The following is a 61,232-nucleotide window of genomic DNA, read 5'->3' as shown; positions in this document are numbered from 1 at the left end:
ATTAGGATACCCGCGATGCAGCGACACGATATATTTTCTTTTGGCGATTAGTGTTTTTCCGTAAGACTATTGCACCATAAAAATACAGCACCTCGTGATTATTTTCTTTTTGACAGTCAACGAATCGTTTATTTCACCGAGTGGCAGATAATTTCTATTTAAAGATTAACTTTCTTTGTAAACATGTCAGTCACTTAACAAAACAATAAAAAATTATTATTGTCATTTTTTATATTAACATGAATGGTTAAATAAGTCCAAGTTTTTTTTATTGATCTTTTAATAATTAGCATCATAATGTATATGTTGGTATAGGTGATTTGTTTATAATATTTTGGTCCATGTTTCTTATAAACATGTGATATTCCTAAAAATATGCCTAGCGTATATGGTTATCGTTCTTATGTTTTGCGTTTGCTGGATGTATATGTGTAGAAATGACATCATTTTTTCTTCTAAATAAAAACATTAGAAATATAATTTATTTATTTATTTATTATAAAATATAGTTTGTTGCTATTAAACGCATTTTGCATTTTCAGTATCTAGTATCAATTTTTATTTGTTCGTTGACCTATTGAAATAAGTCGTTCCGATTTAAGTATCAAATAACTAAACATTGGCATTCTCAATGGGCGATTGTTAGTATGTTTCTGTTTTGTTTAAATGGAAGTATGTTGATATTTTGGTTTCAAGCAAGGTTGTTAAAATCTCAATTTGATCTTATGATCTTACGATTTTAAGATCTTACAAGTGAAAACGATACGGATCACGCTACGATCCTGATTTCACCTCTTTAGTTTTATTGTTTAGCCGAGTATCAATAATTCGTCTATTCAACTTGAAGTCAAGCGTCACAAGTTGCAAGAAGTCTTTTAGAACATCAAAATTTTATTAATTTCATCTCGAGTTAGGCAGAGCAAACCCATAATAATCCTTTTATGATCTTACGCTTTAGTTGTACATGATCAAAATAATAGTACTTCTAATTAAGATGATTTATTCTTAATGTTTACGGTTTGTAGCAACAAAAATTATGGGTAATGCTTAAGAAGTTAAAGTCGATTACAGTATCTTGCAAGCGAATTTTGATATAAATTCATTTTGGTACGATCTTACCATCTCAATCCTATCTTACAATTACGATCTTGTTAAACGTAAAACGATTTTAAGTAAGACCTCGGTTTTGCTAACATTTTCAAGATATATACTTAAATTATGAAAAGCTTTTTGAAATTAAAAATATATAAAATACGATATTAAAACTTTTTTGGAACTGGAAATGTATTTTGGCTTTTCAAAGCATCTCAGTTATCATGTTTTTTTAAGCGACAATATATTTAAATATAAATTAAAATCCAACGCATAGCTGGAAATTATACAAAATGAGACAATAATAGAAATAGTTATAAGGTCTAAGATAGACTACAAAATTGTAAGGCACCGGTCCAAGTCACCAAACCAAATGGGAAACACATTAGATTGCAAGGTTGTAGAACTAAAGACTGATATCTATTTATTTCGGTTGTAGCTCCAAATGTCAATAGTAACTTTGTAACTTTGTACTTCAATCCATATCAATGTTCATTCCACATCTATGCCCATCAGGAGTAGTATATTGATTGATTGATAAAACGATCCACCAAGAGAAAATGTGGTGCCACTAAGCTTCTAAGATATCCTGGGGGTAAAATCGTCCAAAAACGTGCAGCGAGCAATTAACTCCTTTTTTTTTATCCACTACTTCGGATTTTTCTGGACCATCAGCTTCATCCAAATTCCAGTACAAATGTAATGTAGAGCTCTCCAAACCAGCCATTTTTAGGACTAAGGGTAGATTTGTCCATAATACACTCACCCACAGGAACTTCTGTTTTTTTCATTTTACCAGCCCTATTGCTTTTTAGCCAGCATAAATATCAGCTTATGTCTGTAATCCTACATCTTGTTTTCTATATAATCGATTCTCCTCTTGAGGGGAAACAATGTCCTTTTAGCTCTCGTATTTTTTTTATACGAACTCAGAATTTTCTAACAATTTGACTTATGTTTTCTGTACCTAGATTCATAAGTGTCCCATTGAGATTATCCTCAGCTGAATTTCTTATAACCTGATAATAAGGTAGAAGTATCAGTTCAGAAAATATTTACACGATCTAAGGGGTATCCAGATCTCCACTATAATCCTACCCATTTTCTAACAAAAAGTATATTTTCTATTATCCTTTTATTTTTTAATTTGGTTTTACTTTGGTTTTGTGTAACTGTAGATTCTTAATTGATGTTTCTTTTTTTATTACTTTGAACTTTTGAAATTTTGTAATTCCGATTTTTATAGTCTTTGTGTTATTTTAATTTGTGAACCGTTATAATCTAGTTAATTATATATGGTGTAAACATATGGACTATTGCACATGTTCCTATGACCCTGTTGGAATATACATGCATACACGATACAAATATCGTTACATACATTTTCCATAAGAACCATAATTTACGATCCTCTTCAAAATAACCACGATTACAAGTATTCATAAGTCATAATGTTTGTTTAATAAAGCGGGTTTTGTTTTGACCTCCTAGGCTCCTACAAAACTATTACATTACAACAACCATAATATTATAACAGTTTGAAATAATAGACTATGATTTTTATTTATTAAAATATTGATAATCATATTGAAAGTGAGAAAAGTATATGTTTGAAAATTTCAAGTTTCATGTTAAAAGAAAAGATATAAGATATTAGAATAAAGTTAAAATCTCTCTAATCATAATTTGTGGTTTACTATATGAGCACATGCATGAGGTGCCCCGCTCATCATACGCCGTATTTCTTTCTGCTGTAACGTGACAATGTGATATCTTTAATGCTTACATCTAGTTTCCAAGGAACCCGTTTGTTCAAAACAACTGACTATCACTGCAGGATTTAGTATTTTTAATACACAAATTCTTATATCTGAATTTTACATACATTATTAAATTCTCAAAATTCACGAAATTAGAGAATCTAAATTTTATTTTTTACATAAAATGAAAGGTGATCTATATTTTAATTAAGTCAAAATGGTGGATCTAATCTACATTGAATGCATGCATCTGCAAGTTAATGTCGATCTTATTTTAGAATTAACTTCAGTTGCTTGTATCATGCATGTGATTAATACATATGTATAAGCAGTTAATTAAGCACATAAACTTATAAATAGGGTGATAGGGAAGTAGTACTGCACCTGTACTCCATTGTACTTGCTTTCTTTCCTTATCATATAGCTAGATCCGAAAATGTCTTTCTTACCCTCTCTTTACTTTCTCTTCATCTTCTTTTACGTTACTTGTACACCTTTCCTTGTTGCTGGTGCCACTGCTGCTCGAACTCCTATTCGTGATGGTATGTTAATTTCAGCGCTAGCTAGCTATTCTTTCTTCATTTCTATATAAAATTAATGAAATCACATTTTACAAATTTAATGTTACAACTTACAAGCGTATGTTTAAAATGCATGCATGGTTTGAAACCGTTATATATTTTCCAGGAATGCTTCCAAATGGCCACTTTGAGCTAGGTCCAAAACCATCGAACCTGAAGAAAACAGTGATAATAGGGAACTACTCGTTGCCCAAATGGGTAATCAAGGGCATAGTCGAGTACGTCTCAGGTGGGCCACAACCAGGTGGGTTCTACTTTGCAGTTCCTCGTGGGACCTACGCAGCAAGGCTTGGGAATGAAGCTTCGATATCACAATATATTACAGTCGAGGCAGGTTCAACCTACTCCCTCACATTTTCAGCAACAAGAACTTGTGCTCAAGATGAGAAGCTCGTTGTATATGCTGATGGCCACTCAGGCGAGCTTCCGATTCAAACGTTGTATAGTACAGATGGAGGTGACACTTATGCTTATGCTTTTAAGGCTCTTCGCACCACTGTCAAGGTTACATTTCACAATCCAGGGATCCAAGAGGACCCCACTTGTGGGCCACTCTTAGACGCCATCGCAATAAAAAAGATGACTCCTCTCAAATATTCCGCAGGTGCGTATTACTCCATTTTCCAGTCTATATAATGATGCTATATATAACATATTGTTGAGCTTAGTTTTCTTTCCGACCCACGTTTTTTGTTTCGAGAGAAAACTAATTATATATATACGACTGTAAAAAATGAATTTTCATATTTTTACCAGTACTCTACATGCATACATAAAAACGAATTTGTAAAACGGAAAATTAAATATTCAAAACATGTTTTAAGATAGTAAAAAAACTTTTAATAAAATAATTTTATAAAAGCAAAAGTTGTAAATTAAGATGTAAAAGAAGCTGTAAAAATAATTTTCTAAAAAACTAAATTTAAAAAGTTGTAGATAGAAAAGGTTTTAGGGGATTTTTTTTTTAAATGTTTGAATCAAAAGTTAAAATTAGACAAAAATAATTAAAAAAAAAAAAAGAAGTTGGAAGGGATAAACTTGGGTCGGGATCTAGAGCTGGATGGCGGGTAAACAAGACCGACCCGGATTTTGTGACGCACCTAAAAACAAAGGGACAAAAAGTTATATTTTTTTTAGTAATTTTGAGTTTTCTCTGAATATTTAATTACTTTTAAGAGCCTCGCGTAATATTATATTTTTAGGACAAAAAGTTATTAAACTACACCTGCACGCATTATATTTAAAAATAAAATAAATAAATAAAGCAACAGGCAAATTAATATCAAGAACATGACATGTTTCTTGCCACATTCACGTAAACAACAAATAACTTATTAATTATTATGTTAAATACTTTTGACATTCAACTGCTATTAGAATATTGAGCATCACGTTTAGCGACGATGCCATTAAAATTGAACCATTAGGTAGCGATTAATTAACGATGGAATTTTATTATACATTCCAAAATTTTAAATGATTTCTAAAAATACTTTGTTAAAGTTTGAAGATATAAATGGTAATATGTCTTTAAATACTTTACTACACTGTACTTTTATTTGTTATAAAATCATATTCATAAATTATTAAGCTGGTGGGTGTGGCTTCAGAGGTTCGCCATGCTCGACGAACACCAGACCGAGTCCTCAGCATGCCTAGCTCGGCTTGACATATCGGCATATAACTACGGACGAGAGAGAAACACTTTGAATTGAAAGTTTCAATATTGGTCCTGAAAATTCTTTTTTGCTACACCTTTACCCTAAACTTAAAATGAAAAATATTATATTTATCATTTAACTTTTTAAAAATTGACATTTAGATTTATTCCCTTTCATTTAGTATTTACTACTCTTTATTAATTTAAATAAATCCCTTCCATTTAAGTTAATTATTATTATATCCCAAAAGTATAAGTTAATTATTATAATACTCTTTAGTTTTAAAATAACTTGTTTAAATTAATTATTTTTAATATAATTAATTTACAAAGAATTAAAAAAAAGAAAAGAATGACAAGCGAGGCAAACAAAGCCTTCTAAATGGCAAATGTGACAAGCAGTGTAACACATATAATGTGACGCTGATGCAGACCGTGATAAGTGTGACACCACACTCACTAGCCTTAGGTCATAAATTGGGGAGTGTCAACCATGAGTACATACTAGGTGTGCGATCACACGACTCATTTTGTCATGGGACCGAAAGTTTTCTATTTGTCATTGTCCATCCATATCCATTGCTAATCCAAAAATTTAGGGGTTCAATTTTAATTTCACACAAAGCCTTTAAAATCAATAGACCGTCCAACTGGGTGGACATAATGTACAATGCAATGAAAAGAAATAACTTCAAAATACAATATTTTGTAATAATAATAATAAGAATTACATTAACTAATGTTATAGCTATAACTTCAAAAATTTAGCCCGCCCTGAAGCAAATGTCTACATCAAGAACTTCTCCGACTTACAACTTAAAGCCTTATACATAAAATTGTAGTTTCTTAGAAAAATTATACTGCAATTAACAATCTATATAATATATATTCTTTCATGCAGGTAATTTAGTGAAAAATGGTGATTTTGAAATCGGTCCATATGTCTTCAAGAACTTCTCAACAGGAGTCCTCCTCCTTCCCAAAATACATGACATAGTATCCCCACTCCCTGGGTGGATCATCGAATCGCTAAAACCAGTTAAATACATAGATTCAAAGCACTTCCAAGTACCCTCAGGGCTATCTGGCATTGAGTTGGTTGGAGGCCGAGAAACAGCCATTGCACAAATTATACGAACAGTTCCTAACAAATTCTACAGGCTAACATTCACTATTGGTGATGCACATAATGGTTGCCATGGTTCTATGATGGTTGAGGCTTTTGCTGCTCGGGAAACCCTAAAACTAAAATATGAATCTCAAGGAAAGGGTGGGTTCAAAACTGGAGTTCTTAAATTTAAAGCAATTTCGAATAGAACAAGACTCACATTTTATAGTGCTTTTTATCACACAAAGCTTCATGATTATGGCCATTTCTGTGGGCCTGTGTTGGATAATGTTCGAGTTTGGTTTTACTAGGTACAAGGTCTATTTCTCCTCAAAGTAAGAACATACAAGAACAAAACAAAACAAATACTATCAAGACGCGAGAATGATCGATAATGGCATGATTCATATATATATATATATATATATATATATATATATATATATATATATATATATATATATATATGTACTGCATGTCTCTATGTTTGAGTTTAGCAACTATCTGAAGATAATATGTTACCTTATATATATAAATTATATCGTTAAATATTGTATTTGTGAAAACACAAAGCATTAAATTTCGTGTATTTTCAATTCCTCAATTTCATTGCAAAATACTATTGCACTTTGTTCACTTTTCGTCAAAATGCTACAAATTTGAAAGTGTAATGGTTTTTTTTAGCATTTTACAAGCACGATGGTTGTTTACGAGCACTTGTCGAGTCTCTTCGGTCCTTCATCCATACAGATGCTTTTAAGCCATGCTAAGGTTCCAAATTGCATATCCAGCTTCCCAATGCATGATTATCACATAAAGTTGCAAACTTTAAGTGCATGCATAGCTCTAAGGTCTCAAAATGAAAAAACTAAGCTTGTAAAGAAGTCTTACACTTGAGGGGAGGTTCGTACTTGTTAAAGCTGATAACTTTATGGTTCTAGAGACCAAAGAGAGCTCATATTTGAAGTTGCAACTTTAGATCTTGGCTCCAAGAAAAGCTTCCTAAGAACCCACCCAAAAGAGATCTAGGAAGAAATAAGCCAAGGTAACAACATAATACCTTCAAAAGGGTGCCAACTGAAGTAGATCTCTGATTCCCATGAGTTCCTTGATTATAATCACTTGCTCCCCCCAAGCTTTTCTCACCAAAATCCTTCTTCAAAGCTTAAACGCACCAATGCATCACAGACACACACGAATTAGGGTTTTGGAATGACAATGGGCTGTAAAGAGGAGGTTGGGGAGGCCAATGATCCTTTAAATAGAGTGCAAAATGAAATGTTCGTGTTTAAGGGTTAAGCATTAATGATAATATAATAGTCTAGGTCAACCATTGGAACTCGTTTTGAAGTAATAAATGAATTATGTGCTTTAAACTTAATTATTATCATTAAGGATAAAAATAAGTGTCAAAAATAAATATTGGTAAACTTGATATCTAAGAATGAAGTTTTAGTGGTTGAAACAAGGATTCTGCAGATGTAAAGAATAATGAAATTCGAGTTATAACGAGAAGTTATGACCTGTCGAAGTTTCGCGACAGAACCGACCCGACGCAGTATGCCGTAAAAAGTGAATTTACGATGGATCACTTTTTAGCCTTAGTGATCTAAACGAAAGTCGTAGAATACGTTAAACCGAGAGCATGCATAAAAATGACGTCCAAATCTGACTTCGTGTGAGGAAGTTATGATTTTTCTAAGTTTCAAGTTAGCAGTAGGCAGCCCAAAACTCGATATTTAGATCGAGTGATTTCTAGCCAAAACAATCTAAACGAGAATCGAAGATCTCGTCGATAGTAGTGCAACGGTAAAAAGAAAGACGAAAACGGACGTCAGATGAAGAAGTTATAAATTTCTAACGGAGTTTTCCTGTCCTGGCCTACTAAAAATAATATAATAAATATAAAGTCAAAATAAACCGACATAGTCTAAATGAAAGTTATAGAGCATAATCTCACCTACGCATGGATATAAAGAATGTCAAAAATGGAGCTTGTATGCGAAATATATGAATTTATGAAGTTCGGGCACGAACTTCCACCACTATCAGAGTTCACTACGTGAATAGGGTGTTCACGATGTGAACAGGTGATTGACACCTTCCAGAGCAAGTGGACTGATGACAAACGCCATGACCTGAGCAGGACCAAACTCACCATGTGTACATTTGAGGTTCACGACATGAATCCAGAAATTTGGCCCTATAAATAGAAATCGAAGGTCAGCCGAATATGGTTGCTATTTCATCACTCCCTCACTCTTTATACCCTCTATAGCCATCTTGAAGCACCCCCGAAGTCCCGATATCATCCTGATACCCGAAGCAAGTCCCGAAGCCGCGAATATCCGGAGAAAAAAAGTTTTCAAACTGAAACTCTACCCGCGAGAAGCCCGGTTTTTGGAGAAAATATCTCGGTTTCATCGAAGAATATTGTTTTAAGGGACGAAGCGTTGTCCAATCTTCGTCTTATCAAGTGTGCGTGTAGTCACTTTCATCTAACACATAGATATGAAGTATCTTCTATAAAATACATGCTATGTGTTTTTATATTATTTGTTTATTTGAGATGGATGTTTATTGAATGATTTATACCTGTTTAGAATGATTTAAACAGTATATGTATTTGTATCTACAAATATGTTGGGTATAACATGGGTAGATGAAATAGTTGATGCGAGACGAAATAAAATGATGAGAAGTTTTGATGATAATGATGGTCCCGTTAACTAGTGGAATATAGATGACGACCACATACTTTTCTAGACAATCCAAATGAAAGTTAACAGGCTCGTAACATGTAGGTGTTTTTGAATTATGTGTTCATCAAGTAATACTATTCAATAAGAAATTTTGAACTATGTGTTTACCAGGTATATTTGAACTAAGTGTTACTAGATGTTTTGAACTATGTGTTTACCAGGTATATTTGAACTAAGTGTTCACTACATGTTTTGAACTATGTGTTTACCAGGTACATTTAAACTAGGTGTTCACTAGGTGTTTTTGAACTATGTGTGCATTAAGTATTTTGAACTGAGTGTTTACCATATGTTTTAAACTACGTGTTTACCAGTTGTATAAAACCTTGAAAGCTATGGATTTAGTGCTTGTTGTATGAACCTCGGGCAGCAATGAACTTTGTGCCAATTCCTTAGGTTAATCCTTAGGAATTAATGAGTGAATGATGATTGATTCTTAGAGTAAATTCTTAAGAATTAAATGAAATAATGGGGATGGGTAATTGGGTTGATTGTTTGAGGATTGAATATAATAATTATATTATTGTGGGTTGAAACCCCTATATGCTCACTAGGCCCCCAAGCCTGACCCACTCAGTTTTTCTTTGTATTAGAGGTAGTGGCACCAGTGCATAAGTTGGATGACTTATCAAGATATTTTGGATATAGACCAGTAGTTGTAAATAAGTGTTGTAAGGTCTATTTAGTATTGTTTATGCTTTTGGTCTGTACCGGAACATGACATCCCGAGATTTTGTTATTTAATGAAAATACATTTCTTTAAGAAATGTTTTGATAAATTCTTATCATATTTTATTTTGGGAACAAATTCTGCAACTCTTTTAATCAAATGATTACTCTGATTTTATAAAACAAAGCATAAACAAATCGGTATTTTTTAACCGTGAAAAAGGAGATGTCACACAAAACCCTGGAAATTAGGGTTTCATCCTCCAGCTCCTACTCTTCGAGTCCATACTTGGACTCAACGAGTAGGTCACTTAAACACATGGACCAACCCGTTGCTACTCGATGATTCGGGCAACCAACTCACCGAGTAGACCTTGAAATCAAGAAAAATCTTATATCAAAAATCAATACCCGAGAATTGGGGCGTTACAATTTTTTTGAAGACCCTATCATTCCTTGTCAGCCAAATATTCCATATAAGATAGTAGAACACCATATTTACTATTTAGGATAAATTTCTTCCAAAGACGGTTCCCCCAAGCAGGTGTATAATTAATGAATTCTATAACACTTGAGAATCTCCTATTTTGAATACCACACCATTTAAATATCCAATCAATAACAACTTGAGTGTACTCACATGTGATAAGCAGATGATCGATTGTTTCATTCTCTTTGTTGCATAGAGGACATAAGGTGTTGGAAAGGCTATTCCGCTAATACCTCTATACACCAAAACATCAGCTACAAGTAATCTGCCCAGTAAGGCTCTCCAAATGAAACAACGTACTTTAAGAGGGATCAACCTTTACCAACAAATTGATTGCCCACTATATAAAATCAATATTTATTTTAACAGTGCATAGAATGTCAAAATAAAGAAATCCAACCAAATACGGGTAAATGACGGGAGTAACTATGACTCTTTTAAGGTAGCCAAATGCCTTACCATCTAATCAATTTCTACTAAGAAAAATAACCACCTATCATTCCAAACTACCACCATTCTGCTATATGACAACAATATTTGTCATTTTATTATGAGGGTTGATGTCACTATTTAGTCCAACTACTTGGGATATTTATACTTGATAACTAATAAATATTTAGAATTACTAAAGGGCTTCTTATTAGTAAATCATGTAATATTTTTTATTTTATAGTTTAAATCATTTCCTTTTTTTTGGGTAAGGAATGCAAAACCTCCTTTATATGTATATTTTTATTACTATTTATGTTTGTGTGTATGAGTGTATCCAATAGGTCGAAAGCTAAGGGGAGTAGTTACACTCTTAGCACTTTGCTACCTGAGTTTTTTTATTGTCATCTCATTTTTTTCCATTTAACATCTAGTGGTAACACTCGTAACACTTTTTTTTTTTCTTTTTCTTTTTCAAATTTAATTAAATTACTTTATTTCAATACACAAACATTTTTTATGTACAAATATTAAACAATTTTTATTTTTTTAAACCACAAACATGATCCTGAGGGGAGCTTAAAGCCATGTTTCACAATCAAAGGAAAACATCAATCGTGTTGCAAAAATTGAACATCTAACACATAAATTGTAATTTTTGTCGAATTCAAGTAAGTCAAAATGGGATACAAAACTATGGTGCTTCTAAGGATTCAAAACAAATCTGCTCTACCGAGGTACAAAACCATGGTTTCAAATAAGTCAAAATGGGGTGCAAAACCATGGTTCCAAACTTTATATTCTCAATATTCCCAAATCCCCAAACTAGGAGCAAGCTGACCAAGAATATCATGAACATCAACTGATAAATTTTATACCTTTATGCTACTACAATACCCTTCCTCAAAGAAATGAATTGCTTAAAACATACCATAACGTAGCCATTGTTTTACAAACTATCAAACCAACTCTCCATTTCAAAAGCACCGTAACAAAAGATAAAGTCATAATTTTTACTCGTTTTTTTGTTTTTGATTTTGTCTCTTCATCTTTTTTTTTTTTTTTTTTTTTTTTTTATCTTGATTTCTTCTACCAAACACAGGTAATGGATAAGATGAAAGGAAAGAAACACAGAAAATTGATGGATAAGTAATCTCTCGGTCAACTCGAGTCATACATATTCGATTTCCCCATTTTCAGTTATTCTGGTATTTTTATTTATTTATTTATTTTTGCAAATTTTCAGCTTCATGTCATTCAATTTTAATACTACTAGCGTTCGTGTTTTGAACTTATACAGAGCATCCATGGATTAGACAAGATGAAGAAGCATCACACAAGCCAATAGACAGTGAAATCCTTTATAGGATGAAGCAATTCCCAGCCATGAACAAACTCAAGAAAGAGGGGTTTTGAACTCTAGCGTTCTGCGGGTTCTCAATTGGATAAGTTTGTAATTTCTTCTTTAGATTATCGTTTGTAATTCCTTTTGTGTTCTTCTCAGATAATGTTGAATTTTGTGTATATTCCGCGTATCTAATTTACAATGCTTATTAGTGCATCGATTGTTATTAGGATTTAGAAGCAATTAAGAGATGCAGATACTGATTTGGTTTTGTGGTTTAACATTGTTCGCATCTTCGATTTTTCTGTTACGAAACAGGATACGCGCTTTCTGATTGCAAAATCGATATGGATATTCTAGGAATTCAACATGATTTTTAACTTTTTAGAGTTTTATCATAGAGTTCATAGATTTTTTAACGGGGAAGGTAGAATTGTTGATTTGAGGATGAACCATCAATTTCACACTTTAGGTAGAATTGTCAAAATTCTTTTTTTTTTCTTAAATTAACTGTGAACTAATAGGTTCTATTTGATGATAGATACATGACTGTCTTATCTAGAATTGTCAAAATTCATATTTTTTTTTTTATCATTCGGAAAATATAATTTGTTTTTATACCTTTTTATTGCAGTGACTATGATTCTCGCCATTGATGATGAAAATGTGCCCAAACGTTTTTATATATGTAAATCAGTCTCATTTTTTTGGTAGTAACGTATTTAAATCTTTATTCAAGCTTGATTTAAATACATACTTTCCTTCCAAGTAGTCATCTATAGTTAGCAACTCATATGCATCAGTTTTGAATGAAATGTTATTTGACTTATATTAGTTGTTATATGTTTGAAGACCGTTTTTTCCCGCATTATGAAAGTTCATGTTTGAAATAAACATCTTAAGTCTTAACCTATGATACATGTCAAACTTTTGCTTTTTTGTTCGTAAGTTTCTATTATCACAACTTAACAATTGATATTTTATGATGGTTTGCCACACAATGATCTCCATCAAAACAACAATTCCTCGAAAGTGGTAAGTTTTTTAGAGGGTGTTTGGGTTGGTTTTTAAAATGACTTTTTATCTTTTTCTTTTTGAAAAAGTCAAAAAGTTTAATAAGATGTTTGGAAACTTTAAAAGTTCTTTTAAAATAGCTTTTGGCTAAGAAGAAAATACTTCTTTTCTAAAAGCTTTTGGTGACTTTTGGGGTTTTAGCTAAAAGTTATTCCAAACACATTTTTAAAACATCTTTTGGCAAAAGTTAAAAATCAATAAGATCTTTTGTGAAAAGGACTTTTAAAGAGAAAAAGCTCACCCAAACACCCTCTTAATGTTTCACATTTTTATCTTTAAAATGCCCTAACATTTAAACTAAAATAAAGAAGATTTACCACACGACTACACCTAAACCCTTAATTTCACTCACATTCTCCCTCGTCAACAAATTTCTTCAGCAAATATGATGTCATATATGTATTGCACTGCACAAAACACCAATCAAACTAAATACCAAGTTCACAAAAATTGATAAACATACACTTCAAGATAAAAGAGTAAAATAACAAACAATCATTCTTTCAAAATTCAAAAACTATATTTTTTACCTTTTTCTTTCGGGATATTCGGTTGATCTAACAAGAGTTGCTCGAGACTTTGTAAATCACCAACACTACAATAAACAATAACATATATTATAAATATAAATTTTTCTTCAAGAACTACATATACCATTTGTCCAAATGACATAAATACCCTTGTCATTCTCATCTTTGAAAATAAACCTAGAAAGTTTGTTGAGTCCTATATACCTTGGGTTCAAGGCAAGGCTAGCAAGCGCTGATGTCACGGATGATTTAAGCACATACCTACACCATTTGATTCAAAAAATCACCTCTGTATATTATTTCCAATTATAAAGTAGTAATATGGTAGGCTTAAAAATACTATTTGATAAAATTAAATTTATTTATGTATAGATTCATACTCTGATTGATACATCTCATGAAGGATCCGAAGGCCTTCTAAGCAATCTGAAATACTTGGTTTTACACCAATTCTGTGATGTAATTGTTTCATTGAAAGCTGAACAGAACCACCTTTCACTTGTTGTTTAGCATCACCAACAGTTTTTGCAAGTGACAAAACAACACCATTTAATTCCTCCCTGAAAACATCAAAGATATCAAAATTATTAAGCTAAATATAAATTAACTAGGATTATGGATTCTTATAGACTTACAGAGTTTTAGTCATTGAACGCAAGATCTTCTGCAGGGATTCCATCTGTTTTGTGAAGATGGTATTTTTAATGTTATCAAGGTTTTTAAGGGAACCATAGTTTTTGGGATTTTCGAGCAACTGATAAGAGGGTAAAAAAGGAAATAAAATCATCAAGAGACTGAATCTATGTATGTGGAAATTGGAATGTGAATAACCTGTAATCTTCCAATGATGGAAGAAGCATTTCTGAACTGTGATACTAATTGAGCATGGAGGTTCTCCCATCTATCCATGTCATCTTTCACCCTCTTGAATTTCTGCTGAAACTTTTTCACTGTTGCCTCCATTGTTAACCAAATCTAAAACACAAATTCTTGCCTATATTCCAGCAAGAATTACACAATTAGAGTCTCTTGATACTCATGTTAAAAGTTTAACTATTTATTTTGGGTTTACAGTTTAATGTGTTGTTAACCTCTAAATTTTGGTAAACATGTCATAATCTCAACCCCGAGTATCCTCATAATACCCAGTATGAACATCTGGAAGAATTAGGGGTTCAGAACTCTGTCAGGCATATACACAAACACATGGTATGGTGTCAACTTTTAAAGAAAGAAACAAATAGAGATGAGTAGATGAGAATGGAACAGACCTTAATCTTGTTTCGGTGCTTCCCTATCTACTGATAAAACAAAAAAAAAAATATCAGAACATTCATCGTTCCTAATCGATTTCAACTTTTAAAGAAAGAAACACGTAGAGATGGCCACATGAGAATGGAACGGACATTAATCATGCTTCGTAACTTCAGTGATTCCCTGTTTCAGACCTTAATCAATTAATCCTGCAGCTTTGGTGCTTCTCTGCTTCCTGCTTCACCAAATCGTTGCGATGAGAAATGGAGAATGGATTATTGTCGTACTACGATGAGAATGGATGTGAAACTGATGAGTGATTTCAGGTATTTGTCTCTTTATTAGTGATTTGGCTACTCCTTATTTCATTGTAGGGAATGGGCCTTCACAACAAAAAGGAAGGATCGGGATGGATAAGTTTGGATTATAAGATATACGTTATTAACTTAGTTGGTTTTAAAATTTTATTACTTATATATAAAAAATTAATATATAATAAAACTATATATAATTGCATATAAAAGAATAATTTTTTTATATATAAAAATCCTACAGTCCGGTCCAGTTTTTATATGATTTGAAAATTCTGAAACCGCAAACCAAACCGTTCACTACGGTTTCAAAAGTTTGAAATCACAAGTCAAAACGTAAAGAGAAATACAAACCGCAAAACCAAACTGATGGCCGGTTTCACGGTTTCAAACCGAACCGAGAACACCAATGTGGATCATTAAAACCCCAAAAGAACATATTCATCATAAATCAGTAAAGTCAGTAGCAACTAAAATTGAATAAAAACATGACCAAATTAAGCAATGAAACCAATAATTGGAATTCGAACAGTATGTCAGCGTAGGTATATAAAGAACACAAAAATTGGGATATGATGCAGGTAAGGGGTCATAAACTAGGATACCATGCCTCTGAAGTGTTAAAATTAAAAACCAAACTTCGAAATTATACCATTTCTTTTAACAGTACAACTTACTTACCTAAATGTTGTAGCAGCTGCAGGTTAGGGCTATGTCAAAAGGAAATGCTCCTTTAGGGAGGAAGGATCCATTCCCTCCCAACCCACTGCCACATCAATTTTTCGTTCTTTTTCATGTTCATCTTTTCCAACCCACAACACACATAAATCATATCTTTCTCAACCCACTAAATTTATAATTAAAAAAAAAAAAAAAAAAAAAAAAAACTAAGATACAAGTCTTAAAACACATTGTACAAGAGAAAAGTAGAGAAAGAAAGTAGAGAGAGGTGATGAAGCGGGTTAGTGAAACCAATTAAACAACTCATCACTCCAACCCTCCCAACCCATTGAATAGGGAGTGGTATCTTGGGGGTATCAACAGTAGCTCTATTGCTAATTAAGACTTGTAGCTTAGTTGTTTTGTATTTTTTTTTTTTTTTAATTTAGTGGGTTGAGAAAGATAAGATTTTCGTGTGTTGTGGGTTGGAAAATATGAACAAAAAAAAGAACGAAAAACTGATGTGGCAGTGGGTTGGGAGGAAATTACTCCATTTTCCCTTAAGGAGGACGGATTCATCTACGGGAAGAAGATTAGTTTAGGGCGGTATCGTCAGTGAGTGGGATCAACGGGTTTGAGAAAAATTTCTTTGCAACGAGTTGATGAACTCGTGAACTACTATCAAATGCATGTCTGTAATTGTGTAACACCCGAAATTTAAGGAGCAATTTGGGTGAAAATCACCTTTTTGGGATTGGAAACAGTGTGTCGAGATAAGAAAAGACGCGGGTCTCATTGAGAGCAACAGAATGTGTTGCCTCCTGGAACATGGCGTGTTCGTTGTTGGGAATGAAACCCTAATCTTTCGGGTTTTGCTCCCTATTTAAAGGAATGAAGAGGATAGGGTTTATTCACCCTAAGCCCCCATCAGCCCTCAAGCCCTGAAAGAAACCCTAATCATCTTTCCCTCTCATTTGTAAGCTAGTATGGTGTTTTGGAGCCAAAGAAGGAAGAAGTTGAAAGAAGGAAGCAAGATCCAGCAAGCAAGCCCCTCATCTTTTAGCTTGGCATTCTCCTGGACCCTTGTAAGTATCCAAGATCTGATTTTTATCCTTCCATGTTGCTAGATCTTAAGTTTTGCTCCTTTTGCTTCTTGTTCTTGAATGTTGGAATGGTTAGATCTTATAAAGTTTGCAAATTTATGAATCCTTAGGTTAATGTGACCTTATAGAGTGTTGGATATGGCTTAAAGTTGAGTTTTGAGGCCATGCATAAAGATTAGTTCATAATCCCCATTGTTGACCTATTATGGGTTCAAGTCATGCATTGGACATGCATGTCTATAAAGCACCGACCTTTGGGATGGTTGTAGTGCTAGAAACTCTTGTGGAAAGTTTTAGGCGTCAACTTTAAGGATTAAATGTTTATTGGTTAAGTTTTTGCATCTTCAAACATTGTAAATAGGTTTTGGACCCTTTGGAATAGTCCTAAAGGATAAAGTTGGAAACTTTATCATTCTTAGTATCATTTTGGTCTAGATATGAGTTTTAGAGCTCTGGGAATTGAAGGAAGCAACTTTAAGCTGCTAGAACTCTGGAAAACACAGCATGTTTGCAAGTCAACACAACGTGTTGGCTGGGTTTTCCTGACTGTTTGGATGCAGGAGGAACACAACGTGTTTGCAAGTCAACACGGCGTGTTGGAGTCAACATGGACTGTTGACTTTGACTAAGTTGTCCTAGAAGGGTATTTTGGGTATATTTTATATATTTGGGATTGTGATGGATATTGGTCACTTGGGTGGATATGTACTGATTGGAGCTGAGATTCGGAGTCGAGACCTCATCAACTATGGATCAGATCAAGAGGTAAGTTTTCCTCACTGTACCTTTGGGTCGAAGGCACCAAGGCCGACCTATTGGTTTGATAAACTTATATCCGTTGATATGCTGAGTATGAGATAGCTATGCATGCTAGTTTGATATGTTATTCCGGTAGATCTGTAGAACTGCCTATGACATTGTTTGAATGATTATCAATATATGTTATTTATCTTTTATATGTCGGTGCATTGGGTTGGGTCGAGGCTGTATTCCTCTGTGTGGTAGCCAACAAACCCTAGGGCAATCCAGATATGAGATAAGGGTCGGGTAGGGCATGTCAGACTCATACCGAGGGCTCAGTAGCATTCTAGATAAGAGCTGAGCATCGGTTGGTGTAACATACTCGTACTGAGGGTTGAACATTTGTATGTCAGTCTAATGACTGATTGGGCGAGGGAGCAAACCAGACATACACTGTGGGCCCCGAGGGTAAACCAAACTTATGTTGTGGGCTCATGAGCAAGCCAGATATAAGATGTGTGCCCGATGGGCAAGCCAGATTCATATTGTGGGCTCATGAGTAATCCAATATTTTTGTTATGGACCCATTGCATGTTGTTATTGTATATGTGTTATTTGTTTTATGTAGGTACTTTAGGGAACTCACTAAGCTCCGTGTTTATAATTTTGGTATTGGTTTCAGGTATTTCAATGAACTGTGGCAAAGCGAATGTGAGACCGTACACATCCTTGTGTTTTTGGGACTTTTAATTCCTAAGAAACTCTGATAATGAAAGTGTTTTGAAAACTGTGTTGTAAATGATTCCAATTTCAAATAATGTTTTAGAAACAATGATTTTTATAAATACCTCTTTAGTAAATGAGTTGTTTTGAAAAATTAAAATTTATTTGAAAATTTTAGGATATTACAAATTGAAGCTACATGTAAAAATCCAAAGCTTGCTCTGTGGAGAATTTAGCCGATTGTGATGGTCTTTTGATGGAGGCGGCGAGAGAATCAAAGAATATGGAAGCGGCGAAAGAAAGATTTAGGTTTACATTATTATCACAGTTGTATGGATTATACTTTAAGTGTAAATTCATTTTAGTCCCCCTAGTTTACAAATACTATTAAAACATATTTATTTATTTCTATCTTATTTTTTCAAAGCAAATATTATAAAGCGTGTACACATTTAAAATATTTTTAATAATTTATGATTGTTTTCCAATTCATTAAATAATATTTGTTTTAATTAAATGTTATTTTTCATATAGTTTTAGAATTTTTTTTGTTTTAAATTATCAAAAATTTATTAAAAAAATATTATGTTTATTTTATTTTATATTTTTTAATTAAATTAATTAAAAAATAATAATGTCACAAGTGGGTTGGAAAAGACATGGGTTTTAATGTACTTTGGGTTAAAAAAAAATGAAAAAAAGATGAGCTGATGGACTCCCTCCTCCCTTAGAGATCAAAATGGGGTCGATTAAAGTGTTGTATCATGGCAGAAATCAATCGAGGAGAGAAGTAAATGTTCGTATTTGGGTTTTGAGGTTAAAACTTAAAAAAGGGAAAACGATTACAATTAATTAATTATATATATATATATATATATAACCACTTTTTCTTCCAGTAAAAAACAACAAAGATCGCTCCTCGTAAATTAGTTTTTCTACAGAATTCAACTGAAAGGCATAAACAGAGATCACAAAGTTATTTATTTCCGTCAAATATTCACGACAAACTAGATTATTAGTGAGAATTTAATAAACCATCTTTCCCATGATACTGAAATCAAGTTTTCTGGGAAGTCGCTAAAGACTTAATGGTCTTTGGGACTATTCCGAGTGTCAATTTTACTTTTATTTAAATTTTAATCGATAATCACGGTATTTTTAGTTTGAACGTACCAGATACATAAAAGACGATATTTATGTTTTAAGATTGGTAAAAAGAATGACATTGACTTAAGATACGACTACATCTCATGAAATGTCTACACCTCTGCATTCAAAAAAAGCATAACTACCACCATTGATGACCAGACGAAGCAATGTCCTTGACAATAAAGAGTCGAATTTAGTTGCTCAATTGAACCATTTTTGAAATGGGTCGCATTCATTAATGGTTATTTTAAACGACGTGGAATCATAAGTAGTAGCAGATCTTAGTGGGAGCCCGGTGTAGCCCCTGCTAACTTTGCGCATTGGAAATTTTTTGAGAAATTTTCCGTTATGGTGTATTTTTCCTATCAAGCTACCCTTGAAGCTACGTATGTTATCCCTATCATTTTGTTTTGGGTTTGCCACTAATCATAAGGGTAAATTTTGTCATCGCCACCTCCATCGCCTTTACAATATGATGTGGAAAAACTTGGAGGCTAAACAACAATATGAAGTGGAAAAACATGGAGGCTAAACAACGCAATTTGGTTCATAGCATTTTTGTAATATCCTAATTTTGGGCCTAAAAGTTTTGGCCATTTAGTGAAAATATATATTTTTTAAAATAAAATAAAATAAATAATTAATAATAAAACATAACTATATGATTATATAATATTTGCATTATGGTGGAATTAAGATATTATTTAAGACTATTTAGTAAACAATGGTCAAATTTGACAAATTTAAGAAAGATAAAATTGACTAGGTGGTTTAACCGATTATGTAACATCTCGGAATTCAGATATATTCATTTGATCTTTTTCTTTCCCCAAGTTGTCAAAATCAGTCCTTGAAAGAAAAGTGTGGCTTTTGAGTACGACGGGTGTAAGGGAGAGTACGCTGCGCGTACTCGTGAGCGTGTTCTTGACGCGGAGTCTAACTAGTACGCTGGGCGTACCATAGTGTATGTTGGGTGTACTAGGTCCAGATGGAAACCCTAATTGTGGGGGTGATCCCTATATAAGAAATGTTTTGGCCTTACTTTTAGCCACCATTTCCAGAGAGCAAAACCCTAAGTGTGCCAAACCCTCGTTCTAGACCTTGTGTGTGTATGTGTGTGTGTTTGAGCTTGATAGTGTTCATGTGTGCCTTTGAAGAGAAGAAGGTGTCATTGAAGAAGCTAGAGTTGGTGTGCAAGCCTTGGATCTGAGCTTTTCAGAGGTTGGAGCATCAGTTGGAGGTAAAAAGCTCAAAGCTTTCTCAATCTTTTTGATTTGTGCATTATGGGTCATTTCTAGGGTTTTTGTCCCAAAGGTGGAGATTTATGAGCAAATGGAGCTCCATATACCTTGATCTGTCCTTATTCAGTGTATTAAGTGTTATAGATCCATAAAAATCCGACCTTGGACGTTAGGAGTGAGCCATGCATGAGATATAAGCCCTTTAGTGAAGGAAGTGGTGTGCTTTGGTTGATGATGACCTTTACAGCCATGCAAAGGCATAAAGTCCTCAACTTTATGGATTAGGAGGCTGTAGGGGTCCAGATCTGCATTTTGAGCCAAGGTCTTAACTGATTAAGACCATAAATGAGTTAATAGTGAAACCGGGACATACGCTGAGCGTAAATCCCAATACGCGGGGCATAGGATGAGCCCGTTATCTGCATTGTGGTCGAGTACGCCCAACATAGGGATCGGGTACGCACCGCGTACTCCTTAGGGTTGACTTTCGTTGACTTTTAGGGTTTAGTCAACAAGTGGACTTTTGGACCATTGGAGGGGTAGAATGGTCTTTTACCCTTCTAAGAGAGCATGGGAGAGATTAGTCTAGCCTTTTAGATCCATTATTAATTATAGATAATTGTTGTGTATGATTAAGCGGAGGTTAGATCAGTGTTTTGAGTTCGAGATCATTCGAGTTTACCGAGGTGAGTCTTCTCACTATACATTACCTAGGGAGGTATCTATATGTGGACCGGAAGGTCATATATGTTTGTTTGAGATTATATGTATTGTGATTATATATATATATATATATATATATATATATATATATATATATATATATATGTGTGTGTGTGTGTGTGTGTGTGTCATGCTGACCGGACCAGAGGGTCCAACGATTTATGAGGCCGGAAGGCTCAACCAGACCGGACCGGAGGGTCCAACGAGCTAGACCGGACCAGAGGGTCCAACAAGCTACGGGACTGGAGGGTCCCGCTGCGACACACTGACCAGAGGGTTGTACAGAGTATAGCCTCGAGTGGCGAATTATTGTATGTAGTATTTTGGGGAACTCACTAAGCATTCGTGCTTACCATGTTATATGTTATGTGTTTCAGGTACCCCGGAGGATTGCGGGAAGGCACCAGCGTGATTGTACACACACTCGGGATTTGGAGTTATGTTTGTGGATCCTGGATTTAAACAATTGTTTTGAAAACTAGCATTGGGTTTTTGAGAATTAATGTTGAGACATGTGTTTTTATTAATATTAAAAATGAAAATTTTGGTTTGAAAAATCATGTTGTTACTGATTAAGTATGAAGGACTAGTCTCATCATAAAATATGGTGTGGATGGATGAATTGTGGAATATCAATAAGTTATGTAGAAGTTGGAAAGGGGGGGGGGGGGGAGAGAGAGAGAGAGAGAGAGAGAGAGAGAGAGTTAGTGGTTGTTTGATAGTTGCTAACTGAGTTAGAGCAGACTGAGTTAGATTTTATGACTGAGTTTACATTTGAATGAGTTTATGTTGTTTAATTATTTTTTCTGATTGTGGTGAATGATAAAAATGACCATATTACCCTTTTTTTATTCATACACATAACATGGCAAATACTAACAGAATAACAAGCAATGTAATTTTAACAACAACAAAATAAATCACAGCAACAACAACAACCAAAAACAAAACATAATCATGGCAAAAACAAGGTTATACTATTAACAGAAATTCGAGTGTACACCATTTGCATTTTTTGTATGACAAAATTACATAAAAGCACATTGCATCTACAACAACATACAAAATAATAAATTGATAAAAAAAATTTAAAATAATAATAAAAAACAGCAACTGCCGAAACATAAACTCATACATATATCTGTAAAATAGGAACAAGAAGGAAGAAACAACAAAACAGAAACATAAGAGCAAAAACAACAAAACAACCAACCGATTTCTCAACAAAAACTCATACATATATACTATCAAAAATTCAGAATGAAACAAGAAACAAGAAGGAGAAATCAAAAAATCTTGTATGAAATAGAGAAATCGGGAACAGAAAATCCCGTATGGAATTCAGAAATCAGGAACAATAAGGAATGAAGGACGAAATAGGTAGCTGTTGATTCATCGGAAGTAGGTTGCTCGATTTCTCTATTTTAGTCAGAACTGGAAGTGAAGGCAGGAAGGGAACGGCGATAGTTGTGTTCGATTTCTCTATTTTCTTAGGAGGAGGCATACCAAAATAAGAGCGCAAAATGGGAAGTCTTTCTATTTGTTCCCGGACCATCAATTAGAAAGTTACGACCGAATCTGATGAAAAGGTTGGATCGAGTCCCTCACTTTCTAATCCATATCAAACATGCCAAATGGCTATTTTTGGACCCAATCCATATTTGGACCTAGTTAGACATTATATCAAACGACACCTTAGAAACCTTGGTGATCAAATTTGAAGGTATGAAACTTAAATGTCACAAACTCATTTTTCCGTTCCATTCTTCACCATTCACGATATGGAGAGTTTAAGGAAAGCTCCATATAGCAATTTCTAGCAAGAATGGAAGATTTAGGGTTGGAGGTTCAAGAGCAAGTGCATCGTCAAGTATTAGTCATATTGGAGCATTGGAAGGGGGTGATTCTCTCCTATGAGCCCTAATTTTTTATCCAAGGTTTCATCATGGGACCAAATATGTTTTTTGTAGATCAAATGTAGTTTGCTATGGATTTCAATGCTTATTAAGTGTTCTAAAATACCAGGAGATTACCATTTTCTTAATATATGGTTGAATCTCACCTCTAATGGTGGATTTAGGGTAATTCATGCCCTAAATTCATAAAAACAAATTATACCATTGCACTTATGACTTGTACCTTGTGATCTAGACATCATTTGATCATAGTTCACAGACTAAATGTAACATCCCAAAAATTAATAGTAAAATTTTCATTTAAAAAACACTTAAACCATACAAATGAGTTGTTTTAAAACCAATCAGGGCGATTATATCATTTAAATATCATAGTTAAATCATAAACAATCATTGCAGAATAAAATCTTCAGGGGTGCAGTGCGATCAAGCCAGACCCTTCCTTTTGAAACCACAAGTATGTAACGCCCATAGATCCGAGCTAGTTAATTTAGAGATAATAGGGATTGAAAATGACTTTTCGAAAAAAGATTATTTAGAATAAATAATCTTAACCACGTTGTAGAATACGTCTCAAGAGTTCCGAACATATAAAGAACGCCAAAATCCGATTTATAACGAATAAGTTATGGTCCGTCGAAGTTTTACAACAAAACCGACATGACATCGGGAGACGTAAATAGTGAATTTAAGATAGAGGACTTTTAGACTTAGAAACCTAAACAAAATTTGTAGTATATGTTAAACCGAGAACATATAATAAATAAAAAAAAGAATGCCCAAATCTGACTTCGTATGAAAAAGTTATGAATTTTCTAAGATTTGGCTTAGCAGTGCATAGCCCGAAACTCGAATTTTAGATCGAGCGGTTTTTGGCTTAGGCGACCTAAATAAGAATTGAATATATCATTAATAGGAACTCAACGGTAAAAAGACAGACGAAAACAGAGTCTGTATGTCGAAGTTATGAATTTTACGCGGACATTTAACAGTATAATCTCCTCGTACTGTTAAATTTAAGATCGGTCGAGAATTAGCCAATGGAGTCAAAATGAAAGTTGTAGATCTTATTTTTATCTACGCGTGGATATAAAGAACGTCAAAATGGAGCTCGTATGTGAAAGTTACGGAATTTAGATGTTAGAAGTGTGTTGTGCGAAAATGGATGACGTGGCACAATCTTGGCCATTGCTTTCTCACCAAGTCTTGCCACCAGATGGTGACATGTGGCACCAATTTCAGTCATATTTCACCCTATAAATAGAACCTCTCTCACTCACTCTCTCTCTCTAGAACCTCTCTCTAGCCTCGAAACCCCCCGAAAAACCTAAGGAACCTTCCTAGCACGAGGCAGAAGCCCCGGAGTGCTTGACGGCTCCGAGAAGAAGAGATTTTCGGCTCGGGAAGATGGGAACGCTGCTCCAAGCAAAGCCCGATTTTCTATAAAACCCGTTGTAAGTGAGCTACGTTTACGCTATTTTTTAATAGCTTTTATTTAATTATAGTAACGTTATTAGGAACTTATAATAAGTATTTGAGCTATTATTATGGGTTATATAAGTATTGTTTAGCGCTTATATAATAGTAATAATATCTAGACTATTAATTAGTCTCGGCGAATAATAGACTAAACTCTAGTGGTAATAATACTAAGTTTTGTCGAAGGAAATTATTTTTAAGAAGCGAAGCATTGTCTGAGTTCGGAATCACCACCTTTTCAAGTGAGTGAATGGTCCCTTTCATCTTACACATAGATATGAAGTATTTAATATAAATTACGTGATATGTGTGCATATTGTCTAAATACTTGTTGTCTATGCTGGGTGAAATATTTTTATACAGATTTTAAATTATTTAAACTGTATATGTATTTTATATCTACAAAATGTGTTGGGTAAAACATGAGTAGATGTAATAGTTGCTGTATGACCAAATAAAATAATGAAAGGCCTCGATATAGATGTTATTGATGATCCAGTCATCTAGCAAAGTATAGATGACGACCACAGATTATTCTAGACAGACTGTGGAACGCTAGCAGGCTCGCAACCTGTAGGTGTTTATTTGAATTGTGTGCTCACCAACAGTACTCCATCCCCCACATGGTTGCCTTATTTGACATGAATTGCTGAGGAACCCCCAAAGCATGTGTTTTCACCCCGATGGAAGTCGTTAGACTAGATCCCTTGTGTTATATGTTTTAGGGACGTAAAGTGAGGATAACGGGAACGGGTAATTGGGTTTGTTTGGTTTGATAAAGTTAATAAACTTATTTATTGTGGGTTGAAAACCCTATGTACTCACCAGGTTTCCCAACTTGACCCACTCGGTTTATTTATATCACATGTGTTGATATGAAGTCACATTACACTAAGAGATTAAGGATGTATAAATCACTAGTGATAATGAATGTAAGTTCTATTTATGCTTATGTTTATGTATTGACGATGACATCCCAATTGTTTTAAAATGAATAAAAATACTTTTCTTCGAAAATGCTTTGATAACGTATTTATCATGTTTTACTGGGAACAAATTCCACAACATTTTTAGTAAAAGAAGTACTCTGATTTTTATAAAGCATAAATAAAATCGATCTTTTCTGACCATGAAAATAAGGATGTCACAAAGGACCTGAAAACATTTAACCACAAAATCATAAGCACAAAACTTAGTAAGCTTCCCAAAATACCACATAACATACATACAAATTGTCATGGGCTACCCCCATAGCCTTTTCCCTGGAATGTCATGGGCTACCCTCAGGGTCTTACAACCAAGTGCCATGGGCTACTCCTATGGTCTTTCATGCAATTGTCATGGGCTACCCCCATGGTGTTTCATTAAATGTCACAGTCTACCCTCGGGGTCTTCCATACAACTATTACAAAGACAATTAGCATATAACACAATCGAGTGGGTTGGTATTGGTGCCTTCAACCTACAAGTACTCTTTTAGTTAGAGACGACTTATTACTCTTTTAGTTAGTTTATTGTTTACCCGTTTCTCGATTGATTTACAAAAATAACACCCAAAGTAGTGAAATCATGATTTGAAATTGTTTTTAAACACCTTCATCTCTTGTATACTATCTTTTATAAAATTTATAGTTCTATTAGCTTCATTTTTTCCTACCCATATTGGTTTTTAGTATTGTCATACAAAAAATCAAACTTAATTTAAAAAAAATTGTTTCTGAGTTTTTTGAGAAATTCAAAAGGATATGAAAATGGATATACTCATATATGGCAAATGAGATATTATATGTGGATAATTGTTGAAGTGAAAGTTTCATATATATTCTTTTTAAACATCAAAATATAATATTTGTCCAAATTAATTTTTAAATTTCATATATAGCCTTTATTAATCTAAATATCATATTTGTCAAAATCTTTTTTTACAATATTTTTAATAGTTTATAATCAAAATTTATATCTTAAAATTATTATACGCTCTACAAACAAGTTAATATCATTAACGTGATATTTGTAGAGTAGAATGGAAGTTATGTTAATTTTGTGCTTATTGAGCTCTACAAACAAGTTAATATCATTAACGTGATATTCGTAGAGTAGAATGGAAGTTATGTTAATTTTCAGACAAACAAATTAATATCATTAAGGTGAATTAATTCGTGGTTACATCACAAACCTTTATGTATTATTTAGTGTACTTCATTAAAGCGATCGACTTCACCACGTGACACATGGAACCAGCATTTGGAATCTGTATGAAGCAATTTGGAGTTAAGAATCGAACGTTCTTCAAATTCAAAGAACGAAAAAGAGATCAATCACAGTAACCAATAACACTCACAGTCTCACATCACACCCCGGTTTTCTTGAACCCAACACCCAGACCCACGCATTTTGCTCCTAACTTTGTGCTTATTGAACATGGTCTGTCCCTCCTTAATTTTCCAATCTTTAATGTTTCCCTTACATGTATATACATATAGGTTCTGTAATTGTTATCCTATATACTATGCATAAACAAAAATGACTTTCTTGATGTCTCTTATCTTTTTTTCCATTCTCTCCTTAAGCTTGTCATACTCTCAAGCTGCTGTTCGTACTCCATTTCTTGATGGTAAAGCTACTGTTTCGTGTAACAAGTCCTCTTATTCTGTCTATTATGGTTTATATATAGGGTTTCTTGCAAGACCAATATCAACTCCTTTTAATCTTTTTGATTTGTCTTTATTTAGGGTTACTAGCAAATGGGAACTTTGAAGAAGGACCAAAACCATCAGACCTCCAGAAAACAGTGCTCATAGGGAGGTATTCCTTGCCGAAATGGGAAATCTCCGGCCTGGTGGAGTATGTCTCCGGTGGGCCACAGCCGGGTGGGTTCTACTTCGCGATCCCTCGTGGTGCTCATGCAGCAAGGCTTGGAAATGAAGCCTCCATATCACAAGTTGTTGATTTAAAGGTTGGATCAATCTATTCGCTCACATTTTCTGCAACAAGAACTTGTGCTCAAGACGAGGTGCTAAAGGTGTCGGCTTCCGGCCAGTCAAGTGACCTTCCGATTCAAACTTTGTATAGCAGTGATGGAGGAGACACTTATGCTTTTGCTTTCAATGCTACTTCTGGTAGCGTGAAGATCAGTTTTCGTAACCCAGGTGTTCAAGAGGACCCTACCTGTGGACCTCTCTTGGATGCCATTGCAATCAAAGAGATGCGTCCTCTAAGCTACACTAAAGGTATTATTATCGTCTCTCGATCTCCACTTACATCGGATAATAAATGATCGACTCTTATCTTTTTATGGATCTTTTAATTAGTGTTACGTGAGGTAACATGATTGAAAATAATGCAGGACATTTGGTGAAAAATGGGGGCTTTGAGATCGGACCTCATGTGTTCAAAAACTTCTCAACAGGAGTTCTCCTCCTTCCCAAAATACATGACATCATCTCACCACTCCCCGGGTGGATTGTAGAGTCACTAAAACCAGTGAAGTACATAGACTCAAAACACTTTCGAGTACCCGAGGGTCAAGCTGCCATTGAGTTGACTGGAGGGAGAGAAACTGCTATATCACAAATCATTCGCACGATTCCTAAGAAATTCTATACAGTATCATTCACCATTGGAGACGCAAAGAACAGCTGCCATGGATCCATGATGGTGGAAGCGTTTGCAGCAAAGGAAACTTTAAAAGTGAAGTTTAAGTCTACGGGAAGTGGAGGTTTTAAGTATGCTAGCTTTAAGTTTCAAGCGATTTCGGATAGAACAAGACTCACATTCTTTAGTGCTTTTTACCATACCAAGCTTAATGACTATGGTCACTTTTGTGGCCCTGTCTTGGATGATGTTAAGGTTTTGCCTGTTTTTCCGTGAACATGGCAAATACTTGAACAACTAGAGATTGATTCAAAGGATGCTTCTTTTCTAGTTAGATTAGGGTACTGTATGCTTTTTTTTTCATGGGCTTAATCCAGTAAGCTGGAGTAATAGGCATAATTTAGCCATTTTAAAGACACTTTTCAACGGTTTAGATTGGTTAAACTTTGCTTTGAAATAAACGGAGGTTGTTTTTTCGACCATTTCTTTTTGGAGTTAATTATTAATATCTGGCCCTTCAAAAAGCTCTCATTGTAGAGATCTAAAGATACAAAAGTTTAGCACTTATGAAAATGGATTGAACATATCATTTGCGTTTGATGAACTAAATGCAAGTACTCTATCCTCAATGCAATGTTAAACAAACAAATTAGAGTAAATTTATCCAAATTAGAGTAAATCAATCCAGCCTGTACAATTAATTATAAGTTTATTATATATGTATTGTTTGTTATAAGAATGCTAATTTAAATAAGCAAACCATTTATTCGAAAACGGATAAGACACTGGCTTGTTCTTATTAGTTACAGACTTACAGTCTCAACGGTTTACTCTCACCTTTAAGAATAAAGGCCAAAAATGGCATGTACATCAAATGTGTCAAAAAAGAATAACTCACATTGCTGAAATACCTTTTAAGACTAAAATCATCAAGATAAATAATTAATTAATGCCAACTTTAAAAAGCCTTTCTTATGTTCTCCTTTCACTAGTTCAGGGTTGCATACTTAGGATAGGACCTTCAATGTCATCCTTAATATTGAGATGCTCTTAAGAAGTTATCATATGGACTTGATGTTGGTAGAGGAGAAATCTCATCTGTTACACCTTCATTACCAGATTTACTTGCACCAGGAGCTCCACTATGTTCATTCAAACCATCGCCAGCTTGCTAAAAAATATATTTAAAAAAAAAAAAATGTAAGCCACATATCAAACCAATATGTATATATGTATATGCATGTATGTATATACCGATTGATTGTTTGTGTCACCATTGTTTTGCCTCTGGTTCATGCTCATCATAGTGGATATTTTTGTTTGCTTCTCACAGTGATTTGTCATTTCCATGAAAGACATATTAGGTGCATTGCATACTGACAGTCTACCAACTTGTTGTGCAGATTCCATCACCTACACAATATTTAAATAAATAATTATAATCCTTCTTATAAAACTACAATAACTAAAAAGACTTACTGAGTCTAACAACTGATCGACACTCCACAGATCCATATCAAAAGCCGTTTCTGAATCTGCTTTAGTGATATCATCATCATCAAGCGAAAAGAGTGGAGAAACCTACAGAAATCAACAAATCATATGTTTAAAAAAAAATATATAAAAAAAAAAAAAGCAAAATTGTAAATATTCAAGAGGATTTGATTTACATCATCTTTGAAGCGACCCTTATTTTGTAAGATATCTGCCAACCCATATTCCGTAGGACATACATCATCATCAGGCACGAATTTGTGAAGCAACTCTTCCTTAATGGAGGTTATTTCAGTCTGCACATATAAACTGAGTCAATACAATATATACACTTGCAATCAGAAAGTAAATAAAATGACAGGTTTACCCCAGCGACAGTTTCCAAGTGTTTGACAACTGCAGCAGCCAGTGATTCTGCTGACATGTTGTCTGCAAGCTTTAGATCTGAAAGGGATTTCTGTGCAGCCTTATTATCCTCTTTAGAACCAAACTTAATCTGATTCTGATCTGATCCATCTTTAGTGGTCAACTTGCAATCATCAACCAAACACAAGAACGGATCAACCTGCATGACACCATTAAGGTTAATTATAAGTCTACACAAGGGTAAAAATGACATCTTAATGACAAATTGTTACCATATTAGAAAGTGCAGCCTTAGCCAGTGGGACAAGTGGGACAACACCAAAAGCTTTAGAAGAGATAATTATCATGGAGATTGACAATGTATAAAGAGATCTTCTACGCGATGTTGGCAGTGATCCTTCTATACTTCCTTCCAAAAGAGACATATTTAGCAACGAAAACGCCAGCTGGAAGCTTCTGATTAGAGCCTCGCGGCTGGAATTCTACACGATTTTTCAAAAACAAAAAAAAAAATTACAAAAGGAAAAAGATATTTAATGAATCATGATGAAACCATTATTAATTAATTAATTACTTACTTTCCCTTTAGAGAATAACAACACCAAGCTGTAGGTGTGAGCAATTGCTTCATAATTTTCAGGTGTGTTTTCAGAGGAGATGGCTTGTGTCCAGATTGAAGATAGAAGTAGGGATATTTGATGACTACTGAGCCGAAGTGTAACTGCTTCCTGTATTATTATTATTTTTAACAGAAACATATAAATGAACAGAAAATGGAAAATTGAAAACGACAGTGAGTGAAAGAAAGAAAGAGAGCATACAATATCATTGTTTGCAACTGCTGCTGCACCAGCTGAAGAATTTCTCATGCTATACTTTCGGCTGTAAGTTGACTTGATCTTATTCATGACCCCAACATTATTGGCTTTTTGATCTCCTTTATTGGAAGCAAGCTGCTTCTCCTTTTGCATTTTCTGAAAGAGGGCAGCTGAAGAAGAAAACACAGAAACACTTCTGGAAAGTGACCTTGGAACAATTTCAGCTCTTTTTGGATCATCCAAATCCATGGATGGACTTGCATGAGGACAAACAGATGATGGAACAAGAACCACAGAGAAGATACGATGAGCTCCAATTCTAGTTTCATTATCTTGATGAACCATAGCAGGAAGTAACTGATGAAATAATGCTTCAGGAAATGCCTACATGTATAAATAAATCATTCATTTTAGCAATTTGAAGCATATAAAGTTATCATCATTGATCCTTACCTTATTGTTATATGCCATATTTGGTAAAGAGGCGACAACTTGAGCAGTTCTGTAAACAGCAGCAACTGTAGTCTGTGCTATAACTTTAACACTGGAAATGTTTTCCATCATATCAGCCATGATATCAAAAATAGGGCTAGCATCACCAACCTGATTCATCAAAATAAAAAAACTCGTGTTTTAGCAATATATTAATGAAGGTGAGGCTAATGAATAATGATGATACCTTTGAAGATAACTCCACAAGGCATTCATCAATAGCTTCTGTGAACTGTTTGTTAAAGTTGATGACATCAGCTCCAAGGTTTCCATCGGTTAGTGAATGATGTATGCATTTTTTCAAATGTCTAATGATGTCGCTTATAGCACCGACTATTGCAACGGATGCTTTTATCTTTGTTTCACGGGAGAGTGACGTGGCAACTTCTAGAATGTCGAGTTGCATGTTTGGTCGTTTAATGACATTTTTATGGTCAAGATGTTTGACTAATACCGAAAGCAGAAAATGCGTAATTTCTCCTGAAATTTTCAAATAAAATATTTGTTGCTAGTGAAACGAAAAACAAAAAACAGTAAATGGAATCGTCCATGAATAATTATATAATACCAGATTCATCAATTATGGTCTGCATGTCCTTGAGTACTGGGAACGCGACCCCACTTGAAGCGGGCCAATGATTCTCATTATCGAAACAACGGAATAAAGATTCCAGAATACGCCTCATGGTTGTAGCTTCCTTAGCCAACTTACCCATGTTATGGAGACACACACGCGACCAAAAGCTTGCGCTTTTAGCGTCTTCTCTGTATAAAAGAAAAATTGACAAAAGTTATATTAAATTATTTCTCTATTTCATTGTCAAAAGTGAGTTTTTGGAGAAGGGAGTTACGTTGACACAGTTACTTCGCCCTTATCATTAACGATTGCTCGCCATGATTCAACCTTCACCAAAGCGTCTTTTGGGGTGACACTGCGATCATTTTTAAGCATTTCACGTACCGAAGAGTCCTTTCCTGGAGCTCCGTAATTTTCCAAAACTACCGAAACGATCTATGTAATGCAAATCATTAATTAATTAAAGCTCATTTACTTTGTAAAAAACAAATAACCAGGTGTGGCTATGCTTACATTGTCAAACTCCGGTGACATATACGAGTATCGACCCATGAACCAAACCTATAATTAAAAACAACACATCAACAAAAGATAATAAAATAATTGATTTGATACCCTTATTATATATTGTATAGTATAAAGAAAAGGGTAGATTACCATTGAAGAAAGGGCCTGCAACCCAGCTGAACGTAGTGGCACCACTCTCTCATCTTCCCCAACTTCTTGAGATAATTGACAGAGTTTAGGGATAAATTTTTCTAAGGTAAACATGTAAGTCCCGTCTTTCTGCAAATCACAAAAAAGACTAGATTATGATTCAGAAGCTAAACATAAAGAAAATGAAAACAAACAAAAGCTCCAAACCTGACTATTTACGAAGTCAAACAATGTTTGGCATCCGATAATTTGCATCTCATCTTGTCGTGTCTCATCCAGCAGAGTGTGCATGATTGCTAACAAACTATTAGCAAAAAGGGGCCTGATCATAGAAACACAAAAGTATTCTTTTAATTCCAAACTTCTTTAAAAAAATGTGGTCATGACACGGTGGAAGAATAAGATCAAATATCACAGGAAAGAACTCACATTTGATCCTTGCATGAAATCAATAGCTTCCTGTATATAGACATAACAATTCTTGCACCTCGAAAGTTCTGATTTCTTATTTCCTTGTAAAACCGTCGCTCAAGGGTATATGTGATCTGGAGGTACAAAAGGACATTATGAAAAATTAACAACATATCGGTCAAAAGAAATGTATCATGTATGGATATAATCTATATACATAGATTGTGCTTTTGCCACAACTTACATTAAAAGGAATCATTTACATCAAAAAAAAAAAGTACCTTTGGGATCCGTAAAGGGTTCCTCACAGCATATTCACAGAGTTTCCCAACCTTACGATCATTTGGTTCTTCCTCCTTTTTTTAATTGAAAACAAAACATGTTACATAAGCGTGATTATATAATAACATATACATAGAAATTTTGATAAATTTATTGGAGACTAACCGGATATACAGGGAATGTCTCAGCAATGAGCTTCTTGTACCTCTTCAAAGGCTGCCTAGACCTTGTACGGATTCCAGGGCAGAAGCAGCAAAGATGGCCACATGCTGGCACAACTTGCCTTGATATTACCCCGGAAACAACCGTCATGTTTGGTGTTTAGAAAATAACAAAGATTATATAATGTATGTATGCCAATAAGGGAAGGATTCTTGTTCTTGTAGATTTTATCAGCTTCCTTCCCTTCCAAATCACGATATTCTCGTAAAATGAGAAGGGAAGAAAAGCTATAAAAACGAAAACTTGGGTACTTCTTCAGATGTCCACCAGCCTGTAACAATACAAATCAAAGATCTGAATCAACAAATCGAATTCACATCAGAAACAAGAACAATAAAAATGTTTGATTTCAGTCAGGCATTTCATCGAATGAGTGGTATGCATACATATTGGAACATGAAAACGAAATCAAATCAAATGGGTGATAGGATCGTATAAAGTAACATGAAAGATCTGTTGTTACCTTCAGTCGACGCCAATACGGAGAAAGGCTAGAAGGCTGGTTAACAACGTTAAAGAATCTCAACAATGTACCAAATTTCCAGTTTCGCTCCACCCTTCCTCTTATGCATCTCCCCCTCAAACCATTCCCCTTTTCTCTCTCTTTCTCTCTCTTCTGATTTTTAGTTTTCACCCAAATTTTTCCATAATTAATATGAACGTATAACATCTCAGCCAGTCGCCAAACCATATTGTAAACAAATTTTAATGATTAACGTAGCATATATCAAAAATGGGGGAGGGAAAGATTCAACTGTATTTTCTATACTCGCTTTTGGCCGTTAGATGTGCTGAACCGTTTGAGACCTGTATTTGCTTGTTCCGGCTTGCAGTAGAACGGGCACTTCTCGCTTTGTTTTTATATTGAAAGGCTCGACCGGGTTTTTCACAAATCCGAACTTTTTGGGATACTTTATGACCTTTGGACTTTTAACTCATTTAGATGGTTAATCATTCTTTAACTTTTTTTTTTCTCGATTTAATCCCCAATGAACAATAAGATTGCTTTTAGGTAATCGTTTGAACTTTTAAATTTTTTTTATTCGACAAAAGTAATATCTTGATAATTGTAATTTTATGATCTCATAAAATACATTGTATCTAATAAAGTACATTATTTTTCTAAAATTATAAACATCATATAGTGTTCATATCAACTGATTTTATGGTCGATATTGGTGTTGTAAAATAATGATTTGAAACTAAGATCTCACTTACCTACTTTTGGATAGTTTGGATAGTTATATTTTAGTAATGCAAGTAAAATTTCAGTTTTGTAATATATTTTCTTTTCAAATAAAATATATAAATCTATCAAATATAAGAAGTGCATCTAAAATGATCTATCAATTTGCAATGACCAATTTCGAGTGTTTGGCTTGCACTAAACAATTCTAATTCTTATTTCTGGTTATTTTGAATCAAAATGTTTTAATTTGTAGAAACACGGTTCAAAAGAATCTGTGTTAATCAATTTAACAATAATTATTTGACTTAAAACATGCATTATTTGTGCTTTCAGTATAAATTTAGTAATTTATTATTATGATGACATTCTCACTAGGATTTGGTGTTACAATTGAAATAGACAAGATTAAATATAAGATGACTAATTAACTATGATCCATATCAACTTGGATTTACTAGTTTATGATGGCATCAATATAAATTTATGATACTTTCATGATTCATCTTAATGAAACATATATCAATAGCCTTCTAGGCTAGTTACAAGTGTTGCTCTCCCTCCTTCAGATTGAGGGTTCAAGTCTCATTTGAGACATATATAGATGATGTTAGAAGTAATTTAGAAGTAGATTACATTTGTCATTCCAAACAAAATCTAATGAAACATATAGCTTATTTCCGGTGTGTCAAAAAAATTGTAACATCATTAAAAACAATTATTTCATCAAACCATGATTATAAAATGCAAATCAAAAGTGATAGTAATTAGATAGGCAATCCTTTGTATTGTTATTTTCTTATGACATAGAAAATGCATACATATATTTAATTGCAATGGCATTAAATGCGTTGGTGTATGTTTTTTGCTTAGAACATCATGTTGATAGCCGAGTCAATTAATAGATCAGATACTTGAATGACAGAGGTTAGAAGTAAAGGGATCAACATTGTTGAAACAAAGTATCTTTGCTAAAACTTTAGCGGGGAGCACAATAATGAAGAGGTGTGTGTAAATATAGGGGAGCAAGATCTACAACCAAATGACAGTTTAAGTATTTGGTTTCTATTATCCTTTAGGGAGGGGTTTGTATAGTTTGATGTTTTACATTACATTAAGGCATGTTTGTTAAAGTAGGGGTACCATGTTATGATATTTTATACTCAAAAGATTCAAGTTTAAAAATATTGTACGATAAATTTTCAAATTTAATAATATGTAGTAAAATCAAATGAACCTAGAACAAGCCGTTGGGACACAATTCAATGCTGAATCATTCTATATCTAAAACAAGACAATTCATCTTCAAGGTTTCCTTCACAAAAATAAGGATGTGGAAAAACAAGGAAGAGTAACAAATAACAAATTGACAATGGAATAAAAGAAATAACAATCTCTAAGCTTTGGAAGTACCTCTATGTTCTCTTTCAACATGCTCCACAAGTGCAACCGGATCACGAAACCCTTTACTACACTTTGGACACACATCTAATGTCACCTTCATCACCTCTTTCTTCTCATGAACTTTCTGCACATGATCTATCAAATCTCCAACCCTAGAAAACTTCATACTACAAACAGGACACACCTCCGTTTGCCCCGCCCTGTCACCACCACTAGAACCACCCTCTCCATCTTTCCCACCCTGAAACACTTGCCCGATATCATTACTCCATTTCACTATTCCAGCTCCAGCAGAAGCCTTAACAGATGAAGCCGCCTTCAAGAAACCATTAGCCCATTTCGATCCAGAACCGGATCCGGATCCATGGGTCGCCCGTTTTGGTGGTGGGTTTTGCTTTTTGCGATCCGGGTTCCCGTACCCCCAAAATGGGAAGGAGGGTTCGGGTTTTTTAGGGCCAGGGCAAGTGTGGTCGGGTCCGAACCGGTGTTTTAGGCAGCGGTCAATGGTGCAGTCGCGACATTTGATTGTGTTTGAGAATGTGAGGGTTTCTTTACAGCCACGAACTGGGCATTTCTTTTTCTTGGTGGCTTTTTCGTAATTTGATGGATCACAATCTGTGTTCACATGTGATTCCCATGTGATGTTTGGATCTTGATTTGGGATTAAATGAACTCCCTTTGCACAGAGTGGACAGATGACAACTGTTTTGTCGTTTTTGTTAGCATTTGGGCATTCATGTGTACTGTAACTCCGGTGTTCTAGACAAAAAACCTGCAAATTCATAACAAACACGATGATGATGGGTGTTCTATCCAGTATCCACCATGGAAGTAAAAAGTGCTCACAAATAGGCAAATACTAATTCATGAAGATGAAGTTATGACAAACAATTATGGAATACAAGAGTTGAGTAGTATTTGCCTTGGATTAAAAGAAAGAAAAAAATACTGCTATTTTCAAGTGGATAGAAATCATGGCATGCAAGCAGCAAGCTTGTGTATCATTCTTTCTATGGCGCCTTCATGGCTTCTTGCCGATAATCAGTTTCCTGATTCATGTCAATGACATGAGGTTTTAGTATACATATGAATAGATCCTTTCCCCCTTTCTATAACCTAAAAAAAACCCTAAGAAGACATATACGTATTTAAACCCTAAAATTGAAATAAACAAGTTAAACAATCTGCCATCAAGGTCATGTAGAGTGCTAATTAAGCTCGCAATGATCAATTTCAACAATTATATCAAAAAAACTAACCATGCATCAAGCATCACAGGAACATAATAGCATCCACCAGTGAAACTCCACGAATTTAACGAAAATTTCAAACATTATAGCAAAGATTTATGAGGAAAAACAGCAAAAAGCAAGAGGGCTCGGAATAGGACCTTGTTGCAGCAATCGCAGGTGAAAGGAAGGAAATCTATGAGCTTACAATCATTAACAGAGCACTGTTCTCCCAGATTTGGAATTGCCGGCGTCCCCATTACTTTAAGCAAAAAAAAAAATGCTTTTTTTCTTATATATGATGAATGAAAAGTATGGAAGTACGGATGTACATGAATGCGTATGTTGATTTGTAGGATTTGATGAAGCTTTCAGACTCCGCGTTCAAAGTCTTCTTCCTCTGCGCGGAATCGAACAGTCCAGATGGGAGAGAAGACGGCGGAGCCCCCTTTCACGGAAACACGTAAAAGACACGTCAACTGCATCCTCTCGGTCGTATCAATGTTTACTCCATTTGTTTATTTTTGAGCGACAAAATTGCAATTTTGGTCCTTGTGGTTAACAACAAGCACGGATAAGATCCAAAAAATTTTGAACTTGTATGGTGGTCTAAAATCAAATTTTTTGTGATTATGGTCTTAAAAAAGTTGAAAGGTTAATTTTGCCCTTTTGTTTTTTTGTTTTTTTTTTTTTATATTTTAACATCTAATTTAATACTTCTATTAATTTTAAATAAGAAAAAAATAGGTTTTAGTAAAAAGCTTGTATTAGCACAACGTACATATGAAAGTACTCAAACTCAAACCTCAATTACCCAAGATGACGAAATGGATGATGAAGAGATGTATATGAAATTATTGGAGGATAATCTAAAAAGTTTCGAGTTAATTTGATTCATAACACGAGTATTGTTCATTATCTCCTTCCATCAACCCCATTAAAACCAAAGATTCCATGTTGATTTTCAATCTCTCTTTCCCGTGAACCTCCTTGTATCTCCGATGATAGTGAAACAGAAACACGAGGATGGCTTGTTGTAGTAGTCACTTCCTCTGATGGTGAAACAAAGGTTGTGGTTTTGATTCAAAGTAGGAAAATCGATTTCCATATGGTTTTGTTAAGAAGAGAGCACCAATGGTATTGGGATCAAGATTCAGGGGTCTAGGTTTGATCATATATGTAACTTTCCAATGAGGCTTCATTGCATCTTTTCTCGTGAATGTTCAACAAATCCTTGAAGGTGGTCTTTAAATGAAGTTCTTCCAACGAGTTATATGTGGTGATATAAGGTTTTTCTGTTCAGTAGAATATTGTTTCCAATAAATGAAGATATTGGTTATTTGGTTACCAGTTCATGCGTAGAAAGTGATAGGTATTACATCGAGAGGGATATATATATATATAAGTGTGTGTGTGTGTGTGTGCGTGCGCACGAACACACGGGCCCCTAAATGATGTTATTTATTTCGTTTTTTTATTTAATAGTTTTAATTAAAATTAATTATAAAAAGAAATTAAAAGGGTATAAAATAATTTTTAGGTGGGTGATGGACTATTTGTTAAAAGTTTTGGAACAACAGAGATCATGTTTTTTTTTAACTTAGAGATTATATCTTAGATTTCGGAAAACCATAGGGACCATTTATGATGCTTTGTCTTTAATATATCATAAAGATTTTGGTCCTTCGAAAATTTGAATGCATTTGAAATGACTATCTTGTCATTCTATATTTTTTTCCATATTTTTTATTTACTAAAATATTTTTAAAAATTAAAAAAAAAATAAAGTAAAATAACTAATAACCTATCTCACTCAACCATTTCTCTTTTAATATCCACTCCTTATTTCCTTTCTTTCTTCTCTTCTCTGCTAGAGCACCACCGTTAGCCACATGTCATCGGATTTAACTCTGTCTAGATCTATCATTGTCCACCCCCGTGCAAATCAACTGTCGTCCACTTCCATTCATCTCCGTCCAGATCCCCCACTGCCTACCTCCATACAGATCATTCAAGATCCACCGTCGTCCACCTCCTCTAATGATTCGATCTTCACCTTTGCTGAACTTTCTTTCTTTCTCTAACGAACTAGATAATGTGAAAACATGTGTGATTGTGATGCTAGGGTTTGCCTCAAATAGATGTTGGTGGTGGGTTAGCCCTTCGATCTAGGAACTCAAACAAAAAGTGGAGATGGAGGTTCAAATCGGCGCGTGTTTCTTCGTTAACGTTCCAACGGTGGTACAAGAGAACTATTTGTACATTCATTATACTAATACTTAAAACTATACAACATTATGGCGATGATGATGGATGTTGTATTTCCTCAAATACCAAATACAACACGTAAGAGCATCTTCTAGGAAACGTGAAAATATTGTATAGGCATGTTCAATATTTAGATGATTCTATAAGAAAAAACATATTTAGTAAGGTTAATTACATCTTGATCGCTCAAAGATAATAATAATTTACAAATAGGCGAAAAGCAATAGAAATATTAGATGTATGCAAAGGTAGAGACTAGAGAGGTTCTTTCTATAGGAGACCTCCATTAGAAATAGAATATTGTGTCATACATGAAAAATTAAAAAACATAGTAAGTTTTTTTAACTAATGTGAAAAAGAATACTAATGTAAATAAATCACATAAACAACTTAATAACACAAAATGCAAGCATCTGAATGCTAAGTGGTCCAATGATAACATGTAAATGGAACAATTCAAAGATCGCCTCTAAATAGCTCAGCATTCAAGGCATTTGATATATCATCATTTGACATGTTTGATACAACCAAACAACCTCAGCCTACAACATCTAAACAACCCCAACCCTCATGATACAACATCTAAACGATCGCTAAACAAATCAAAAGTCTTTGAACGATTACAGACTCTTACATTTTCTTAACCATTAAAAATGGTATTATAAAACATCCCCCAACTACGAATCATTTAAAAAAATCATCTAATGTCTACTAAATCCATCCACGTACATTTTACATTGCAAACAATAAAATACTTACATTTGCAATGTAATTTTTTGAGAATAAGATACTAAAGGAAAAACACAACCATCAATACAAAATACTTTGTGCAACACCAATCCATTTTGAGAACAAATTATTCAAGGTAGTAGTTTGTGCAACGGCTCTAAAATCAGAATCAAATAAGATGATGAACATTCTTAGGGTTCTAAGTGTTAAATATGTTAGAATTTGCAACAAGGATCTGAAGAGGAAGTAGAAGATTGGCATGTTTATTATAAGGTATATGAGATTTTAGGGTGAATGGGAGAAAACAAAAATTGGATATCATCCATGCATTAGGGAGCCATTACTCATTACTAGTTTTAACCTATTTTTTCAGGGTGCATATCAAGTAAGAAGCATGATGTGATGAGAAAACATTCATATGGCATTATCAAAGATTGTACTTTAATTCCCAAAAGAAAATAGAGTAATTATCAAAAATGAAAAGAAATAACATGAAATTCAACCAGTATTCTGTGACAAAACATCCTAGATAAAAAACATAACATACTCTCCAAAATTCTCAAAGATTGTCAAGCAGGAATTTCAGCAACATCTTCAACATAAGTTATTGCCTTTGTGGTTGGCTTTGCAAGAAGATCTGTGTACTCTTGGAATGGTGATCTTGAAAACCTTGTCTCCCTCCAGAAATCAGGAGTCAAAAACCCATAAGTTTTCAGCAAACAGTCAAAAGTAGCCTGCAAAAAAATCACAACTTGATTTTAAATGTCTTTATATCAACAAATTTCCAATCCTTGAAATACATATATGAAACGTACAGGAACATGAAAAGCATAAAGTTTCAACACCATAAACACATGAGCAATTAAATAAATAATAAATGCAAGTATTTGGAACAAAAAGCAGAAAAAGCAACAAAATAGTGAAAAATCAAACTAATTCTCGTAGTTCATAGCAAATGCAGCAAAATGAACAATGTATAGAGAAAAAACAATTGTGAAATATTCAACATAAATCTAGCCAAAAAACACAAACTTTTTCTGAACTGATAGAATTACTCTCAATATAAGAACTCATGGGCTAAAAGATTAAAAATTTAATACATCCTGCAAATAAGAGTCAAGGGTGTGATTTTGGCAAATTTATAGCGAGATACAATGTTTAATCACTTCATACTTGACACTAGAAAAAAAAAAAAGCTATCGACTTACATTGAAACTGGAAAAATATAAGCAATAATTTCATATGCAAAGTAGTATAGATAAACCAGAATTGATGAGTAACTACCGAATAAGAGCAGATAACGTTAACAAGCAAATTATAATCAGCTCAAGTAATATGCAAAAAGAATAGTAATTGACCTTAACAAAGTTTCCAAGGGTTTTTGTGGATCCACGAGACATCGTAAACACGTCATCGATCCCAGCCATCTGAAGAACCTTCTTTGGAACTCTGGCAGCTACAATACCAGCACCACGAGGAGCCGGAACCAACCTAACAGTAACTGAACCACACTTTCCAGTAACCTTACATGGCACGGTATGGGGCTTTCCAATCTTATTACCCCAGTATCCTCTCCTCACTGGAATCACAGACAGCTTAGCCAATATGATTGCGCCTCTAATGGCAGTAGCCACTTCCTTTGAGCACTTGACTCCGAGTCCTACGTGGCCATTTCCATCTCCAACAACAACAAAAGCCTTAAACCTGGTTCTTTGTCCAGCACGGGTCTGTTTCTGGACAGGCATGATCTTCATCACCTCATCTTTGAGTGACGGCAGGATTTGATCGATGATCTGGTGCTCCTTGATGGGGAGGGAATGAAGGTAGACTTCTTCAAGCTTGGTGATCTTACCATCCTTCACAAGACGCCCCAGCTTGGTTACTGGCACCCACTTCTCTTCTTCTGTGTCGCGGCGAGGTCCACGGCGACGACCTCTACCACGGTCACCACCACGGCCTCCGCGGCCACCGAAACCACGTCCAAATCCTCCACGTTCTCCGCCTCCAAATCCACCACGTTCTCCGCCTCTTTCTGCCATGGTTGCTGTTTGCGTATGAGAAATAAGAGAGATTTAGAGATACGAAACCCTAGAGCTGAAGATGGAGAAATATATATGTGGCGCCGAAAATGCTAGGGTTTGTCAGATGGACTATTGAGACTGGGTTGGGCTTATATTCGGTCCGTCAAAATATTTTTTGACTGTTTCGGCTCGTTATTGTCGTGAATAAATTTAAATTTTCATTTGCTTATTCTTAACCAACATTCACATGAATATTTATAAGTTTTGGGTTAAATAGAGTTATAACCATGTATTTTATCTAGCAACATTGACATGAATATTTAGTGGCCTAGCAACATTGACATAAATGTATAAGTTTTGAGTTAAATAAAGAAGTAGGTATTTTGCCTTTTAATATTATGTGTCATATTTTCATGAGATTTTCATGAGATTAACACTTTAAGTCATGTTTAAGATATGGGTGGAATGAAAAGTAGTTTAACAATAGTTTAAAATTTGTGTTACCATTCTAAAACAAAATGTAATTCTTACAACTACCAAAGTATGTAACTACAAACGATCTACCATTTTTAATAAAAGAGTAAATCTTCCTCCTCCATTAGCCACGTGTCATCAAATCGCCACGTGTTCCTGTATTTAAATGATGACAACTGTCAGCTTAACAGAGGTCTTCCTCCATTTGTTTTACAATTCAAAATTTAAATTCAAATACCACATCACGTTTTGAAGAAAATTTCAATCTTTCAAAAATTATAAGCTATTTAAATTTAAATATGGTATTACAATTACGTAAAAACTGTCCAGCTAATAATCCGACATTTAATAAGGAAAAATTACATTCGTATATACATATTCCAGCAATCAATTCCGTAATTAAAGTGATAATTATATTATCTCTTAATATTATCTAGATTTGTGATGATTTTCTTATACTTAATATACAAATATATACCTGCAATACGAATTGAAAAACATGGTTCGGCATTATCTTTGGCCTTTTCCTTCTTCCTCTTTGTATTCTCGGCTTTGGATTCAATTTCAACTTCAAAACCTCAGTATGTTTTTTTTATTTATATTTCTTCATTCATGTTTCTTCTTCCATCTGTTTCTATCATCTGTTTCTATTTTTTTCCATCTGTTTCTATCGTCAGTTTATTAATATATGTATTAGTCTTGTATTATTGTTTGTACATCTAGAAATCGGTTCTCTTTCATGCATTATGTTTTGTTTTTTTGCACTCTGTTTTTCGATTGTCAATCATAACTTCACATCCCATTGCCTCAAAATAAAATACACAACACGCAAGTTTACAATATACTTTTTGGTTAAGAGAATGTAACAAAATAATTAAAGGGGAAAGCAAACAGTGGCTTAATTATAAATAATAATTGATTGTATTATCAAGTAAGAGATGAACAATATAAAACTGGACTGTGGAGGATGTATAATCCATCATTTGATAACAGATTAGACTTCAATTTGTCAATCCATCTTATTCTGAGATTTTATGCATTGGCAATCTACTTGTAGCCTTTAAACTAAAAATATCATTTTTGATGTCTACCGGTAATGAAACCAATATGATGTCTACCCTCTTATTAGTTTTTCACATGTACCATTATCTGTGTATGACTTTTTCACAACGATCATTATATAAAAAGTTATGTAAAATATATTTTTAATAAAAATGGTCATTTATTGTAAAACTATCATAAAAAATTAAAATTTCTGAATATTTATATATACCACTATGAGTGTGTGACTGTTTTTATATTATTCTTTATTTAAATATGCAAAATATCCACCATTTTCTTTTTACTTTACTATATTTTACACCGTTTCCTTTCAGAGTAATGTCTAACGCCGAAATCACCTACTTGGACAACATTGGAGTGGTAACACACGATACCAAATTTAAAGTCAAAATCTTCAGCACGTGGAATTTTGTACCAAAAGGAAAGAAAGAAGTTATGTCCATTGAATTAATCGTTATGGATGAACAGGTTATTTACAAGGTTTATATATATTATTAATTACTATTAACTTTTTATTATTTAATAAATAGTTTATTTTACTTATAGGGCAAAAAGATACAAGCACATGTTTTCAGTGGTCAGTTTAACAGATTCCTGCATCTTTTGAATGTTGGAGGCACTTTGTTAATACAACATCCTAACATGGCTATGATGAAAGGGGGGTTTAATATTACTAGACAAGACTAGCAGATTGTCCTGCAATGGGATACTGTTGTTAAAAAAAAATGTGTTGATTTTGGGGGTCCAGTTCATAGTTTTGATTTTGTTGATTTTGCTTCAATTTTACAGCTAAACTGCCCGTAAAACTCGTGTTTTGGTTAGTTGTTTGACATACCTTTTTAATCTATTTTTCATATTTTCTATAATCACATTATTTGTTTATATTATTTTCAAGATGTAATTGGACATATTATCTCTCGTCGTGAGCTTGATACATCTAATCCGATGCAATCAAAACACAACATGAAGATCACCTTAAGTGATATAGAGTGAGTTTTTAACCTCTTTTGTATCATATAATTTTTATATATCATTGTTTTAATTTTTTTTTTACTTTATTATTGTAGGGGTACAGAGCTTAGGATTACTCTCTTTGGAAATCAAGCTCATCAACTCAATGAATATTTTTCAAAAAACACAAATGCTTATTGTGTTATCATTATTCTTCAGTTTGCTGTCGTGAACTCTTGGAATGATCTGTGATAATATTATAATAATTACTTTGTTAAAAAATATATTTTCAAACTAATTATTCTTTTTTCTTTGTAGGTATTGTTGGAGTAAAATCTTATTGGGACGCTTCTAATTTGTTTGTTAATGTTGATATTCTAGAGATAAACAATTATAGAAAAAGGTCTAATATCCATTAATACAATTTTTTAATGTAAAATATTCCACCTATCCTGCATCTCTTTCATATTTAACTATTTTATTACATCATATAGATTGCAAGAGGTTGATGGAGGAAGAAAATTTGTAAGTAGCATATTCGTGCTCGCGAGTAGGACTTTTTCATCAAATGATTGGTTTACCGGTGATCTTGAGATAAAAAAATGTTTGTGATGTCCTCGAACCGTTGAAGGTATATTATCACATTTTAAATTAGTGGTATAATTTTTTACATTTTACATTTTATCTCTAAATAGTTTGTATTATACTTTTGGAATTATTACAGGCATGTAAGTTTATTTTAATTGGTACAATCAAGGGAATCCGACAGGACCATGCATGGTATTATCCTGCATGTAATAAATGTGGGAAGAAAAACATAGAGATTTACAATATAATTCACGCATCTGATTCCCAAAAATGTATAACGGATTTGTCTACTGTGATGTGTAAAAATGGACTATGCAACATGTCAGTTGTGGTGAAAAAAGAGAAGTGTGTATAGTGTACTTTGTCTTTAACATTGATATATCTAAAATTTATATATTTTTTAAATATGCTGACAATAACTTTTTTTTCATACAGGTTTCTGATCCCTATCAATGTTCAGGATGGTACAGGGACGATTTCATTGATGCTTTTCGATAAAGATGCAAGTAAAATGTTGGAAGCAAATGCAGATGATTTGGTCAAAGTAGTTATAGAGGTATAATATTTATTATATGACTATTACTTAAGTATGTATTTATGATTCTGATTGTCATATATATGTTTTTTGCTCCAGAGAGAGGTGATAGTTTGGCTTTATTCCCAACTGAATTAAGCATTTTGAAAGGACGTAAAACAACTTTTATAGTTGAAGTTACAAATTACAATGTATCAAATCCAAGCAGATTATATTCTATTAACAAAATGGATATATCAATCATTTGTGAGTTGGAGACCAAATTTGAAACTTTGGTATATATCTTACCTCAAATAATAGTTAACTTCTTTATAAAATTTTAAGAAGTTAAACTTTATTTAAATATCTTATTATCAAGGCTGGTGAATCTCAATTGTTTAATCAACAAACTGATGTTGCTGATTCAGATGAGATAAAACTTGTGAAGGTAAAGATTATATTTTATTATTATTATTATTATATTATATTTTCATATTAGTCTCGCTTAAATATATTTGTTATTGATGAAAAATAATTAAATTTCAATAAGATTTAATGACAACTAACAATTTAATTGCCTTATTTGATTTTAGGATTGTGCTTCTCATACGGGAGATAATGTAACTCCTTCGAATTTCAAAAAATCAACCGTGACCAGTCCGATTAAACTTTTTAACAAAACCATTGATCTAAAGCGGAATTTGCATGAAATGTATGATTTTGATTCCCCCGATTTTGAATCAGCAACAAAGTCAAGACGTGTATCAAGTGGTCAAAGTACTCCTCTTTTTGTCCCAAAAAAAAAGAGAAGTAAATTGTGGTTTGGTTTTTAAAATTTCTTGAATAATTTGGTACTTGTTCTCGAATAATTTGGTACTTGTGTCTGGGATTTTGTTTTCAATTTCTCCGTTTTTGATATTTTGGATTATGATTTTTTATATGGTCGTTGGTTGTTTTTAGAACTTTCTCAAATTTGGAAAAACTATTTTATTGGTTTTGTGGTTTTGAATATTATTGAAATAGTTTATTGTTTCTTTTATATTAATGTTATTATGAGTATAACCATTTAATTGATGATTTGGCATAAAGAAACAAACAAATAATAATTACGAAATTAAAAGACAAGTTACAAACTACCTTATTAGTTATGTGCTACTAATGGAGTGGGAAACCCAACTTATCAGAGTTTCAAAAGATGATGAGTACTCTGCCTTCCTTGGAAGAGACAAAAAAAAACATAAACGATACACTCCATAATGTTCTACATCAGATAAAAAAATTAAAGGTTAGATAATTAATAAAAAAATAGATATATAATTTTATAATACATGGATTTAAAAAAAAAAATGATAACTTAAAAACATAGGGGACAGCAGAGAAGACTATCTGCTGAAAATAAACAACTGATAACATCAATATAAGCAATGTACATTTTAACTACATCTTTCTTATTTGAGCTGTTGTTCAACCTTCTTTAGTCTCATTTGAGCATTTTATTCATCTATATTACAATTTTCTCATTTGTGTGTTTGGAATAATGTTTTGTGAAACCTAACCAATCTCGACAAACTACAGAGACATGTATATCATGAGCTTTTTTTTTGTATTAGTCATGTATTCTTTTATGTACATCAAGCAATTGGTTCTCTTTCTTGCATTATGTTTTGCTTTTTTGTTCTCTATTTTTCTATTGTCAATCACAAGTTCACAACCCATTTCTTCAAAATAAAATACACTACACTCAAGTTAATAATTTACTTTTTGGCTATGAGAATGTCACAAACGCATTGAAGAGGAAAACAAACAGTGGCTTAATTATAGATAATAATTGATTGTATTATCAAGTAAGAGATGAAATATACAAAAGTGGACTGTGGACGATGTATAATCCATCCTCTGATAACATATTAGACTTCAATTTGTCAGTCCATCCTATTGTTGGGGTAAAATGGTCCAACTGTTTGAAACTTGCCAAAACAGCAACCATGAGTTCATAAACCCCAAACAACTTAGTCAATCTAAGTCTATGAACTTTGCATTTTTTTTTTCCTTTTTCTGAGATTTTCTAGATTGGCATTCTACTTGTAGCCTTTAAACTAAAAATATCATTTTTAATGTCTACTGTTGTGATCAACCTGCCATGAGTTCATAATTGGATAGATTTTTCAAGGTACAATATCCTAATAAGAAAAAAAAATAAAGTTATAATGCTAGAAATGGATATGTTTTCCAAACTGCAATGTTGTCATAGAAAGAAATGAATTTTGATGCTAACATAGTCAAATAAATGAAAGTATATTGGTATGTTTATGTGTATCACGCTTTGGTTTATTTTCTTTTTAGTCAGAAGAGTGCTTTAAAATTTTGCCTAACAATATTAATATTTATATTAATTATTTTATACATTTAATTATTGATATTAGAATAGAATAACATTGGTCAAAAATAAATCTCTTTTTTTTATGTCATTTTCTCGTAATGAGAAATTAATATATTTAACTTAATGATAGTCACGGTAGCATCTTTGGAAGTGGGTGTGAGTAGGGGCATTTTGGGAAAAAATTTAAAATCCACATATTCTTCACAAGATAACATTATGGAACTTAATTTTTGTTAAAAAAAAATGGAGTTTTGAGGCATAAAAAATACAAATATCACTTCCAAAAGTAAATGATGGGCATTTTGTCAATAAATAAAAGTTAAACTAGAATCCAAAGAAGGGTTGTTTTCAAGCATATTTTAATGAAATTCCGATTTTGTGAATACTTTTTGAGTCATAAGAACACAAATCTCACTTTCAAAGTAAATCAGGGTCATTTTCGTCACAAAATCAAAGTTATTCGTACGAATAAGAATCTGCATTTAACCACAATCTTCATTTAACTTGTACCAGTTCTAATTCTTTGAGGGCTAATAATGAATCGGCATACACGTCATTTCTAATCTTCTGAAACTGTAAAGTTTCATTTTATTTTAGTATAAAAGCTTAAACTTTACACCTTGATTTGGTTAACTCCTTTCCTTATATGAATTTGGACTAAAATACCCTAATTTTTAGCAATTTTGAAATTCAAAAATTAAACTTATATTTGCTGAAAGTTTTGAAATTACCTCGTGCTTTATTTCACAACCAGCCTTCCACGATCACTAATCTTGTTGTCTCCATTCGTCGTTTCAAAGTTCTTGATTTTTGGTCGTCTCCCAAGTCCCAACTCTTCACCTCCGTTCACATCCATACGACGTCGGTAGCCCGTCATCAGAACCTACTTAATAACACCATACGACGTGTGTTTCGCTTCTCCTGCATTTCATTCACTTTTCGGTAAAACTTTCTCCCCTCTTTAGGTGTAGCTTCATTTCTTTGTGCTTACTTGGTTATGTGTAGAAGCAATTGAATAGTTGTAGGTAGTGTGTAAACGATAACTCTTTACCTATTTTCGAACTGGACATAAATCTTTATCTGAGAAATATAGATGCAACAAAGGTGGCTTCTGGTGCCGGAATTGGGAATTTTGTGTAAGTTTATAACTAGGGCTTCAAATTTGTTTCAATAATATGCGATTTATGTTACTGAACAGGTACGGGGTGGGACTTGGGAGTCGTGGGTCTTATAATGGGATTTCTATTACTTTAATTTTTTTACTTAATAGAAACATCAAATCGCCACGTGTCACTATATTTAAATGATGACAGTTGTCGACTTAACAGAGGTCTTCCTCCATTTTTTTTACAATTCAAAATTTAAATTCAAATACCACATCACATTTTGAAGAAAATTTCAAAGAAAATTTCAATTTTTCAAAAGTCATAAGCTATTTAAATTTAAATATGGTATTACAATTACGTAAAAGCTGTCAAGCTAATAATCCGACATTTAATAAGGAAAAGTTACATTCGTATACACATATTCCAGCAATCAATTCCGTAACAAAAGTGATAATTATATCATCTCTTAATATTATCTAGATTTGGGACGATTTTCTTATATTTAACATACAAATATATGACTGCAATACGAATTAAAAAACACGGTTCGACATTATCTTCGGCCTTTTCCTTCTTCCTCTTTGTATTCTCGCTTTGGCTTCAACATCAAAACCTCATGTATGTTTTTTTTATCTATATTTCTTCATTCATGTTTCTTCTTCCATTTGTTTCTATCATCTATTTCTATTTTTTTCCATCTGTTTCTATCATCAGTTTATTAGTATATGTATTAGTCTTGTTTTATTTTCTGTACATCTAGAAATCGGTTCTCTTTCATGCATTATGTTTTGTTTTTTTGCACTCTGTTTTTCAATTGTCAATCATAACTTCACATCCCATTGCCTCAAAATAAAATACACTACACGCAAGTTTACAATATACTTTTTGGCTAAGAGAATGTAACAAAATAATTAAAGAGGAAAGCAAACAGTGGCTTAATTATAAATAATAATTGATTGTATTATCAAGTAAGAGATGGACTATACAAAACTGGAATGTGGAGGATGTATAATCCATCCTCTGATAACAGATTAGACTTCAATTTGTCAATCCATCTTATTATTAGATTTTGTGCATTGGCAATCTACTTGTAGCCTTTAAACTAAAAATATCATTTTTGATGTCTACCAGTAATGAAACCAATATGATGTCTACCCTCTTATTAGTTTTTCATATGTACCATTATCTGTGTATGACTTTTTCGCAACGATCATTATATAAAAAGTTATGTAAAATATATTTTTAATAAAAATGGCCATTCATTGTAAAACTATCATAAAAATTAAAATTTCTGAATATTTATATATACCACTATGAGTGTGTGACTGTTTTTATATTATTCTTTATTTAAATATGCAAAATATCCACCATTTTCTTTTTACTTTACTATATTTTACACCGTTTCCTTTCAGAGTAACGTCTAACGCCGAAATCACTTTCTTGGACAACATTGGAGTGGCAACACCCGATACCAAATTTAAGGTCAAAATCTTGAGCATGTGGAATTTTGTACCAAAAGGAAAGAAAGAAGTTATGTCCATTGAATTAATCGTTATGGATGAACAGGTTATTTACAAGGTTTATATATATTATTAATTACTATTAATATTTTATTATTTAATAAATAGTTTATTTTACTTATAGAGCAAAAAGATACAAGCACGTGTTTTCAGTGGTTAGTTTAACATATTCCAACATCTTTTGAATGTTGGAGGCACTTTCTTAATACAATATCCTAACATGGCTATAATGGAAGAGGGGGGGGGGGGGGTTAATATTACTAGACAAGACCAACAGATTGTCCTGCAATGGGATACTGTTGTTAAAAAAATGTGTTGATTTTTGGGGTCCAGTTCATAGTTTTGATTTTGTTGATTTTGCTTCAATTTTACAGCTAAACTGTCCGCAAAACTCGTGTTTTGGTTAGTTGTTTGACATACCTTTTTAATCTATTTTTCATATTTTCTATAATCACATTATTTGTTTATATTATTTTCAAGATGTAATTGGACATATTATCTCTCGTCGTGAGCTTGATACATCTAATCCGATGCAATCAAAACACAACATGAAGATCACCTTAAGTGATATAGAGTGAGTTTTTAACCTCTTTTGTATCATATAATTTTTATATATCATTGTTTTAATGTTTTTTACTTTATTATTGTAGGGGTACAGAGCTTAGGATTACTCTCTTTGGAAATCAAGCTCATCAACTCAATGAATATTTTTCAAAAAACACAAATGCTTATTGTGTTATCATTATTCTTCAGTTTGCTGTCGTGAACTCTTGGAATGATCTGTGATAATATTATAATAATTACTTTGTTAAAAAATATATTTTCAAACTAATTATTCTTTTTTCTTTGTAGGTATTGTTGGAGTAAAATCTTATTGGGACGCTTCTAATTTGTTTGTTAATGTTGATATTCTAGAGATAAACAATTATAGAAAAAGGTCTAATATCCATTAATACAATTTTTTAATGTAAAATATTCCACCTATCTTGCATCTCTTTCATATTTAACTATTTTATTACATCATATAGATTGCAAGAGGTTGATGGAGGAAGAAAATTTGTAAGTAGCATATTCGTGCTCGCGAGTAGGACTTTTTCATCAAATGATTGGTTTACCGGTGATCTTGAGATAAAAAAATGTTTGTGATGTCCTCGAACCGTTGAAGGTATATTATCACATTTTAAATTAGTGGTATAATTTTTTACATTTTACATTTTATCTCTAAATAGTTTGTATTATACTTTTGGAATTATTACAGGCATGTAAGTTTATTTTAATTGGTACAATCAAGGGAATCCGACAGGACCATGCATGGTATTATCCTGCATGTAATAAATGTGGGAAGAAAAACATAGAGATTTACAATATAATTCACGCATCTGATTCCCAAAAATGTATAACGGATTTGTCTACTGTGATGTGTAAAAATGGACTATGCAACATGTCAGTTGTGGTGAAAAAAGAGAAGTGTGTATAGTGTACTTTGTCTTTAACATTGATATATCTAAAATTTATATATTTTTTAAATATGCTGACAATAACTTTTTTTTTCATACAGGTTTCTGATCCCTATCAATGTTCAGGATGGTACAGGGACGATTTCATCGACGCTTTTCGATAAAGATGCAAGTAAAATGTTGGAAGCAAATGCGGATGATTTGGTCAAAGTAGTTATAGAGGTATAATATTTATTATATGACTATTACTTAAGTATGTATTTATGATTCTGATTGTCATATATATGTTTTTTGCTCCAGAGAGAGGTGATAGTTTGGCTTTATTCCCAACTGAATTAAGCATTTTGAAAGGACGTAAAACAACTTTTATAGTTGAAGTTACAAATTACAATGTATCAAATCCAAGCAGATTATATTCTATTAACAAAATTACTGAAGATATATCAATCATTTCTGAGTTGGAGACCAAATTTGAAACTTTGGTATATACCTTACCTCAAATAATAGTTAACTTCTTTATAAAATTTTAAGAAGTTAAACTTTATTTAAATATCTTATTATCAAGGCTGGTGAATCTCAATTGTTTAATCAACAAACTGATGTTGCTGATTCAGATGAGATAAAACTTGTGAAGGTAAAGATTATATTTTATTATTATTATTATTATATTATATTTTCATATTAGTCTCGCTTAAATATATTTGTTATTGATGAAAAATAATTAAATTTAATTTAATTGCCTTATTTGATTTTAGGATTGTGCTTCTCAGACGGGAGATAATGTAACTCCTTCGACTTTAGAAAAATCAACCGCGACCAGTCCGATTAAACTTTTTAACAAAACCATTGATCTAAAGCGGAATTTGCATGAAGTGTATGATTTTGATTCCCCCGATTTTGAATCAGCAACAAAGTCAAGACGTGTATCAAGTGGTCAAAGCATTCCTCTTTTGGTCCTAAAAAAAGAGAAGTAAAGTGTGGTTTGGTTTTTAAAAATTCTTGAATAATTTGGTACTTGTTCTCGAATAATTTGGTACTTGTGTGTGGGATTTTGTTTTCAATTTCTCCGTTTTTGATATTTTGGATTATGGTTTTTTATATGGTCGTTAGTTGTTTTTAGAACTTTCTCAAATTTGGAAAAACTATTTTATTGGTTTTGTGGTTTTGAATTTTATTGGAATAGTTTGTTGTTTCTTTTATGTTAATGTTATTATGAGTATAACCATTTAATAAATGATTTGGCATAAAGAAACAAATGAATAATAATTACGAAATTAAAAGACAAGTTACAAACTACCTTATTAGTTATGTGCTACTAATGGAGTGGGAAACCCAACTTGTCAGAGTTTCAAAAGATGATGAGTACTCTGCCTTCCTTGGAAGAGACAAAAAAACATAAACGATACACTCCATAATGTTCTACATCAGATAAAAAATTAAAGGTTAGATAATTAAATAAAAAATAGATATATAATTTTATAATACATGGATTTAAAAAAAATGATAACTTAAAAACATAGGGGACAACAGAGAAGACTAACTGCTGAAAATAAACAACTGATAACATCAATATAAGCAATGTACATTTTAACTACATCTTTCTTATTTAAGCTGTTGTTCAACCTTCTTTGGTCTCATTTGAGCATTTTATTCATCTATATTACAATTTTCTCATTTGTGTGTTTGGAATAATGTTTTGTGAAACCTAACCAATCTCGACAAACTACAGATACATGTATATCATGAGCTTTTTTTTTTTGTATTAGTCATGTATTCTTTTATGTACATCAAGCAATTGGTTCTCTTTCTTGCATTATGTTTTGCTTTTTTGTTCTCTATTTTTCTATTGTCAATCACAAGTTCACAACCCATTTCTTCAAAATAAAATACACTACACTCAAGTTAATAATTTACTTTTTGGCTATGAGAATGTCACAAACGCATTGAAGAGGAAAACAAACAGTGGCTTAATTATAGATAATAATTGATTGTATTATCAAGTAAGAGATGAAATATACAAAAGTGGACTGTGGACGATGTATAATCCATCCTCTGATAACATATTAGACTTCAATTTGTCAGTCCATCCTATTGTTGGGGTAAAATGGTCCAACTGTTTGAAACTTGCCAAAACAGCAACCATGAGTTCATAAACCCCAAACAAATAAGTCTATGAACTTTGCATTTTTAATTTTTGTTAGGAAAAAATGCAGTTTTGAGGCATAAAAAATACAAAGCTCACTTCCAAAAGTGAATGATGGGCATTTTGTCAATAAATAAAAGTTAAACTGGAATCCAAAGAAGGGTTGTTTTCAAGCATATTTTATTGAAATCCCCTTTTGTGAATACTTTTTGAGTCATAAGAACACAAATCTCACTTTCAAAGTAAACCAGAGTCATTTCGTCACAAAATCAAAGTTATTCGTACGAATAACAATCTGCATTTAACCACAATCTTCATTTAACTTGTACCAGTTCTAATTCTTTGAGGACTAATAATGAATCGTCATACACGTCATTTCTAATCTTCTGAAACTATAAAGTTTCATTTTATTTTAGTATAAAAGCAATCTATTTTCTTAACTCGAGAGAGAAGGTCTTGTTTTATTAAAAGATTTGCATGAAAGCCATCTTCATCTTCAACATAAGTTAAGATTTGTTTTTCTTCTGAATTATTTTCTTCAGTGTTGTTGAAAATTTCTTTATTCATTTTAAGAAAATTTTAATAAGTTAAAATAAATTTTCGGAGTTCTGAAACTAATTTTTTATTTCTATCAAGATGTTCTTGATGTACTTTTTGCTCATGTAGGAGATACTTACGTATACTAACCAAGTTTGGTATATATTCGTGAGTATGTTTATTTTGTGCTTGTAGAATTCTGAAATTTATATGCACTAAATCTTTTTTTATTATTGAAAAGTATTTCTTTATGTTGAGAAATTTCCATTTCTTTATTATGAATATCTTCAAAAATTACACTGTAAAGTGTTTTATTATAATGTAATGCCATTTTTATCAAGGCTCTGATACCAGTTTGGGTGTGTGATGTGTACGGAATTTGTTGTTTAACAAAGAAGGGAATAAATATAAAAATTGTGAAAGAAGACTCTTATATCAATAAATGTGTGATTGTAATGTAGTGAGTGATAAACTTACATAGATAGAAACTATTCAAGCCAGCCTGTGTCGTTCTTTGGTCTGTGTGGTTGCTTTCCCTTTTGGCATCGTGCCTGTGGTACTGTTAATCATCATCGACCTGACACTCTGTCACTTACAAGTTTCATGACTCTAATTTGTATGAACACTCAAAAATAACAAAACAAAGATTTATTGATAAAAGAGTTCCCAAAAAGGGAAAACTCTTACAATATTTTACATTTTATCCCTTCTAAGGGAGGAATTACTCACTAGACATTGAACTGAAAATTTAATAGATAGAGAGTGTTTTTTGTTGCACTCGTTATTGCGATGTCTTAAAACCAAAACATAACTCTCAATTTATAGATATATTGAGAGGGTCTGATATTTGCCTATTATGTCAGGCATGACGTTTTTTATCCACTAAAGATTACATTATTGTGGACAACTGGAAAGCTTCTAATAATGGAGAAAAGGCATTATTATTTTGAGTGGCGGGGCCATTTGACATGTGAAGCATCTTTCTTTAACATGATGAGGATTTGTCATCTTCAGAGGGGGGTCCCTCCTTTGTCTCTGAATCTTTGCTTTCGCAAAAGTGACAAAAATGTTCTTCGAAAAGTTGTTCTGCATGTCGGCAGAAGTGCTGGCGTGTAGCATTGGATACTTCCATGCTATTGTTCATGAATTTTTCTCCAAACTTGGAGGCTTGACGAAGATCTTCTTGGCCGGTGTTGTTGTAACTCCAGCTTGTAATTATACAATGTGAATCGGTATAATTAATCTTCTTTTTTGAACCAGAGATAAATTCAATGATTTTTTCTGATATTCTTCTTAAACCATTGACGCGATTGGGATGAAGAATTTCTGTGAAAGGTAAATCTTTATCTTCCATTGGTTGAGATTGTTCAATCTCTCTATTGGCTTTAGAAAGACCAATTTCCAGAAAATGGTATGGAGAAAGAGTTGATTCTTGAATCCATTCTGGGAGTGAAGAGATGCATCTGATGTAGATCGGATTATCTTTTGCTTTAAGTACTTTCTTTCGAAAGTTCTTAATGGATTCTACCATGCTGCTTGGGAAGAATTTGAGTTCTTGAAGGTTGCAACTTGGGTAGATATTGTCGATTAGTCCAGCTTGAAAGGATTGGTAGACTAATTTTGCATCTGCTCCTTCGAGAAAGTTGAACAGACTTTTTGTTTTCTTGTCCGTAGTGAAAAACTTTTCATGAACAAGGTCTTCTGGGCATGCAACTCTTGCTTTCTTCCAGATTGTTCTGAAATCTTCAAAAGAGATTTCAGGATAGTTAACCATTTGTTGAACGTCGATTGGAACGTCAAACCTTTGGTCTCTGTGGGCTTCTTTGACTTTTTGAATTTTTGGTCGAAGAAGTGGTTGGTTAGTCTTGCTTGTATCGTCTTGATAAGTGGCAAGGCTTAATCTTGCAGATGTTTCATTTCTGAATTTTTTGCAAGTAACTTTATCAACTTTACAGAAGGTTTCTGTAATTCCCCAGTCAGTATGAACACCGGCATGGGGTCCTTTATAGATTACATAAAATCTTTCAGCTTCTTTGTTAAGAGCTTTTTTGTAATCTGGTGTAAACTCCTGCACATATTTGTTAGTGGGTGACAAAGTTGTCATTTTACTGATTCCTTCAGTACAAGGATTGGGATCAACCAATAAGCAAGTTTTTCCATTAGGAAGAGGAGTAGCTGTCTCCTTTATTATGCTTTTTAGCAAAGCATCAGCTTTCAACGGATTTGTTGATTCTTTACCAGGTGCCGTTTGCATTGGAATAGCCTTTGTTTTTGAGCTTTCGCTTTCCGGTACATTGGTGACCGTTGTTACTTGTTCATACAAGTTGATTTTCTGCTCAATTGCAGATAGCTCTATGAGGAGCATTTGTTTCTTCATCCTCAAAATGTTGAGGTCTTCCATTTTTGTAAACTCGATTTTTGTTTACTTTTCTCTCTAATCTCCCCCTCTCTTTTTTGTAGGTGAAGTTTTTGTGAGGAAATATGTCATGAGGATCATATCCTTTTATAGGGCTCGAGAGGAGCGAGTGAGATCATGGATGATGTAAGGCATACCTGAAGTCACGAGTGAGGCAGTCTGCCAGTACGTTTTTGTTTCATGCGAGATGTTCAACAGTGAATGTATATCGTGAGAACCACTCTTGCCATCATATTAGCCGGCCTAATTTGTTATCTCCTGCAATCTTCGTTCGGAGGAAATAAGTAAAATTTTTATTATCTGTACGAACCAGGAAATTTACTGGTGTTAAATATACAGAGAATTTTGTAATAACTCTTTTTACAGCGAGTAATTCTTTTTCATTGCTATGGTAGTTTTTCTCAGCTGCTTTGAAACTGCCAGAGGTGTACCTGCAAATTTGTTCTTCGTTTTTGGGGTTTTTAGCTTTTAAAACACCTCCCCAAAATTCATCAGAAGCATCAGTTTCAATAATTAAACTGTCTTCAATGTTTGGAAGATAAAGTTTTGGAAAATTGATTAAAACTTTCTTTATCTTTTTGATGTAGTCTGTATCAGCACTTGACGAATTCCAAATGACATCTTTTTTTAATTTTGCCTGTAAAGGTTTTCTCATGGCTGCAAGTTTTTCAATATATGTTTCAGCATAAGTCAAAACACCAAGAAATCTTTGTAGTTGCTTTTTGTCTTCTAAAACATTTGGAAAGTCATGTAAATGTTCAAGAATATGCTTTTGAGGACAATGAGTACCCTCATTTATTTCTAAACCCAAAAAATTGATTTTTGTTTTGAAAAGATGAGCTTTCTTTTTTGAAAGTATTATTCCATATTTTAAAATAGTTCTGAGAACCTGTGTGACATGAACATAGTGTTCTTGTTCATTTTTGCTGAAGATCATGATGTCATCAACGTATACAGTGCAGAAACCTTCAAGGCCTCGAAGAGCGTTCTGCATGTGTCTTTGAAAAATACTAGGAGCTTGTTTAAGCCCAAAGGGTAGTACTTTCCATTGAAAGAGTCCATCAGGACATGTGAAGGCAGTGAGAAGCTGCGATTCTTCATCAAGTAGAACTTGCCAGAAACCTGACTTGCAGTCGAAACTTGAATAAATGTTTTTTCCTCGTAGAAGAGTTAAGAGTTCGTGGATATTGGGAAGATTATGCGAGTCTCCAATAGTTGCATCATTGATTGCTTTGTAGTTGACAACCATGCGCTTCTTTCCTCTTCTTTTCTCTGCTTCTTTATTGACAAGAAAGGCAGGAGACATATGAGGGGATTTTGATTCTATAATTAGTCTCATATCAAGTAATTCCTTGATTTGTTTGGAAAATTCTTCTCTATCTTGTAAAGAGTAAACCATAGGTTTTTCTCTAATAACCGTCTTGGGATTAATAAGCTTAATTGAAGCTTTCATCCATCCTTTGGTTTTATTTGGATCAATAGGATTTTCAGAACAAACTTTTTCAAGAAGATCCTCAATCTGCTTGAACCTGGTAGTTTGAATAGAAATAATCTTTTCTTTATTAATCCCTTCATGGGTTATATTAGTACCTGGAATTTGTTTTTCTTTAGAACCTTTTTCTTGGGTTTCAAGAAAACCTGGTTTTCCTTTGCTATAGGCCTCTGTAACCTTTTTTATAATTACCATATCATTATTAAGATGAAAGGCGATTCTATCTATCCATTGTATGAATGGTCCATAAACTTGACAGAAGTTGTTACCAATTATGATATCAATTCCTGAATTTTGTTGGTAAATAGTGGGAACGTTGAAATGTTCTCCTGAGAGTTCGAGATTAATGTTTCTACAAACTTTATTAATTTTTATGGTTTCACCATTTGCAATAGTGGCACTAATTTCTTTGGGAGCGTTTTCCCAAAGTTCATCCGGAATGATGAATTTGCTTGCAAGACATAAAGATGCACCTGTGTCTACAAAACAATGTACTCTAAATTTTTTATATCCTTTAAAGTTAAGGAAGGCAGAAACATAAATAGAGTTTGGATTAGTAAGATTCATGATAAGGGAATCATCAATCTTCTGGAGGTTTACGCAAAAATGGTTAATCTCCTCCTCCCTGAAAAGTGGGGTCTGTATGGGACTAGTCTGAGTCATCCGTTGTTGATTCGTATTCATCAGTGTCTGATGAAGATTCTGTCTCAACATGATATATAAAAACATGTTGTGTACCATCATACTCTTCTTCAAGAGCTTCATAGCCCCGATTATTAGCGGTTTTTAAAACCTTGACTTTGTCAGGGTATTTTTTTCTATTTGGACATTCATTGGCGTAGTGTCCTTCTTCATTGCATATCCAACACCTACATTTTTTCTTTCCTTGCGGACAGGAAGTAGTCTTCTTAGGTGTTTCTTTTGAAGGTTTTTTGAAGTATTTTCCTGGTGAAAATTTTCTTCTTTTCTTTTTCCAAAAAGATTTGAATTTCTTTTTGTTTTTATACTTTTTCTTATTATAATTTTTCTTTCCAATATCAAAGTTTTTGAAATCAGAGAGAATGCTACAACAATCTTTGCTTATTGTTTTAAGTTTTTGTTGTTTATATCTGTCTTGACAGATTCTATCAATTTCTTCTTTTGCAATTTCTGTTGCATAAGAAAGACTGGTTTGCTGGATTTCTCCAGTAACTTCTTTTTTCCATCTGTCTGTACAGGTTTCTCCAATAATTGGAATCTTCATGAGGTAAGCAGATATCCATTGCGCATATTCACTTCTTTGTGGAATATCATATAGATATGATTCATACATACATGTGTATTTGTCGAGAAGACTAATATCATGTAATTGGAGTTTTGTCATTGAAACTCTTGCTATGTCAACTTTCTTATTAATGGTGAAGTCTTTATTAGAAATATAATCAAGACCTAAGAAAGTAGTGTATATGACATTTATGATATTATCAAAAAGATCTGAACCATGCATTTCTTCATTCCAATTATTGTTTCTTAGGAATTTTTGCACAATTCCATCAGTTTTGTGTTCTAAAAGTAGTAGAACATTTTTTGCTTTTTCAAATTCATCTGGGTTTGTCTGTAAGATTAGTGAAATCTCAGTAACCCATTTTTCTACAACTCTTTCTCTGAGTTTTAGATCTTGGATACAATCAATATTGAATACATTGATCGTATTGGATCCTTGACCACTATTTGGAATACCATTGTGGACAGGCATTTTGAACTCATACTTCTTTTTATTGCCTCTTCTTGTAGCTGTATAAGAAGATTCTGCTTCATCATCTTCCATATCTGAATATTCGAACTTAACAGTCTTTGTATTTGTTTTAAAGTTATCTTCTTCTTCTGATTCAGTGTCAGGTTCATTTATTTTAGTCATTCTAAAATATTGATCAAAAAGTTTGGGTTCTTTTTGATACAATTCTTCACATTCTTCAGTTTCTAATGATAAAAGTCGAATAAGTTTTTGGTCAGCTTTATCATAATCTTCAAATTGAAGGTTAAAGAAATATTTCTCGAGTTTC

The 61,232-nt window shown here is 33.2% G+C and overlaps 6 protein-coding genes and 1 long non-coding RNA gene across 13 annotated transcripts; 3 read left to right on the top strand and 4 right to left on the bottom strand.

Annotated features, from left to right (window-relative positions):
* Positions 1 to 3,233: 3,233 nt before the first annotated feature.
* Positions 3,234 to 6,630, top strand: LOC145015849 (protein TEEBE-like). Its single transcript, XM_078974322.1, has 3 exons — positions 3,234 to 3,394; positions 3,540 to 4,037; positions 5,995 to 6,630. Exons 1-3 carry the CDS (start codon positions 3,289 to 3,291, stop codon positions 6,510 to 6,512), a joined length of 1,122 nt encoding a protein of 373 aa, XP_078830448.1. The 5' UTR covers positions 3,234 to 3,288; the 3' UTR covers positions 6,513 to 6,630.
* A 6,149-nt stretch (positions 6,631 to 12,779) lies between these two features.
* Positions 12,780 to 15,160, bottom strand: LOC145018335 (uncharacterized protein At5g43822-like). 5 transcript variants are annotated; one of them, XM_078976231.1, is made up of 9 exons: positions 14,907 to 15,160; positions 14,772 to 14,801; positions 14,592 to 14,683; positions 14,332 to 14,494; positions 14,136 to 14,179; positions 13,881 to 14,060; positions 13,705 to 13,761; positions 13,501 to 13,565; positions 12,780 to 13,377 (listed from the first exon to the last, which is right to left on the bottom strand). In XM_078976231.1, the coding sequence occupies exons 4-9, from the start codon at positions 14,461 to 14,463 to the stop codon at positions 13,334 to 13,336; spliced, it is 522 nt and encodes a 173-aa protein (XP_078832357.1). In that variant the 5' UTR covers positions 14,464 to 14,494; positions 14,592 to 14,683; positions 14,772 to 14,801; positions 14,907 to 15,160; the 3' UTR covers positions 12,780 to 13,333. The 5 variants fall into 5 exon arrangements, with proteins under 5 accessions (XP_078832357.1, XP_078832353.1, XP_078832354.1 ...); XM_078976227.1 differs by having other exon boundaries at positions 14,136 to 14,254; positions 14,907 to 15,157; XM_078976228.1 differs by having other exon boundaries at positions 14,136 to 14,254; positions 14,592 to 14,658; positions 14,907 to 15,157.
* An 11,969-nt stretch (positions 15,161 to 27,129) lies between these two features.
* On the top strand, positions 27,130 to 28,893 carry LOC145014216 (protein TEEBE-like). Its single transcript, XM_078972588.1, has 3 exons — positions 27,130 to 27,414; positions 27,533 to 28,030; positions 28,147 to 28,893. The coding sequence occupies exons 1-3, from the start codon at positions 27,324 to 27,326 to the stop codon at positions 28,668 to 28,670; spliced, it is 1,113 nt and encodes a 370-aa protein (XP_078828714.1). The 5' UTR covers positions 27,130 to 27,323; the 3' UTR covers positions 28,671 to 28,893.
* Positions 28,894 to 29,139: 246 nt separating this feature from the next.
* On the bottom strand, positions 29,140 to 34,553 carry LOC145014010 (protein SEMI-ROLLED LEAF 2-like). 2 transcript variants are annotated; one of them, XM_078972362.1, is made up of 19 exons: positions 34,177 to 34,550; positions 33,657 to 33,984; positions 33,491 to 33,565; positions 33,228 to 33,343; positions 33,006 to 33,120; positions 32,799 to 32,927; positions 32,655 to 32,702; positions 32,416 to 32,576; positions 32,133 to 32,329; positions 31,752 to 32,044; positions 31,526 to 31,675; positions 31,076 to 31,456; positions 30,833 to 30,982; positions 30,527 to 30,736; positions 30,256 to 30,453; positions 30,065 to 30,184; positions 29,874 to 29,975; positions 29,649 to 29,807; positions 29,140 to 29,565 (listed from the first exon to the last, which is right to left on the bottom strand). In XM_078972362.1, exons 2-19 carry the CDS (start codon positions 33,801 to 33,803, stop codon positions 29,428 to 29,430), a joined length of 2,889 nt encoding a protein of 962 aa, XP_078828488.1. In that variant the 5' UTR covers positions 33,804 to 33,984; positions 34,177 to 34,550; the 3' UTR covers positions 29,140 to 29,427. The 2 variants fall into 2 exon arrangements, with proteins under 2 accessions (XP_078828488.1, XP_078828487.1); XM_078972361.1 differs by having other exon boundaries at positions 30,833 to 31,456; positions 34,177 to 34,553.
* A 1,517-nt stretch (positions 34,554 to 36,070) lies between these two features.
* On the bottom strand, positions 36,071 to 38,021 carry LOC145014011 (zinc finger (C2H2 type, AN1-like) family protein). 2 transcript variants are annotated; one of them, XM_078972364.1, is made up of 2 exons: positions 37,563 to 38,021; positions 36,071 to 37,075 (listed from the first exon to the last, which is right to left on the bottom strand). In XM_078972364.1, exons 1-2 carry the CDS (start codon positions 37,563 to 37,565, stop codon positions 36,296 to 36,298), a joined length of 783 nt encoding a protein of 260 aa, XP_078828490.1. In that variant the 5' UTR covers positions 37,566 to 38,021; the 3' UTR covers positions 36,071 to 36,295. The 2 variants fall into 2 exon arrangements, with proteins under 2 accessions (XP_078828490.1, XP_078828489.1); XM_078972363.1 differs by having other exon boundaries at positions 37,694 to 38,021.
* A 2,908-nt stretch (positions 38,022 to 40,929) lies between these two features.
* On the bottom strand, positions 40,930 to 42,624 carry LOC145017782 (uncharacterized). The gene is made up of 2 exons (XM_078975736.1): positions 41,888 to 42,624; positions 40,930 to 41,263 (listed from the first exon to the last, which is right to left on the bottom strand). The coding sequence occupies exons 1-2, from the start codon at positions 42,566 to 42,568 to the stop codon at positions 41,099 to 41,101; spliced, it is 846 nt and encodes a 281-aa protein (XP_078831862.1). The 5' UTR covers positions 42,569 to 42,624; the 3' UTR covers positions 40,930 to 41,098.
* Positions 42,625 to 51,810: 9,186 nt separating this feature from the next.
* LOC145017686 (uncharacterized) lies at positions 51,811 to 53,801 on the top strand. The gene is made up of 6 exons (XR_013666618.1): positions 51,811 to 52,082; positions 52,174 to 52,310; positions 52,704 to 52,824; positions 52,903 to 53,084; positions 53,168 to 53,236; positions 53,358 to 53,801. It is a non-coding gene; the product is annotated as an uncharacterized LOC145017686 (long non-coding RNA).
* Positions 53,802 to 61,232: the final 7,431 nt, after the last annotated feature.

Source organism: Lactuca saligna, chromosome 9 (genome assembly GCF_052625555.1).
Source record: "Lactuca saligna cultivar CGN05327 chromosome 9, ASM5262555v1, whole genome shotgun sequence".
NCBI lineage: Eukaryota > Viridiplantae > Streptophyta > Magnoliopsida > Asterales > Asteraceae > Lactuca > Lactuca saligna.
Note: the sequence above shows the minus strand (reverse complement) of the source record. Positions and strands in the feature narration are given on the sequence as shown.

Coding starts and splice junctions, on each gene's coding strand:
- LOC145015849 (XM_078974322.1), top strand. CDS start 3,289: ATGTCTTTCTTACCCTCTCTTTACTTTCTCTTCATCTTCTTTTACGTT. Junction 3,395..3,539: donor TCGAACTCCTATTCGTGATG/GTATGTTAATTT, acceptor TATATTTTCCAG/GAATGCTTCCAAATGGCCAC. Junction 4,038..5,994: donor TCCTCTCAAATATTCCGCAG/GTGCGTATTACT, acceptor TCTTTCATGCAG/GTAATTTAGTGAAAAATGGT.
- LOC145018335 (XM_078976227.1), bottom strand. CDS start 14,463: ATGGAGGCAACAGTGAAAAAGTTTCAGCAGAAATTCAAGAGGGTGAAA. Junction 13,762..13,880: donor CATGAGATGTATCAATCAGA/GTATGAATCTAT, acceptor CAAATGGTGTAG/GTATGTGCTTAAATCATCCG. Junction 13,378..13,500: donor GAATATCCCGAAAGAAAAAG/GTAAAAAATATA, acceptor TGTTTTGTGCAG/TGCAATACATATATGACATC.
- LOC145014216 (XM_078972588.1), top strand. CDS start 27,324: ATGACTTTCTTGATGTCTCTTATCTTTTTTTCCATTCTCTCCTTAAGC. Junction 27,415..27,532: donor TCGTACTCCATTTCTTGATG/GTAAAGCTACTG, acceptor GTCTTTATTTAG/GGTTACTAGCAAATGGGAAC. Junction 28,031..28,146: donor TCCTCTAAGCTACACTAAAG/GTATTATTATCG, acceptor AAAATAATGCAG/GACATTTGGTGAAAAATGGG.
- LOC145014010 (XM_078972361.1), bottom strand. CDS start 33,803: ATGACGGTTGTTTCCGGGGTAATATCAAGGCAAGTTGTGCCAGCATGT. Junction 31,457..31,525: donor ATATGGCATATAACAATAAG/GTAAGGATCAAT, acceptor TTATACATGTAG/GCATTTCCTGAAGCATTATT. Junction 29,808..29,873: donor TCGATCAGTTGTTAGACTCA/GTAAGTCTTTTT, acceptor AATATTGTGTAG/GTGATGGAATCTGCACAACA.
- LOC145014011 (XM_078972363.1), bottom strand. CDS start 37,792: ATGGGGACGCCGGCAATTCCAAATCTGGGAGAACAGTGCTCTGTTAAT. Junction 37,076..37,693: donor CCTGCGATTGCTGCAACAAG/GTCCTATTCCGA, acceptor ATGAATTTGCAG/GTTTTTTGTCTAGAACACCG.
- LOC145017782 (XM_078975736.1), bottom strand. CDS start 42,568: ATGGCAGAAAGAGGCGGAGAACGTGGTGGATTTGGAGGCGGAGAACGT. Junction 41,264..41,887: donor CCCTTGGAAACTTTGTTAAG/GTCAATTACTAT, acceptor ATTTTTTTGCAG/GCTACTTTTGACTGTTTGCT.